Here is a 72,089-nt window from a genome sequence, read left to right as displayed (position 1 = left end):
TTTAAAAATTTGTTCTTAACTGTATTATTTCTTTCCTTTTTTATTTGTGTTTACTATATTTTTATTTTATTAAGTTGTAAGTGAAGCACTTAGCTTATTAATTTTCAGATTTTTTTATTTAAAGTGTAATGGATAAATTTTTTTCCCTGCAGCTGTGCTGTCACTGCATCTTAAAGATTTGATATATTAGTATTTCACTGTCATTTACTTTTATGGACTTTTAAATTTACATTATGATAGTCTGCTTACTGAGTTCTTTAAAAGTGCTTTTAATCTTTTCAATGTATAAAAGTTTTTTTAAACATCTTTTTGTTGTAACTTCCATTTCCTTATTGTCATTAGGAAATGTGATCTGCACCTATGTGTGCATAAAATTATGCTTGTTAGCAGTTTACAAATGTATTTTTAATTTTGTTTTATATTTTCCATAACACAGCAGTGATTTAGCCTATGTTGAAATCACCTGCTATGGTGGTAGATGTGATCATTTCTTCATATAATTCAATTTTGCTTTCTGTGTCTTCGGATGTTTTATTTTATGCCTGTATGTTTAGAATAGTTTCATCTCTTCTTGGTGAATTAAATCTTTTACTGTTATTAGGATGCTGTCATGAAGTTTTTTGACTTAAAGTTGTCTTGTCTGATGTAAGTAGAGCAACCTCATTTGGTTTGTTCCTGATACACACTTTTCTGTTCTTTAACTTCAAAGCTTTGTATATTTTATCTCTTAGATGTATTTTTTGTAAAGAGCACGTAGCCAGGTTTTTAAACAGTTTGAACAGCTGAAGCTTTTAAACTTTAAACCAATGTAAATTTATAATAAGAATATTTGCACATTTTTAATCTCATATTTTTATTTTGTCTCACTCTTCCTAGTTTTCCACATTCTTGCCTATTTAAAACGTTAATACTTATATTTCTTTTAACAAAATAATAACTTTAACACTTCCTAAATGTGTTTAATTCTTCCTTATCTTCTACCAAATGCTAGTGGATTTATAGTAAGTAAGATTTTCCTAGGGGCTCTATCTCAGCCTGGGTAGTAGGGGTTCTTCCTTATTTTTGGCATTCCTATAGTATTTAGAATTTTCTTTGTTTCCTACTACTCACTGCTTTTCTACCCTATCCCCTATTATAATAAACAATTCTTTACCTTGCTGTACTCAGCCCACCTCAGGCCATACTCCTGGGCACTGGAAACGTGGGAGGTCCAGTCCCAGAAGTGTGGGCACAACTGCACCAGATTCCTTGTAGGCGTCCTGTGTGCTCACCCAGAAGTGACGTGGCCCTGAGGGAAAGGCTGTAGGAAAACGATAGGTAGAGGTCGTACCCCAACTCACTAACACATCACAAGGTCATGGAGAAGAAGAATTGGACTGTCACCTGGGCAACCATTGCTGCTGCTGGTATAACTCACACACCTTCAAAACTCGGTTGAAAGGAGGAGCAGTAGACTGTCAATAGATGCCTGGATTTCTTGTAACCTCAGGACTCCAAATATACCAGCATCTACCCAAAGGCTATTCAGTGGACTATATTATTTTTCTTTTTCTTTTTAAGTTCTATTAGAACAAGTTGGAAGTGTAATTAGCTGCTTTTTTACCAAATGTATGCATTTGAGGCAAACATAGTTGTGTTACATTGGCTTCAAAGTAGCTATTGATTCTGAAGTGATATGTTTTAACTGAATTTTTTAAACTGTATTTTGGTTATGATGAGGAAGTTGTACTTATAAACATCTGGTTTTGTACAAACTTTCTACTTAACATCATATTCTGACACCCACCCCTCCCTCCACAACCCAACAAAAGAACCATAATTCTCACCAACATGTGGAACACCAAGGAGAATCAATGACTCTTGTAAGCAAAACAACAGCTTTCTGGAATTGTCTTCAGTTGTGGAAATAATTTCCAGCACAGGTCTGACTGGCATTATGTGTACTCATATAAAGCACCGTGAACCAGCTATATGAAAGTCAAGACCTACTCTCCTGACGGCCTTCCAATGAGTGCTCACTTCCTCTGGCTGGCAGGTGGACCCTGCTCTGCTCCTGGTACAACCTCTAGAAAAGAGCAACTGTTGAGGAACGTGAGATTGGCAATAGTTTACAGAGATAGCTGGCAGGTGTGCAATGAACAGAAGGTCCAAATGGCCAGGAGCAATTCCTTCTTAAGAAGAAATCATTTTTATTTTTCTCTTCCATTCAGTCGAAAAAAGTTCCTACCTAGCTGGTAGGAATCATTGATTTTCTTTTTCCTTTTTAAGGTAATGTTTGTGCAACTCTAAATAACCCTCAAATTATTGAACAGTCATACATGGGAGTCAGTAGTTCTAAGACCCATAGGAGTAAAATAAATAAATAAATAAAAGGTGGCAGCAATCTCAAATCAGCTGTCAGCTCTGTGCTATTTCAGGAGCACTGAGCCAGCACCCCTCAGTGGCCCAAGTCCTTATAGGAAATAGATGCCAAAAAAAATACAGTAAATTTTTATTGTACTTGTTTGCTCTATTTATGCCATAAATATTTAAACAAACTCAAATTTTAATTGGAGCAACAAGAAAAATTGTATGCGATTTTGCACTGAGAACAGTGTGTGCTTCATCTGATTTTCTATTCAGAATTAACACGGGCTCTTTTTCTCTGGTGTTCCACCCATATGTAATAATAGTAACAATAAAAGGTTAATCAATTCCTACTGAGAATGGAAATTATATGTGAGAAAAAGACTGTATAGTTAACAGCAATTCTTTTAAAGAACAAAGACCAAGATGAGTTTTTTTAATTTGCTGGGGGGGTTTTGCTCAATAAATATACTTACAATTTTCATAATTTTCTTTTTTTAGTTGAGCTTCTCCTCTCTGGGGTATTTTTAGTTTTTAAGATGAAGTCTTGGGGTCTTGGTGTAGTATCCATGTCTTGTACTTGCATTGTGCCCAGTGTCTAGACACGTTGTAGAGTTTTAATAAGTGTTAAATAAGGGAATGTCTAGCTATGCCATGCTCTATGATATTTAGACTTCAAACAAGCAAGTATTCCTGGTTCTTTTGTTTGATGATGGCATGTGATTGGCACCGGTTTCGGAAGTGCATGATGAAATAGTTAAAGATGAAGTGTCATGATGTATACAATTTACTTTTAAATTTTTATCAAAAACATAAATATGGCAAAGTGTAAAATGTTAAATCTAAGTTATGGATATACAGTTATTTCTTATACTCCTCTCCACTTTTCTGCATGTTTATAATGAAAATTACAAAGATAAGAAAAGGCAGAAGGAAAGTGGAGAAGAAAGGACAAATACTAGCATGATGTAATATAAAAAGTAAAACAATGAATATAGAACCAGGAAACCAAGATAGGGGTCATAGCTTCTACTATATATATGCAGTTATGGGAAAATCATGTAATTGCTCTAAATTTACTTTTCTCACTTTTAAAATTAGGATAATCTATAATCAAATATTACTAGATATTCACCTGATGGTTGAAATTTAAAATGACTGACAATATGATGTGTTGGCAAGAATCTGGAGGAAATGAAATATAAATTGTTGCTGGTGGGTATATATAATTGTATAATCACTTTGAAAAATTGTTCAGCATCTTCTATGTGTATGGGTAATCTATACACATGTATAATCTATGTTAAATTCACCTATGTTAATAAGTGATTTCACTCCCAGTTACAATAAAAGATGAATGCATATGTCAACAAAAACATATACACAAAATGTTCACAGTTTTATGAATAACAACACAAAACTGCAAACATCAACAAGAGAATGGATAAACATTGGCATATTCTTACTGTGCTGCACTGCAAAATTGCCAACTCTGGTACCTGCTACAACACAGATAAAACTTACAGATGTTATACTGGCAGTAGTCACACATAAATATCTATTTATTCTATGATTCTATGAGTGAAGTAGAATAGGCAGAACTAATCTATTATAATGAATGAAGAATAGTGGAAAGCTTATGGGATTCTGGAAATGTTTTATATCTTGATGGTGTGGTTTACTCCGGCCCATATATCTGTAAAAAATTGTGCTGTACACCTAAGCTGAGAGTTCTTACATGCTTTCCACTATCTCTAATATCCTTCAATTAAATAGAGTAAATAAAATTAAATATTTAATATCCAAATTCCAGGAGGGAGAAGCAAATAAGATAATGTAAAACTGTTTACTAAATTATAGAACACTACAAATTTCCTATGTTACCATTTTCTAAGCTAAACCCTAAAATTTGTACTAAAAGCAAAGATCTAATTTTAAATTTTGACCATTATTATTTGTACTAATCTTGACCCACATTTTCCTTCAATCCAATCCATTTTGGACTAAGCCTTACCACAACTTTATTCTTAAGTTATCCTTTTCACTATTCTACTAATAGACTTAGTAGAATAGTGAATTATGTATTTCTATTTATTTGCCAATGGCAAACCTTCGTGCAACAATTAGCTACAGCCTAATATATGCCAAACACTAGGCACTGGTGATACAAACTTAAATAAGACATCCCTTCTCTTTATAGCTTCCATTTTAGTCAAAAACTCAATTGCAATACAATTACTTGAATACCACTAGATCCTATATATTTTTTAAGATTTTATTTATGTATTTATTTTAGAGATGGGGAGGGAGGGAGAGAAACATCAATGTGTGGTTGCCTCTGGCGCGCCTCCTACTGGGGAGCTGGCCTGCAACCCAGGCATGTGTCCTGACTGGGAATCAAACAGGCAACCCTTTAGCTCACAGGCTGGCACTTAATCCACTGAGCCACACCAGCCAGGTCTAGATCCTATATTTTTTAAATGAAAAAAACCAAAATGATTATTATACATCAAGAGCAAAACACATTTACTAAATGTAATTCTCATTTACATATGAACTGAAGAACTAAATGCATTTATCTTCATTTTGTTGCTACTAAGCTTCTAAAAGTTAAATATATTGTACTTTAGGTTAAATATGTTTTTTAAGTTAAAGCAATGAATTTCCAATTACTTAAAAAATATTAAGCAATTATTTAAAAGTATTTTTGAAAAATAAAATTCTTTTTTTCAAAAAAATGAATGTATTTTGAAATTGCAAGTACTATGCAGATAATATTTTACAATATTAAAAATTCCCTTCACAACAGCATGAATGGAACTGGAGAATATTATGCTAAGTGAAATAAGCCAGGCGGTGAAAGACAAATACCATATGATCTTACCTATAAGTGGAATATAATGAATAAAACAAACAAATGAGCAAGACAGAAACAGAGACATGGAAATAAGGAAAAAACTGACAGTGACCAGAGGGGGTGGGGGAGGGGGATAACAGGAGAAAGAAGGGGAAGGGTCTATCGAGGAACGTGTAAAAGGACCCATAGTAATGGTGGGGACTGACTGAAGGGGCTGGGTGGGGCGGGGCAGGAGAGAGCTGGGGCAGGAGGGGGAACATTCGGATGACTGTCATTAAACAACAAAAAAACTTCCTTAAAATGTATAAATTGTATCTTACAAAATATTTATTTAAAATTTCCATTTGTGTATTCTCCTATTTAATCTTCCATTTTCTCAGTAGTAATCACTCAGCGAATAAAATATTCTCTTGTACCTTTAATATTCTCAGACATAGTAGCTTGTTTCTTAAGGTTTGAAGTTTGGCTTTTAAATAGGAGATTTTAGTGCTCGGACATGCCTATGTTACTCACTGAAAATACTTGAATATTTTCAACAAGTAACATCTTGAATATAAGTACTCAGCTCCCATGATTCCTATCTTTCAAAGCAGTAAGTACAAATTGATTTTTCAGTAAGTGTGCAAATGATGCACGATATGCTGAACAGCATGTAATCATTTAAACAAAACATTTGAAAACAGTGAAATCACTCAGGCACAGAGATCCCCCATTCATAAAGGTAGTATATCTTTTTAAACATCCAGTTTTCCTGTTCTCATCTCCCAAGGTTTCATTTCATTAAAAAATGTTAGTTGACATTATAAACAGATGCTGGAAAGCACTCATCCAACTCATGAAAAATTCAGCATGAGTTTTAAGCAAACATAGCAAAATTACTTATTAGGGAAAAAAGTACTCTGATAGATGACCATGATTATCAGATAAATTATTCATTTCTCTTCACAAAGCAATCACCCAGGGAAGACTCGCTCATTATTCACAGGTTGTCAGGGAATAGGAGTGAGGAGTGAGGATGTAGTATGAGTGAGCATTGCCATGTCAGTTGCAGAGAAGTGCTCGAGTGCCTAAAAGCTGAAAGCAGTGTAAGAAGTCCAGCTGAAGCCATGGGGAGCAAAGGCTGGGGCCGCAGACTCACAAAGGAACCACTGTCAAATTAGCCTGTCAGTGCTGTAGAGACCAACTAAACCCATGCGGAGTCATCAGAGCCCCGAAACTATTTCCTTTCAGAAGCTAAAATCTAGATGCATTAGAGAGGGAAACAAAAATTCAAGACAGTTTTATTTTCAGAATTCCAAAGAACATGAGTAGATTGCATATTAAATATTTGTCAGGAACTAAACTCTGAAATAACCACTATTCCATCTATCAGATTGTATTATATTTCAGACTCTGTAAGTACGAGAAAGTCCTAAATGCTACATATGAAACAGATGAGGCAACATACAACTTGCTAATCAATACATTGATTTCAGGGGGTGATTTGCAGAAATCTTAAAATTATTTTACTGTTATATCTAAATACACTTGTGTAAGAAGAAACTTCATTTTGATCCAATTACATGCCTTTTTCATTCAGATCAGTCAGTGTTTATGGCCTGTGTTGTTCTGTTATGTTAGAAGTTGGGTTTGAGTGTGAGGTGGTGTGAGATGGTCCTGTCCTTCCATATCACAAGTAGTTGTGGAGGGTCTAGGAAAAACATCACCTATCTTAATGCAGGCATTCTGCCTTCTACCTAGAAAATAATTCACAGCTTACTATCCATGATTCAATCCTATTTCCTCTTAGGGTATGTCTCTACTGCAGAATTATTGTGTGGCTTGTCTTAAGAAACTGCAATATGCTAGTTTACTCTACAAGCAGGGCTCAACTCTTATCATACATTTAGAACTGGGTCATATTCGGAAGTCTGTGATTATCATATATAATCCATGTTCCAATAGGTTCCACACTGCAGAGATCTAATAAGAAATCCAGTAGGAATTGTGTGTCTTTATAAAAAGTAAATTTGGAATATTTGGAATGGAATATTTGGAATATTTGGAATGGGAAATATAGTCCCATCTCAATAAAAGTAACTCCCTTCGGGGGAAACTGTAGAACATGACTGCTCAAGTTACACATAGAAGATTAGAAGAGCAAACCACTACAAAATAATAATCAGTCTAAAGGAAATTGAAGTTCCAGTTCATTTTTTTTCCCCAGCTAGAACCCTAAAGATCACCAAACTGGCAAATCCAGACCTACCCTAAGATTATGGAGTTAGAGGAGCAGAAACCAGCAGCACAGAGTCGGCTTGATCTATCTCCCCACCTTGGTGTTTGATTAGAGTAAAGAGGCCAGGTGAAAATTGGGTGTAGAGTAAGTCCACTAAAGAATGCATTTATTAAAGATGAGTTCTTAGCCCTGGCTGGTGTGGCTCAGTGGACTGAGTGCCAGCCTGTGAACCAAAGGGTTGCTGGTTTGATTCCCAGTCAGGGCACATGCCTGGGTTGTAGGCCGAGCTCCTGGACAGCGGGTGCAGGAGAAGCAACCACACATTGATGTGTCTCTCCCTCTTTTCCTCCCTTCCCCTCTCTCTAAAAGTAAATAAATAAAATCCTTAAAAAATAAAAATATTTAAAAAATAAAATAAAAATGAGTGCTTACGATCACAAAGCCAAAGGAAAATGTACCGAAGATGTTGGATTTGAACTTTTTTCTTGCTTATCTTTCACTTCCTGCTTTGCATTGCCTTTTGAATTCTTCATACACAATTAATGGCCTTTTCTTATTGATGATTATTTTGCATGTGGTCGACCTTTAAAAAGTTTTAAACTTTTTATAAATGACTTATGTGAGGTGCATTTATTTACATTCTTTGCATTTAAAAGTGCCCCCAGATAGATGTGCATTAACATTTAAGAATTGAACAGTGACTGCAGGGAAACCTATGGACTAACACTGTTGGTGTCAGCGGAGAAAAACTGTTGGAAACTGGAAGGCAAGACCAGCACTGAATCATTATTAGGGAATAATGAGTAGGAACAAAGTTTTGAGAATAAGTGGCCTAAAACACCTGCCAAAATCAAATCAGCCTTCTACATACCGTGACACTTCATTAACCCAATGATGCACAGATGCTTTCTCCATTTGGCAGGCCTCGTATTATTAGTTGATCTGTTCTACTTTTTCTTTCTGGAAGATACCTATTCGGGGGCTCTCTTAGAGAGTCTACCAGATGGTTTTAATTTTCATATCATTGAAAGATTTTAGATTTTTAGCCCCTCTTTTTTTCTTCTCACCCTTCCTCTAGCAACTATTGTGGCTCGGAAAAAGGCCATGGTCTAGACGCTGGGGATACTTCAGTGAAAATAACTCCTGCCTTGAGGTTGCTCATACACTAACGCGTGGATCAGACAAATGATACACTCATTTGTATTTTTTCCCACATCTGTCAAGTGTTTGATGCCCAATCTAATAAAGTCCTGGAAAAGTGGGAGGTCACCTGTATTAGTAAGCTCAGTTAGCCATAACAAAATGCTATAGAATGAGTGTCTTCAACAAAAGAAATTTTTCTCACAGTTCTGGAAGTTTATAAGTCTGAAATCAGGGTGCCAGCACGATCAGATTCCAGTGAGGGTCCTCTTGCAGACAACTGTCTTCTCACTGTCTCCTCGCTTGGCAGAGAGAGTGCTCTGGTTTCTGTTCCTTGTCTTACAATGGCATCAGTTTTATTGGATCAGGACTCTACCTTATAATCTCATTTAAGCCTAATTACAGGTTTAATGGCCCTGTTTCTAACAAGTCACGTGAGAGGTTAGGGCTTCAACTTGTGAAATCTGGAGGACACAGTTCAGTCCATAGCATTCCTTAGTAACATCTCCTTCAGCAATACCTCCCTTCTCCCAGGTTGAACCTCTCTCTCCAGGCTCAAACAGGTACTGTCTGTATTCCACAATTTCCTTGTCAGTGCATTTACTCTGCATGTCTGTGCAAAATTCTCGAGGAAATACGGTGTGAAAAGATTAGGCTAACTACAATATATACAAACCCAGCATTTTAGTGGCTTACCACAGTAAGTATTTAGTATTTATACAAAAGCCTAACATCTGTGAAGCAAGTTAGGCACTCATACTCGTTCTATCTGTTCCACACTGCCCTCTTCTATATCCTTAGCATCCACTCTGTTGGTATATGGGGAAAGAAGAGAATGAAGAGGGAGCTAAGGTGGAAGGGAGGTGGAAGGGAACCAAGAAATGTAGTTTAAGAATCTTGATGAGCAATCTTAGGCTCAGACACACCTCATCACCTAGGGTCATGAGAACTTTTAGGTCTACCCTCCTCCATCCATTAGTGAAAAATGAACCTGGGACTAGCAACAGAACAGTAACCCCAACTGGACGCATCCACATTCTCTTTAGAGCGCCTTGCCTCTTGGTGAGGATGTGCCACAATATTTTCTACTTTCCATTCTGTAAAATACCAAATGTATAGTGCCTCTATTTTAACTATATATTTTAGTTTAAGTCTTTAAGAAGAGACAAGATTTTGCAAAGTTTGCATTTGCGGGGAAACAAGAGATTAAAAGCTAGACTCCAGGCTTTAGATCAATCACTGGTTCCATCTGGTGTGTGTTCTCTTTGATGGCCTCATTTCGTACTTCAAGTGATTTTGCTCGGATTTAAAATTCTCATTATAATCCTTGCCAAAGCATCTTAAATGCAAAGCAATCTTAACTTTAAAAATTTAGAAATTGCTGAAGGAGACATACCAGATAAAGCCAATAACTGAAAACTGTGAGATTAAACAAGTCAGATGGAAAAAAAAATATAGCACATTTGTATAAGACTGCTACTGTCTGGAAATAAGAGTAACGAGATCTTTATTATAATTTTAAAGGTTTTTTTCTGTATAGAGTTACATTATTTTTTTTGTAGATTAGGCCCCATCGAAATTTACAGGGGAATGTGAAATACAGCCCAAAGAGATTTTCCCTAACATTTACCACTTTCTTCACCTTTGGAATGAATCCCAAGTGAACTAGATTTTATGTTACATGTTTCTTCTGCTCTTGAAGCAATATTGATCTCCTAGAAATCCATTTATTTCTCTTCTCCTAGGAAAATGGACATCTTTATTTTTGCAGTGAATCTTATATAGTCATTTTTAGTGGACAAAAAAGTACATTAATTTCCTTCCCCAAGAAGCACTACATTTTATCATTAAATTAGCCTTGGCCTACCTTAGACCTCCTCAATGGCTGCTGATTTTAAGCTTCTCCACTAATAACATCTTATTCTTAGTAAGTTCTAGAGATATCTTGGTAGCTTAACTATTGGGTTGGCCCAAAACTCTGTTTAGTTTTTTCCATAAACTAAAAGACACATTTCTCATTTTCACCAATACCTATGGATTTTGATATTTTGAGTTGGCTATCTCCCACATGGTATAATGTTGATTATTCTCAACTAATGTCTCAATTTCATCACTATCAATTTCAATTGGTCTAGCTGACCCTGGAGCATCATCCAGTGAGAAATCTCCAGCATGAAACTTCACGGACCACTTTTGACACATTCAACCAGTCACAGCTCCTTTTCCATACACTGCACAAATCTTTTTATTTTGTGCTCAGTTGCATTTTTTCCTTTCTTGAATAATAAAGCACAATATGCCAAAAACGTTGCTTATTTTCTTCTATATTGAAATGGCTACACAAAAATTCACCAATTTTGATTTTTTTTAAATGCATGCTGATATGACAGCTGTTACAATACAATTTAACAAAATTCTTTTGAATGAAGTTAAAGACAACTAAGCACTACTGGAGCCATCTTATGGACTAAACTAAATAAACTTTTTGGCCAACCTAATATTTTATCTATAAACCCCTTTTCCATTTTTTATATGGACTCCCACAACACATTATTTTTTCAAATCTTAATATCCATCTAATTTCTATTTGTATAATTTTCCTTGCACATTTCCTACTTGGATTTGTATTTTTTTTCCTATCTTCTCTATAGTAAGAAAACCCCACATAATATTTTAAAAAATAAAATGAGAGAATAAGCAAGCAGAAAAATGTGCAAAACCATCTTAGTGATGGATTGGCAATATCTTTATAATTATTTCTGTCATAAATCTAGCAGTGATAGCATACAGTGTCTTCAACACAAGATACATGTATTTAAGTTTTCCTGGGAAGGTCAAATAACATGCTGAAGTGAGGTACAAGGCATAGCTACACATTCACAATGCTAACAAATTGGAAAAAAAAAACCCTGACTTTAAAGTTCTTTTTTCAAAGTCATACTTTATTTGCTATATAAAGAAGGGCAAACAAGACAAAAAAACAAAAAACAGTTCCAATTTGTTATGGAAATGAAAGAAATTAAATTAGTAAAAATCCTCTTTAGTCCAGGCTCCTTCATACAAATCATCTCATTGATTCTCACAACGCTATTCTAATTGGCATATGTTTGTATAATTGTTTCTACCATATATATGAGGAAATGAAGACCTATTTCACGTAATAAATGGAAGGTTGCACTGCTAGTAAAGGCCAGGTAGAAATTTGAACCAACTTTTTGTGACACCAACTCTGGTAGTTATGACTCTATGGCTGCGGGGCCTGGAGAAGACAAAGAAGCAAAAACCATTCACAGAATGGTTTTTCACACATTAAAATGTTATTTATAAAAATAATATTCAACCATCTTCAAATATATCCATTCCAGCATTTGATAAAGGATGAGCAAATTTTATTTAATTGATCACGATGTGGATCATGTAGAAAGTGATGGTAAAGCCTATGGCTTTGAACTTAGACATATTTTTCATGATTTCATGGGAGACTCAATTAAAATAGCTGAGGGATAATTAAAACCACAGGACTGACTACTAAAGTAGCTTGCTGAATTGTCTTTGGCACCCTTTAAAAAATGGTAAAATGACCATCTTTTCCAAGTTAGATGAGAGATTTCATTTTCCTCAGCTTCTTCAACACATAGCTCCCGTGAGAAATCTACCTTAATTAATTATCTTAACCAATGAATCTTCTCTCATGTGCTTCCTCAAACACTTAATGTACCATAGTGCTTTGTATAGTAATTTGTATCAGATCACTGTGAGTTCTATAAATGCGTTTGGAGTATTATGTATAGTATTCCTCAGTGAACTGGTTAATAAGCTTCTTCAGGACAGTGATCAGCTCTTTAAAGTGTTTGTATTGAAGTGTATATAGGGGATGGATAATGGGAGAGAAGGACAATTAAGTCAATATTTGAGCAAAAAGATAAAGCAACAAATATGACTGAAAAGACAATAAGTAAGAGGAAAGCAAAAGAAAATTGTATTATGAGTCAAGAGGAGGAGATTCTAGAATGAGAAGACTCAAATACCACAGGGAAGTGGAGCAGGATGGGGTTGACATAAGCTATTGGTTTTCAAGAAAGTTAATGATGGCAATTTTATTAGAGTGATGAGGGAATAGGTAGATTGATTATAGAGGATTGATGAATGAATTGGGGATGAGAAAGTAGAGGCAGAAAGGGTATACTATCTTATTTTTCTAAGGAGCTTGATTATAAAGGAGTGAAAGAATCTAAAGTGGTGGTTTAAATAAAAACAAAAATTGAAAAAAAGGTAGTTTTAAGATAAAAGTATTGAGCAGGTTTAAAGATCGAGAGGAATAGTGGATAGGAATAAATTGAGCTTAATCAAGAGTGGAGGTGATAATGGTCAATGCTAATCCTGTGTGATCTTGTAGTAGACCAATAGGGTTTGAAAACTGGATTTATTAGCTGTGTACACTTGTGCAAGTCTCAGTTTTGTCACTTATTAATATGGAGATAATTTGGGATTATGGTGAAGAGGTAACATATAATTGGAACTTTATACCCATCAGATTGGCTATGGATAATGCAAATTTGCTGGGAATGGGAGGATGCCTGCATGCGTCTGTATTACTATCAGCCCTCTAATTTGGGGCAGGCAGCTCTTCTGAGATCAACCTCAAAGTATTTGTTCAGACTAAATGTACATGTGAGCTATAACCTAGCAATGCTGCTCCTGGGTCTACACCCCAGAGATATTTTTACAAAGGTCTGAAGGTATATACAAGGACATTTGTGAACATGGGGAGTTGGAGGCAGTTCAGCTGGGGGAAAGGAGAAAAACATGGTGGACTCACACTGTATGGGATAGAATGCAGCAGTTAGAAACGAGTCCATCTGTGTACAGCAACATGGATAGATCTCATGAAACCATAGCCTATAGAATATAGCAATAATCTTAACAGTAGATAGCACCTATGTAGTATTTATTATGTGTCAATAATTTTTCTGAGCTCATAACAATTGTATTATTACTAATATTCACATTTTACAGATGAAAAATTTGAGGTATATAATCTTATGCAGTAAGTATATGTGCTGGAATTTGAACTTGTGCAAGCTGACTACAGAATTCTTGCTCTGGAGTAGTCATTAGATGCCTAAGAACTATGGTGAGAGCTATAGCAATACCACTAATGGAAATTAAAAATTCATATCCACCAACCTACAATACATGTTTTGTAGAATGCATGCTATTAAAGGATATCAAAACATACCAGAATGTAAATAAAAGGAAATAATGGCATAAAATATCAAGAGAAAGTTCTTATACTGTACAATCCAGTGATGAACATGTGCTCTTACTTGTACATTAAGTAAATTTAATTTATAAAGACTTTGTACTTAAATGTGGTTTTTCAAGAGTTGTTATAAAGAAAGAGCAAGGAGTTGCTCCAGCAAGAGCCCTGAAGCAATAGCAGGCATGATGGATCACTTTCAGTGAATAAGGACAACTTGAGAAGCAAAGAGAAAAATCAGAAAGTCAAAGAAGCTTCAAGATGATAAAGAATATTTGTTTTAGCCACTTTGCCTTCCTCATAGTGAATGTTTACACATGGTATGTTCTCCATAAGTGACTATTGACTTTTTGTTGGTCTTGTCGTGTTTAATATACAATAGCAAGGAGTTCACAGTTGAGGACTTAAACATTTTTTTTTACCTTCGTCAGAAGTAGCCTTCTATCATCACAAAGAGCAGGATTTCTCATCTCTCGTGTTCCAAATTGCAACCTTTTTACGTCAGTCCTGTCCTCATCCAAGAGCCATCCATTTAATTCAAATAAAAATATGTTCTGTGTTTTAATTCTTGTCATATGCATGCTAAAAGCATGGATTTTGATACGAGCAAACATAAAAGTCACAATGACCAGAGAGTGAGAAACATAAAACAAGACTCACAGGACAAAATGAAATAGACTGTGTGTTTTTTACCCCACACTTTTGATACACAGTTGCACAGCTGCTGGGGATGAGGCAGGGGAAACAATCTGCTTCGGACTTGGGACAGTAAAACCCGAAGGCAAAGGGCAGTGCTGAAAAAAGAACATGGCCTGTTTCTTGCTTGAAGGCAACACGGTTGCCAGAGGCTCATAGAAACAGAGATAGGTTATTAGATTAAATTTACAGAGCAGCAAGAAAACCAACTTATAAGGAAGACAACTGCCTCCAGTTTTTCTCTTATTAGTTACCTGATATAAAAGAGTAAAGGAACCCTATATTTTCCTCCATTTTTTCAACTCTCCCCCTACTGTTTATAACCTGTTTGCTGAATGGTGGATGGCCTGAGGATGCTATGGAACCTATGGATCTCCAGTGGAAACAGATATAGGAAACACTGCTTCTCACACTCTACATTTTTGACATAATCGTTCCATTGCTGTCTGCAATATCCAAACTGTACTCTTCTGTTTGAGGGTCTCTGCTACAGTTTCTTCCTCCTGAGGCTCTCCCTACCTGTCTCCACCTTTAAAAATTCATCTTTTTCTTTGAAGCTGCCTCCAGATCCTGCCCCCTCAATTAAATCTTTGCAAACCTACTCAACCCAAGTAAGCCTTACCATCTCCGAGTTCCCACAGCACTGTTTTAATTCTGCTGTCACTTATTAGTTCTGCTTAGGACTATAATAATTTGTATATACATTTTTGCTCTTCTGTCTTGTTTGTTTTTGCTTTTCTCATGGTGAGTGTTTACACATGGTATGTTCTCAGTGAGTTACTATTGAATTAAATTAGAGGGTTTCAAAAATGCAAGTTTCTTTTTTTTTTTTTTAACATGATAAGTCTGGTAGTGCTATGTAGAGTGGGTAGGGGCTGGGAAAACACGGATTTAAAAAATGTTTACAAAATGCATTTTTATATTCCGGCATGAGGTAATAGTGTATACAGGACAGGAAATAGTGATTCACAGGGAAATTCTGGAGAGAAAATGACAGATTGTTATGAATGATGATGATAACGAAGAAGATGATGATAATGAAGGTGATGATGGCAATGAGCGTGATAGCTTGCATTTGTATAGCAGTTCACAGTTTATGTAGATTATTCCAGAGTTCCTTTTGGTGAATTTACTTCTGAGAATCAACAGAAGTAATGTGGGAAATGATCGTGTGCTACGGTGGTGCAATGCACAGCATTCTTGTGCTTTCCTGGGAAGAGCTTTTCAGCTTCAATGTTGGAAGATACAGAGCACAGAGCATGTGGACAGCTTAGAGAACAGGTTAATCATGCAATGAGTTTCTACATTTCTCCTGCTAATCGGGGGGCGGTCCAAAGATTTATCTGAAGAACAGTCTGAGAAATCCATTACAACAAGTCCCTCATAATGAATTCCAAATACCAGTGTTATTTTTAGCAAACATTTATTCAACTCCCATGGATTTTGTGGGAGCTGTATTATTCCTCCAGAGAGATGGAGATGGAGCAGTAGTTTCTTCCACCTGGGGAGACATTGTTTTCCAGCTTGTTACATTTTGATGCAAAGGCTAGAGTGAATGTTTTTGCTTTCTGAGGGCAAAGACCATGGGACATTTTTAACAGGATGCCACTGGGTCATTTGCATTTGCACCATAGAAACCTGGAGCTGTAAAGGAAGCGGACTGCAGAAACCTTAGGGGATCAGAATACTTTCTTCATTACTGTTTGTATATCTGTATCTTGGGACGTGTTGATGAATGTGTCACTGTTCTTTTAAGCAACTGATTGGAATACAAAGTACTATTTGCTTAACTTGTGTCTGCTTAAGTATTTCTTATTTCCAGCTTAATGACAGAGACTTAATGTGTGCACACATTGGACTAAACTACCTCATTTTTTGTTCTCTTTTCCCTCAATTTGTACTTGTAAAAACAGCTTGAGCTATGTTCTGTTTTGGGACAGGAAGAATTATGTTATTTTAAAATATAAATTGGTGTCACCTCTGGGTTCTACTTTTCCTCTTTACGAACAAGAGGGGTGAGGGAGTAAAAGAAATGGTTCAAACATCAGGGCTGTTCGAACATCTCTAGAGCTGCCTCCTCAGAGAGGAATAAAGACTCCAAATTCTATTTCACAGTGAGAACAGAAGATGACCATTTGTTCTGGGTATGGAAGAGGACAGAAAAGTTCCAGTCAGGTGTGTAGAGGCAGGAAGAGTGGCAGAACTCTCAAGGCAGAGATGGTTCTTTTAGAAGGTCATGGGCCAGAGTCTTAGTTCAAGTGAGGTTGCCTGGGTGGAAGCAAGACCACAGCAAGTGTAAACTTGATGTGGATGAGCTGAAGGTGGTCTCATTGATTGGGTCAAATCAGGAGGGGAAGGAAGCTAAGCCCCTATTTATGCAGCATCAACTCCAGTTACTATCACCTGATGTGAATGAGGTACCAATATGTACATGTAGGAATGGCATTGGATAGAGGGCACATTCATTTGCACAAAAATGGGAAACAATGAATAATTCAACAAGGAGATACATTGATTGTAGCCACTTGAAAGGAAAAAAACAGGACCTATGTTCAGGTTATTTCATACTGGGATTGATACAGAACTGCCATCTGATTGTAAGGGAGCTGTCTTTTCAGGTAACATTTCAGAATGCCTATACGGGAAGCAGCCCCTTGTCTGTATCTTTTTCCAAGTTGTGTTCTTTTTTAAAACTTACTGAGGTGACATTGGTTAATAAAATTATATAGGTTTCAGTGTACAATTCTATAGTACATAATCTATATTTTGCATTGTGTGTTTACCGCCCAAAGTCAAATTCCTCTTCACGACACATTTGACACACTACCCTTTAATATTTCCCCTCCATCCCACTTCCCCTCTGGTACCCACCACACTGCTGTCTGTGTCCATGAGTTTTCATTTGCCTTGTTTGTTCATGTGTTGTTTTCAGTTTTATATTTTATATATGAGTGAAATAATGGTTCTTGACCTCTGTTTTCTGACATATTTTACTTAGCATGATATTCTCTGTGTCCATCCATTTTGTTGCAAACAGCAGTATTTTATCCTTTCTTACGGCTGAGTAGTATTCCATTGTATTTACATAGCACGTCTTCTTTTTCCAATAATCCACTGAAGGACATTTGGGTTGTTTCCCTGTCATGGCAACCATCAATAATGCTGCAATAAACATGGGGGTTCGTATATCTTTACAAATAAATGTTTTCAAATTTTCAGGTAGGGACTCAGAAGAGGGTTAACTGGGCCATATGGTAACTCTCTTCTTAATCTTTGAGGAACCTGCATACTGTTATTCACTGTTGCTGCACTAGTTTGCTTTCCCACCCTCTCTGAATGTGTGCTCCTTTTTCTCCACAGTCTCTGCAACACGTACTGTCACTTGTCATGTTGATGACGGCCATTCTGCTGGGTGTGAGGTGGTATCCCAATGTAGTTTTAATTTGCATTTGCCTAAACTAGTGAAGTTGAACATCTTTTCCATATGCCTGTTGACCATTTGTGTGTTTTCTTGGGAGAAGTGTTTGCTCTGTTCCTGTGCCTACTTTTTAATTGGATTATTTGTTTCTTTGTTGAGTTGTATGAGTTCTTTATATATTTAGGGTATTAACCTCTTATCAGATGTATTGTTCGTCAATTTTACTAATCTTTTCAAAGAACCAACAACTCTTTATTGCGTTAATTTTTTTGTATTGACTTTTTGTTCTCTATATCATTTAATTTTGTTCCTATTTTTATTATTTCCTTTCTTTTGCTGGTTTTGGACAGTATTTATTCTTTTTCTTATTTTTTAAGATGTAATGCTAGGTTGTTTATTTGGGATTTTTCTTGTTTCTTGAGATAGGCCTATAATGATATAATCTTTTCTTTTATTACCACTTTCCTGCTTTGCAAGAGTTTTCATACATCTTATTATCATTCTCTTTTGTCTCTATGTACCTCTTGATCACTTCCTTTATTTGTACTTCTACCCAGTCATTTTTTGTACCATGTTGCTTAATCTCTACGTATTTGTGTTTTTTCCCACTTTCTTTGGTCTATCCTTAAGAATGAACCATGTGCCCTAGAGAAGAATGTATAATCTGGTGTTGTGAGACAAAAGACTCTGTAAATGTTGATTATGTCCATTAGGCCTAACGTGTCATTAGAGGCCAACATTTCCTGGTTGATTTTGTGTTTGGATGATCTATCCAGAGCTGTCAGTGGTGTATTTAGGTCCCCTACTATAATTGTGTTTTTGCCCTTTCCCCCTGTAGTTCTGTTAGTAGTTGCTTTATATATTTTAGTGCTCCCTGTTTAAGTGCATATATTGTACATATACAATAAAATGGCAAAAAACACATAGTATCAACAATTGAATCTAAAAAACAAACTAAGCAAACAAGAGCAACAGAGAGAATCATGGATATAGAGAGTGTTTTTATGGTTGCAGGTGGGAGGGGGGTGTATGGGAATGAGTGAACACTGAAAGGATTAAAAAATGCAGATAGATATTTATAGAGTAGTGATGATGTAAAGTACAGTATAGGAAATGGAGTATCCAGAGAACTTACATGCATGACTCATGGACATGAACAATGGTGTGGGGATTGCCTGAGGGAGTGGTGGGTGCTGGGTGAAGGGGGGGGCAAAGGGGGAAAATTAGGACAACTGTAATAACATAATCAATAAAGTATAATAAAAATGTGTAATATCTCCAAAATAAAATAAAAGGGAACTCCCCCCAAAATAGCTTTCACCCCTCCCTAATTCTCCAGTGACTTGACATATCAAAATGAAGATTGCTTTTACAATTGTCTGTTCACTAGGACCAAATAGAATAACTGATACCATGATGGAATAATTTTTTATTAAGATAGCGCGGATGCAGGTAAGTGCCTACTTGGTGTGTTTAGGCTGGACATTAGTACTATGATTATAATTGTAGTTCGGCCTAATTAGTTTAAATGGATATTTTTAATTAAGTGATTAAATCCATGCTGTGAAAATAACTATGTTGAGCAGCTACATACAATTCATATTTAATGTAGTTCTGGTATTTTCTTTCAAGTCCTTCCCATTAGAACAATGGACCTACGGTATAGGCAGGTATTTCATTCTTCAAATATCAGGACGAGTCCCTCTTTCTTTCATAACTTTGTTTTGACATTCTCCAGTGATGCCCTTCTCAGTTCTGCCTCTGAGCATTGCCAAACTGCACCAGGGCTTTTGTAGGAATTACTCCTAATTCTCCTATTTATACACAAGTCTTTGGTACACAATTGTTATTAACTATATTTCTATAACTCTAGGAGTCACTAATCTCAAATGCATAAACCTATATGGAAGTTCCCCATATTCTTTCAGAGATCTTTAACACTGGTTACTCTGGCTCTTCCGAACTTCGTTGTGACCTCTTGGCCTGTTTTCAGTCGTTCCCTGTTGCCAGTTGCTGTAGTGGTAGAAAGGGAAGGCTTTACTTCCTCTCTATTTTTGACCTTTTGCCTAGAAGAGAGAATTCAGGAATAATTGTGATCTGAATATTACTCTGTTTTAAAATGTACTCTGAGTTTTGTTTTTATTCAGGTTTGGTACAACCAACAGATCAGGAGATGCTTGCCGTTTAAAGATCGTTTGTTATGCATAGTTCCTAAGCAGAGGCAGAATGCCAGAGCCATGAAGGGCCACTTAAGGAATCACCAGGTTGATTAGGAGGCAGAGGAGTGAGGGGAAAGCGTGGGTCCCGACCTTTATTGTGTTTTCTGTGGGAAGGAATGGGTAAGGTAGGGCAAGCAGGCTTGAATAGGATTGGATAGTTTAAGTAATTTTGGCAGGCTCTGGACAATCCCAGGTGATCCCTAATTTTCCAGTTTCTGTCTTTGGGATGATTTAGGACAGGGGAATACTGCCTTTGTGTGAAACTTAGATAAAGGAGGTATGGGCTTTGGATTGGTTGAATTCAAATGAAAAGCATGCTTCTGGCAAGTTGTTTCTTATCTGTAAGAATTGGAGAGCCTTGGGAAAGGCAGTTTCTCCTTAGTCAGCAAGGCCTAAGATACCAGAGAGTCAAAAATAGAGAAAATAAGAAAATACAGTTAGTACATGCACCTTCACTACACCAAAGTAATCGGAAGGTATCCTGCAGCCACCCAATCCTCCTCCCTGTCACACATGTCCTACCTACTGCAACAGCTTTACTGATTATTTCTTAATTCTCTCACGTTCACTGTGCATTGGTTTCAAATACAACAGATAAAATGTTAATGATGCAATTAACCTGTCTATATACTTTATGTACACAGATAAAAGTTATTTTTAAAATTGAACCTTTAAAACATAAGCCCCAAAGCATTTAGATGATTGCTACTGTAAGTTTGTATTATCAATCATTGCCATTTTCATTTCTTGTGACTGTAAGATCTCTGGCCTATTGATCTAGAGACAATCCTACCTCACAGTCCTTTGATGAACTTACTAAATGACTGTATTTAGAGAACTTAACACAGGACTAGGATCACACTAGATACCCAGTAAAAAGGTTGGTTTCTTTCCCTTTCATCCAAATTTATTTTTTAATATCAACATTCAAGCCACTACCAATGAACCAGATTTCTTCAAGAAGGTGATGAATCTTGGGTCTACAGCTATGATTCAGGCCTATCTATCCTATGGAAATCACCTGGTTCTCCACACCTGAAGAAGATGTGGCAAAGTTGCAGCAAGATCAAGACAATGTTAACTATGTTTTTTTATTGGGAAAGTGTCATCCACCATGAGTACGCTGCTCTAGGCCAAACAGTTAATAAGGAGTACTACCTCAATGTTCTTCATTGGCTGAGAGATGCAACACCATGAAAATGGCCACAGCTATGGGTAACTGGTGATGGGCAGCTTCGTTATAACAACATGCCCACACATGCACCACGTTTTATGCAGAGTTTTCAACTAAGCATCAATGTACGCAGATTACTCAGCTCACTACAGCCAGATTGGGTGCCCTGCAACTTCTGGCTTTTTCCCAAAACTAAAATCATCTTTGAAAGGGAAGAGATTTCAGACTTTTGATGAGATTCAGGAAAATATGATGGGGTAACTGTGGAGATTCCAATGAAAGATTTTGCAGTGTGTTTTGAATAGTGGAAGAGATGTGGGGAGAACTGTGTGAGGTCCCAAGGTGCCTACTTTCAATAGGACTGAGGCATCATTGTCCTATATACAATGTTTCTTGTATCTTATATCTTCTTCAGTAAAAGCCTCTATTTTTCATGGCACATGCCTGGATAATTTCTGGGCACACCTCATATATCTGACAAAAAAGACTAAAACCAAGAGACAAAGAAGATATCGAGGATATAACCCTAGTAAACATTAGCACACCCTACATAGGAACACCTAAATATGTGAAGCAAATCTTGTTGGACATAAAGGGAGAGATTGATAGGAGGAGTATAGTCATAGTTGGGGATTTTAATGCCCCATTGATTTCAATGGGTAGATCTTCCAGACAGAAAATCAGTAAGGAGACAGTGGCTTTAAATGACACATTAGATCAAATGGATTTAATTTTGATACCTTCAGAGCATTTCACCAGAAAACAGCAGAATGTACATAATTTTCAAGTACACATGGAATGTTTTCTAAGCTAGAACACATATTAGGACACAAAGAAAGTCTCAGTGAATTTAAGAAGATTGAATCATATCAAGCAACTTCTCTGACCACAATGATTTGAAACAAGAAATCAATCAGAAGAAGCACACTAAAAAACAGAAAAGCATGGAAGCTAAATAACACATTATTAAACAACGAGTGTGTCAACAATGAGATCAAGGGGGAAATCAAAAGATACCTTGAAACAAATGAAAATGAGAACACAGCAATCCAAAATCTGTGGGACACGGGGAAAGCAAACTTAAGAGGGAAACTCACAGCATTACAGGCTTATCTCAAAAAAAAAACCCCCAAACCCCTCAAACAAACAATCCAACTTTACATTTAAAGGAACTAGAAAAAGAACAATGAATAAAGCCCAAAGTGAGTACAAGGAAGGAAATAATAATCACACCAGAAATAAATGAAATAAAGTAAAAAAAAAAAGCAATACAAAAGATCAATGAGTCCAATGATCCAGTTCAATGGTTCTTTGAAATGATAAACAAGACTGACAAACCTTTAACCAGACTCATCAAGAAAAAAGAGAGGACTCAAATAAAAAAAAATCAGAAATGAAAGAAGAGATGTAACAACTGAGAACAAAAAATACAAAGAATTGTAAGAAAATATGCCAACAAACTGGATAACCTGGACAAAATGGATAAGTTCCTAAAAGGATACAATCTTCCAAAAGTAAATCAGGCAAAAATCGAAGAATTGAATGGACCAATTACACCTAGTGAAATTGAAGCAGAATAAAAAAAAACCCAAACAAAGGCCTGGACCATATGGCTTCACAGGTGAATTTTACTAAGCATACTGAGAACATCTAAAACCTCCCCTTATCAAACTATTTCAAGAGGAGGGAAAGCTCCCAAACTCATTTTTGAGAACAGAATTATCTTGGCTTCCAAAACCAGATAAAGACACCACAAAGAAAGAAAATTATAGGCCGATACGCCTGATGAACATAGATGCTAAAACCCTCAACAAAATATTATCAAATCAAGTACTCAGTGCATCAAAAAGATCATACACCATGATCAAGTGGGATTTATTTTGGGAATGCAAGTTTGGTACAACATTCACAAATCAATAAATATGATTCACCACATAAACAAAATGAAGGATAAAAACCATATGACCATATCAATAGAGGCAGAAAAGCACTTTAATAAAATCCAGCACCATTTATGATAAAAACTCTCAGCAAAGTGGGAATAGAGGGAACACACCTAAACACAATAAGGGCCATTATGACAAACCCACTGCCAGTGTCATACCCAACAGGGAAAAATTACAAGTGTTCCCTTTAAGGTCAGGAACAAGACAGGGATGTCTGCTTTCACCTCTCTTATTCAACATAGTACTGTAAGTCCTAGCCATAGCAATCAGACAGAAGACATAAAAACCATCTAAATTGGAAAGGAAGAAGTAAAACTATCTTTATTTGCCAATGAGATGATATTGTGAATAGAGAACCCCAATACTCCCACCAATAAACTACTGGAACTGACAAATAAATTCAGCAAAGTAGCAGGATGCAAAATTAATATCCAGAAACCAGTTGCATTTTTGTATGCCAATAACAAACTAACACACAGGAAAATTGAGAAAACACTTCCATTCACAATTTCTTCAAGAAGAATAAAATACTTAGAAATAAACCTAACCAAGGATGTAAAAGCCCTGTCATTGGAAATTTATAAGACACTGAAGAAAGAAATTGAAGAAGATACAAATAAGTGGAAGCATATAAAGTGTTCATGGATAGGAAGAATTAACATCATTAAAATGTCCATACTACCCAAAGCAATGGATAGATTCAACACAATTCCTGTGAAGATTTCAATGACATATTTCCCAGAACTAGAAAAAATATTTCAAAACTTTATGTGGAACCACAAAAGACCCGACATAGCATCAGAAATCTTGAGAAAGAAGAACAAAGTCAGAGGAATCATGTAATATCAAACTATACATTAAGGCTGTAGTAATCAAAACAGCACAGTATTGGCATAAAAACAAACACATGGATCGATGGAACGGGATAGAGAGTGCAGAAATCGACTCACAACTTTATAGTTAATATTCAACAGAAGAAGCAAGCACATACAATGCACTAAAGATAGGTTGCTCAGTAAGTTTTATTGGAAAATTGGACAGATACATGTAGAAATGTGAAACTAGACCACCTTCTTGTACCACACACAAGAATAAATTAAGAATCATTAAAGACTTTAAATATTAGACCTAAAACCATAATGATCCTAGAAGAAAACATAGGCAACAAAATCTCGGACATTGCCATGGCAATATTTTTTCAGATATATTTCCCCAGGCAAGGGAAACAAAATAAAAAAAAAATAAACAAATAGGACTATATCAAACTAAAATGAAATTGCACAGAAGAGGAAATCATCAACAAAATAAAAAGACAACCCACAGAATTGGAGAATATATTCACCAATACATCTGATAAGGGGTTAATATCCAAAATTTATAAAGAGCTTACAAAACTCACCACCAAAAAACAAACAAACAACCCAATTAAAAAATGGGGAAAAGACCTGAATAGACACTTCTCCAAAGAGGATATACCAATGGCCAAAAGACATATGAAAAGATGCTCAACATCACTAATCATCAGAGAAATGCAAATAAAACTACAGTGAGATATCATTTTACACTGTCAGAATGGCTATCATCAATAAATCAACAAATAATTGCTAGTGAGTATGTGGAGAAATGGGAATCCTTTTGCACTGTTGGTGGTAATGCAGATTGGTGTGGCCAGTGCAGAAAGGAGTATGGAAATACCATAAAAAAATTTGGAATGGCCCCATTTTCCTTGTTGGTTCAGTTTGTTCATTCGATTCCATGTATGAGTGAAATCATGTGGTGTTTCTCTGTCTCTGACTGGCTTATTTCCCTTAGCATATAGATAGAGAGCAGGATGACAGCTAGTTGGGTGAGGGCAGGTCAAGGGGTGGAGGGATTGAGCAAAAAGGAAAAAGGACTCGTGGACATGGACAACAGTGTGGTTATTGCTGTGGGAAGGGGTAAAAGGGGACTAAAAGGTAATGTAAAAAGTACAATAAAGATTAAAAATAAAAATAAAAAATATTAAAAATTGGTCTGCCTTTTGACCCAGTGATCCCACTTTATGGGAATATACCTGAAGGAACCCAAAACCTAATTTGAAAGAACATAAGCACCCCTATGTTCATTGCAGCATTATTTACAATCACTGAGATATGGAAGCAGCCCAAGTGTCCATCAGTAGATGAGTAGATAAAACAACTATGGGACATTTACACAATGGAATACTACCTTGTCATAAAAATAAAGAAAATTTTACCCTTTGCGGCATGGATGGACCTGGAGAACATCATACTAACTGACATAAGCCAGTCAGAGAAAGACAAATATCACATGATTTCACTCATATGTGGAGTGTAATGAACAAAAGGAACTAACAAGGAAAACAGCATCACTCATAGGGAGCAGGATGACAGCTACGGTGGGAGGCAACAGGGCAGGAGGTGGAAGGATTGAACAAAACGGGAAAAGGTCTCACATACATGGGCAACAGTGTGGTGATTGCAGGAGGGAGAGGGGGAGTAAATGGTAATGAAGAAAATAAAATGTAAATAAAATAAAACTTCCTTTATAAATACAACATAAAAATTAGAAAATAATACATTTATGGCTATATCAGTCCTTAGTTGTTTGAGACTCTGTGCTGTTCACTGTCTTTTACAATAAGTTCTATTATTTGATCAATAATTTAGTCCAGCAACATTAAAGTAGACCAAATCTTTAATTTTATTTAAAAATTTAACTGCCTTTTCTTTTACTTAAATTGATTAAAAATTGTTATAAGCTTAGAGACAGCCTGTAAAATCTATAACATTGTTACTGGGGTTTTCTAACTCAAAATTATATTCTTAATTCAATTTTTAACATATAAAATATAAGGTAGAGTAACAAGTTATAATGATGATATTAATAATTTGACCTTAATATAGAGCATTTTTATTTCTGTTGGGAAAAATTATACTTTTTCTAGCTTCAAAATTCTAGTTAGTACCTAATTTCTTTTTTTATTATTACTTTATTGTTGTTCAATTACAGTTGTCTGCATTTTCTCCTCACCACTTCCCCCAGCCAAACCCACCTCCCTCCCTCCTCCATGATTTTGTCCATGTGTCCTTTATAGTAGTTCCTGAAAACCCTTCCCCCACCCTATTCTCTCCCACCTCCCCTCTGGCTATTGTTAGATTGTCCTTAACTTCAATGTCTCTGGTTACATTTTGTTTGCTTTTTTCTTTTGTTGATTATGTTCCAGTTAAAGGTGAGATCATTTGGTATTTGTCCCTCACTGCCTAGCTTATTTCACTTAGCATAATGCTCTCCAGTTTCATCCCTGTTGTTGCAAAGGGTATAAGCTCCTTCTTTCTCTCTGCTGCGTAGAATTCTATTGTGTAAATGTACCATAGTTTTTGGATCCACCCATTTGCTGATGGGCACTTAGGTTGCTTCCAGTACTTGGCTATTGTAAATTGTGCTGCTATGAACGTTGGGGTGCATAGGTTCTTTTGGATTGGTGTTTCAGGGCTCTTAGGGTATAATCCCAGCAGTGGAATTGCTGGGTCAAAAGCATTCCATTTTTAGTTTTCTGAGGAAATTCCATACTGTTTTCCACAGTGGCCTCACCAGTCTGCATTCCCACCAACAGTGCATTAGGGTTCCCTTTTCTCCGCATCCTCTCCAACACTTGTTTGTTGATTTGTTCATGATGGCCATTCTGACCAGTGTGAAGTGGTATCTCATTGTGGTTTTAATTTGCATCTCTCTGATGGCTAGTGATGCTGAGCATCTGTTCATGTGTCTCAGGGCCCTCTGTATGTCCCCCTTGGAGAAGTGTCGGTTCAAGTCTTTTGCCTATTTTTTGATTGGGTTTTTATGTCTTCTTAGAGTGGAGTCATGTGAGTTCTTTATATATTTTGGAGACCAAACCCTTGTCTGAGGTATCATTGGCAAATATGTTTTCCCATATAGTTGGTTCTCTTTTCACTTTAATGCTCTTTTCTTTTGCCATGAAGAAGTTTTTTAATTTAATGAGGTCCAATTTGTTTATTCTTTTCTTTATGTCCCTTGCTTTAGGGGACAGTACCTAATTTCTTAATGGCAAGGTTAATCTATAACAAAACAAAACACTGGAATTCCAAGTGTTTGGCCACTCTTTTGTTTCATGTTAGAAATAACAATAGAAAATTTTTAACTATTTAAATAGAGATCGGTTAGAATTAATGGAATCCTGATCTATAATTCAAATTTTCATTTAATTTATTGCTGGAGAGTGATATCTAGTTCTTTAGCATATGCTAACTTAATATTGTCATAAATCACAATATCATTTGAGCACCTGTAAAGATTAATTTATTTTACAGAATTTCATTTCCAACATGATTTATATCACAACTCTAGTTTTCTTGGGTTCAACTAAAAAGCATCCATAAAGGGAAAAATTATTTCCTACTTTTCAAAGCTTCTTAATACATTAAGCATAGTATTTCTCTGAATGGTTCAGCACTACTACCTCATACTTTTTCCAGTTGCACAATCGAACAGAGAGACAGTTGTGATAAATGTGGTCAAATAACTTCTTCTCTGAGTTACTCTGTCTACCCAATCTTATACTTTTTGAATGAAATAACTAGTCCTTAGGGAATCCTGGTTTATTTTCAAAATAACAGTCTACACATATATATACATACACACATGTATATGTATATATAGCAAAATAATTGCAATAATGCTTGAGCATACACAAGTTCAAATGGTAAATCTTTCTCCTGAAGTCAAGGGTTAGTAACACCGAACAGCTTGAGAATAAACACAGGAAAAACAACTAGAGTAAGATTATTGACATTAGGCAAGTGAAATGTGATTATTCACAGAGAGAGAACCCTAAAAAAGCAATCAACTTTTATTTACAGTTTTTAAGGTAAATTTTGATCTATAGTAAATAATTTTATCCTATAAGCATAAATTAACAAGATATATGATCCACCTTCTTAGAAAAGAAAAAGAAAATCAGAATGTGTATGTAATGTTCTTTTTAAAAAGTGTTTAATATTTATCTTTTGCTACAATCCTTCTTGCACCAAAAGGGAAGAATTCCCTCATTATAAATGTTAATACTAAGACCCCCTTAAAGGAGATTTAATTTTCAGGAAATTATTTCTTTAAGTGGGTTCTTCGCATGGTAGTAGTGTTAGAAGCATGGAAAAGAGCAGGAAAAGTTAAGGAGAAGATTAGGATCTAGATAATTTTAGAGAAAAAATCCAAATATTTCTTGAAAGCAAACTTTGTAGCTGCTATGCAAACAGGCCAAGACATTCAGTATAAAACTTCAAACTCAATAAACCTCACAAGGTTTATACTAAATTCTCCTAATTGCCTATGAATAGTACACTCCCACATAGAAAATCAAAAGGTCATGTTAAATTACACAGGATCATGCTGTTCTGCAAATCCATTGTACCTTGCATCTCTGTCTGGTGTGTCTGCCCTGCAATTTTATTAACTTCACTCAACTTTACCACCCACTGGTTATTTGATTCTAATCAATAGAAGCACCATATTCACATAGCTTGACCTTCAGCAAACCTCAAGAAAGTTAGAAGGGCAAGATAATTCAGAGAGTAAATAACATAGTGACCATGTCTTGTAAATCACAGAAACAGATTTCACGTTTTTGTCTTACTTTAATAGGGGAAGGGAATGAAAGAAAATTATATGAAGCAGTACTTTTTGAAATCAACAACTACTTTGTTTTTCATGAAAGCAATTGACTTTTAAGTTTGAAAAATGTATATAAGATCTCTGGAAAATATCCATATATTCAGTTTTTCATGACTTGTGTACATTAAAACTAGATGTGAACATGTTACCATAGTAGCAAGGCTTCTTTTAAAAATGGGGGGAAGGAATCGCGTTTTATAGTTTTAGGCCTAGGAAAATACCACAATAGAAATTACAATGGTTCTTTTTCTTTTAATCTTTTAAAGGCCACCCTAGATCAACTCTTTAATCTAGAAAGCCTAAAAAGAATGATGGAGAAATGTTAAGCTTGATTCCTCTTGACCTTCACAATCCTGAAAATGTGCAGACAGCTGTCATCCTCACAAAGAAAAGATTGTTTGAGATCACACAGAGGGAAAGAAAGAAACAAGACTATGGAAAAGCAGGAGTCTTTGTTGCCCAAAGGCAAAGTTTGCCTTTAGTAACTCATTTCCTCTTCAGCTCCTCCTTTCCAGTGTCTCTCCTCACCCCATAGCACTCTTTAATCTCTTCTTCCATCAAAAAGCGACTTGCAAAGAGACTCTCAAATCAGTCTCTTCAACTCTGAGGAGAGTTAAAGTTAAATTGCTACCCTTTTCATATTACATTTGCATAGTTATGCCTAATCAATAATTGTGGAATAAAAGATTTTTTTGTTCAAGTATTTTTAAGCATCAACAAGCAACTGAAGGGAGATTTATTATTTGTGATACTGTGCAGCAGTTTAAAATTAAATAGGTAAAAAAGAAAAGTAATTTGAATGCTCCGTTGGTTTACCTTAAACCTTCATGAAAGCATCGAGGAAAAAATCAAACTTGTCTGTTAATTGATGCAATTGCTATTATAATATCAATTAATGATTCTAAAGAACAACAATAAGTAAAAATAAAATTAAATTAAATTCCGGGTACAAAAACTGCTGTTTGAAGAGGAGATTTTAGCATCTGTGGAAAATCTCTAAGCTTGCATATTGCAGTTTGATCCACATTCTTTTGGTAAGAGAGGGGTGAGGATGAGAATGCTGATTTTCCTGACTCTGCTCTGTGCTGGATGCGCTCCTAGACACACAAGCATGTTTTTTATTGTAATAACTACTTATTTTTTAAAAAATACACATCAATTATTTTTAAGGATTCTGGAAGCCTAGGTTTTTAAGAATACATTCTTTATGGTTATCTGAAATTCTGAAACAAAAGTCTTAGAAACCACCTAAAATTTGGACTCTTGTGAGAGCATCAGACACCTTTTTTTGCCCTTATTCGGTCTTCCAATAGAGAAAAGTATTTGTTATGAAATGCTCTAAGAACCTATATGATTTTTTGAAATGCTTTCAGTTATTTAATTACTTTCAGCTTGTAAAAAATTGAATTTTTAAAAACATGTAATATGTTGGGGGGAACTATATTCTCTTTTTTCAAAATATTTGGATTTCACAGAACTTTTGATGTCTGGTTCCTGGACTAATTTATAGACCTGTGATTTTTGACTGGTGTGCTGTGGCACACCAGGGAGCTGCAAGATTTTTGAAACATGCAATAGTTGACTATTTGATCAGGGGCACTGACCTCTTTTCTCTTAGGTTGTCAAATTTAAAAAAAATGACAACAGTCAACACAACAATAGCCATCTGATGTGAATGAATCAAAATTTTATCTACTTTTTGTCAGATTGTAACAAGGTACAGAGCATGAGTCCCCTGAAAACAGGGGAACCCCACCATCTCCCCCAAATCCTGCAAAAATGCAGAGGGGAGCCAGGCATGCCCACAGAGTGTAGAATACAGCATTTAAGGCACATTGAATAATCAAGGCAAATTAAAAGCCCATACCTTCCCGAAGGGAGGAGCTATGGAAGCTGCCCAGGGCAAATTGTGTATGTGACTGTGAGAATGTGCCCTGGCAGAGTGACTTGTGACATAGCCAGGGTGGTGCAGAGGTGAGGAATATACAATGCCTTCATTGTATGCAGTTCCCAGCATACAATGTGTGCTGGGAACTCTTGCCCTCACTAAAGATGGCAACCAAAATAGGGTCAAAGACACGGGGAGCTGACAAAAATGGTGGACACTAACACACCATAGGAACAGTCAGATGTTTGGCTGTAACTGAAGTTCAGAGCAGAGCATTTAAAATTGGAGAGAGCCAAGAAGCAGGGAGAGGTCTGCCACGAGGTCTGGAGGTTTGCCTGTAGGAGACAGCCACAGAGATGGAGAAGCTATGGGGGAACTGCCTGGCCAAGCACACAGACACCCTGGTGAGCTGATGGCTGGAATAAAGGCAGCTCCAGAGGAGAGGAGGTGACACTGGGGGAAGGACTCAGGCCAGTGGACACAGACTTGTGAGAGATGCTTGGAGGTGAACTGGGACTAGGAATTCTGAGCTGCAGACTTTTGCATTTCTGAAGGACATCACTCTTTTGGTATAGGGGCTCTTGGCACGGGACTTTGGAGCTTGGTGCAAACTTTCTGTCTGGGCTTTTGGCATTTGGACATTCTGGGCCTCTGGCCCTGCTCCAAGCATGGACAGGAGCACTTGTGGGACCAGGATATGCAGGGCCTGCCAGGGCCTCAGACCCCGCATGGATGGGAGCCTGTTGCTGGAGGCAGGGTCTCACGCAGGGATGCGTGCCTCCCTGTGCTCCAGCATCTGAGACACCATGATACAGTGTCTTACATCACATGGTTTTCACTACTTGGAGACTGAGAGCAGTCCACCCCAGATCCTGAAGGAGAGAGCTGCTGCGAGAAGATGGTGACTCAGAATCCACAAGTACACATTCCAGACAAGGTGGAGATCTGTTTGCATGACTGGCTTAAGGACAGATAAGGAAATGGGGAACTTCTGGGCATGGTTTTGGCTTGTGGCCTTTTGGGGAGCAAGGGACGTTCTGTGTCTCATGAGAAAGAAGGCTTCTAAGCAGTAGTGCTCTCAGCCCTCCCACACTAAGGTTGGAACCCTGTTAATAAAAATCATTTCCTTCAACACAAATTATTGGGTTTTATAGACTCAAGGTGCCAAGTGGCCAAAACCTAGTTTACATAGTTACAAGATTGGCAAAAATATATATTTTGTGGTGTGCTACAGAATTTTAGTAATTTGTTTATGTGTGCCATGAGATGAAAAATGGTTGAAAATTGCAGCCATAGACTAAATGCGAAGAAAGTGGGGCCTAAAAATTCCAGCTGTGTTATACAGAGGATGATGTAATGCTAAATATGCTCAGCATCTGTAGGGGAGGGTGCAAGATGCCAGGTAGTTGTCATAACCTGGGAAAGTGAATTATCATGTGTTATAATGGATTATGAAAGGAATTCTCTCTGCTAATTTACCAATGTTTATTATTCCATGGTCACACAGTGATGTGGTCCATAGCTCACTTATAACTGGCAAGAATATACATTTGGCTTATGTGTTTATTGATAAACAGGCAGACATTATGAACTCGATAGGGTCTTCAAATTCTCTTTCAGCCTTATTCCATAGAATGTATTTTTTATGTTTATTCTCTTTGACTGTGAATTGGACCTTAAACTGATTAATTTCCAAACTTTTTCAAAAACTTTGGCAAGATATTCCCTTGAAAATAAACTCCTTATTAACACTGCAGAGATGGCAGCTACGTCCATGATTCTTTAAGCAGATTAGAAATGTTTTGGCAATGCAGCAAAGGTCAAAGACAGAAAGCTCACTTTTAATGGACTGTTCCTTTAGCCATGTTTCTCTCAAAAGGCTTGTATTAAAATGCAGTATACCTCTTTCTCACTCCATATATTAATTATTTTGACAAGCAATGGGGAAATGCCAGGAATATGTGAACTGATGAAAACAAAAGCAATGATGTTTCCAAGGATGCACCTGACAGCTCCTAGGGGATTCAGAGAAGTGAGAGAGGAATTACAAAGAAGATTTCAAGTGTTTTATTAATAAACTCAAGAAATTTAAAGTTGTGAAAATTTATTAGATCTATACTAAACTTGGATCCTTCCTGAATGCATAGTCACCTTATAACATTTTTAATGCTGTGAATTTATATTAGAATAATTTGACCTTATACAGGGTGGGGCAAAAGTAGGTTTAGAGTGGTGAGTATGCATAACAGTTTATTGTTGTATTATAATTATTTATTACTGCATTATTTGCCATATGAACAACTATAAACCTATTTTTGCCCCACCCTTATTAGGATAAAAGTATACTTAGTATGGATTTATATAATGAAACTTCACTTTTTTAACTGAGATATAATCTATATAAATATTATATTAGATCCAGCTTAAAACACAGAGATTTGACATTTATATACACTTCAAAGTGATCACCACAATAAATTTAATTACCACCTTTTGACATACAAAGTTGACACAATACTATCGTCTATATTACCTTTCTATATATTACAACTTCATGACTTGTTTATCTTATAACTGGAATTTTGTGCTTCTTTTTTTAAAAAATACACTTTATTTATTTATTTATTTTGATTTTTATTATTTTAACAAAATTTTATTTATTTATTTTTAGAGAGAGAGGAAGGGAAGGAGAAAGAGAGGGAGAAAAACATCAGTGTGTGGTTGCCTCTCACACACCCCTCACTGGGGACCTGGCCCACAACCCAGGCATGTGCCCTGACTGGGAATCCAATTGGCAACCTTTTTGTTCACAGCCCATAGTCAATCCACTGAGCCACACCAGCCAGGGTGAATTTTGTACCTCTTGATCCCCTTCGTCTATTTCACACACGCCCCAGTCCCCCTCTCTCCTGGCAACCATCAGTCTTTCCTCTTTGTCTATTGGTCCAGTTTTGTTTTATTTGTTGTTTTTGTTGTTTTTAGAACAGGAAGTGATTAGTATTTCAGAAACAAAGCATCAAAGTTTAATACCTGGTTATAAACAAGGATGGTCTCTTCCCTTCCTGGCCAAAAGTGAAAACACTTTTCCTAACTACTTTTTTTTTCTGATTTATAATAGTTAATAAAACATTATTTTGAATTACCATAAATATGGTTTGCTGACATGGTTTAGTGAAAGCTAAGAAAGCTTTCTTGCTTTCTTAGTTGGCTTTTTATTTGCACTGACATTCGTTAGAGGAGAACTCTGTCACAAATTCAGTTGTGGGCATTCATTCACTAATTCTGCAAACCTTTAAGGACACATTGTATGCTGTGGTTCATGGTGCTAAATCCTGAGATTCCAAAGATGTTTACTGTTAGAAGAGGAAAGGTGAAAATTTGTAATTGCAGTAGAAAATAGAATGTTATAAATTTGTTTAAAAATTGTGGTGGTTGAGCATTTTCTGAAGAGGTCAAGGAAAAGTTCATAGAAAAGGTATCTAATATGAATTATGGTGGTTAAGTTTGAGTGGTGGACAAGGTGAGGGAGGTATTTCTCATAGTAGGAAAGCATTATACAAGTACCTAAATCTAAAATATCATGCTAAAGCAGGGTGCAGCCAAGAGGAGGGCCCCAAATAGGGATTTGTAATGGGGTCCAGAACTCAAGGTGTCCAGGAAATATTCAAAAGATATATATAGGATGTTCTCACCCCCATAAGCCTGAGCTGGGGGAAGGGACACATGGAGGAGGGCCATTTAGAGCTGTTTTGTGTAGCAACAGCTGTGCAGCTCATCTCTGGCATGGTCATTTAACATATCTATAACCTTTAACTGGTTTCATAGATATGTTAAATAGCTATGGCCTTGCTTTGAGCCAGGGAGATGGGAGTGACTTCCACCCAAGATGTAACTGGGAAGCAACTCCCCCTGGTTACAGAGCCTGCGAGAGAGCTTGGAGAAGATTGGCTCCGTGCCATGGGGCTACACCTGCCCGGACTTACTTTGGCAGCCCAGTAAAGCTGGAAGAATAGGGAATGCTGGCAGGTGTAACTGATTATAGGAGGAGTTGGAAATGGGGCTGCAGAGGAAGACTGGTGCTGGAATTTAAACCCAGGTGCAGAAGCCATGAGGAGAGAGGCCCATGAGGTTTTGGGGGAGAAGGGAAGGGAGAGAGGACCATGCAGTTTTGAAAGAGAAGTGAGAGGACCACACAGTTTTGGGGGAGAAGAGAGAGAACCACGTAGCTTTGATGGAGGAGGGAGAGAGGACCATGTGGCTTTGGGGTGTTCCTTGTTGCCATGTGGCTTAGGCAGCAGGAGAGACTTTGCCGGGAAGGAAAGGGGAGAAAGGACTCTTGCTGGTGGGCCATGAGAAGGTGCCACATAGCTTTGGATTAACTGGGGATTGCAGCAGCCACACAGCTGATGGTGCTGGGAGCCTGAATCATGGACTTCTACTTCCTTTCCTGAGATACAGTACCCCCGACTGGGCATCTGTGGGTATTCTAGAGGACTTTAGTATTTTAATGAAGACATTATGTCATTACTCTAAGTCTGTGTAACTTTTAAATAAATAATTTCTTTCCTTTTCACCAGTCTCTGGCATTGAGAGACGTCTTTCCTCTGGCGGTAGGCATTTCAAACCTAGTAGGTGTGTGTGTGTGGAGGGGGGGACCCCAGAAAGAGAAAAGGGGTGCCCTTTCCATAATAGTACATTGTGAACCGCCCCCCATCTGTTCTGTAACAATGCCTTATTAGAGAATTTTATGGTCTGTCACACAGATGCAAGAAGAGTGCGAAACTGAAGAGAACGTTTATTTTGTTTTATGTTTTGAAGTTCAGCATCAGTATATGTCAGAGTTGAGATCTCAGTATAGATGAGGCATCACATGTCAGTCCAGGACTAAACAATAATCCTGTTCAAGTTCTGCTTATTAAGAGTAAAAAACTAATAGTTTAATTTTAACAAAATTTATCTTTCTAAACATAAGCCACAGGAAAATCAAAACATGTTTATACATTTAAGTGGATAGTTTTAGTTGACTATAAAAACTTATGGGGCATGAGATAAAATAATATAGTAAGAAAGGAGATAGTGGCAAACAACGGCTCTGACAAGGGGTTAATACCGAAAATATGTAAAGAAGTCATACAACTCAACACTGAACAAAAAACCACCAATCCAATTAAAAAATGGGCTTAACAGACATTTCTCCCAAGAAGACATACAAGTGATTAACATGTATATGAAAGGATGCTCACCTTCATTGGCTATTAGGGAAATGCAAATCGAAACAACAATAAGCCACCACCTCGCATCCGTTAGAATGCCTATCATAAACAAGAGTAGTAACAGTAAGTGTTGGAGAGGTTGTGGAGACAAAGGAACCCTCATTCCCTGCTGGTAGGAATGTAAACTGGTACAGCCACTGTGAAAACAGTGTGGCGGTTCCTCAGAAAATTAAGAATAGAGTTACCATGTGACCCAGAAACTCCTATACTTGGTATCCAGAAAGTTTGAAGACATTTATTTGCAAAGATATATACACCCCTATGTTCATGGAAAGTTTTGATCAGATCAGGATACATGTGATGCTACAAAACTTAGCAAATGAAAAGCCATTGATGAGTTTTAAGCCTGGACTATATTTGAATTTCAGAAATATCACTCTGAGGGCACTATGAAAAATGGGCAAAGATTAAAACAAATGAAAGAGAGAAGACCAGGTAGGAGGTAAATGCTGTAATACAGGAGAGAGGTCTGAGGGTTTAAATCAAGCAGTGACAATGAGAAAGAATCTAAAGAGACTGTTAACCAGACAGGACTTGAGGACTCATTGAATTTGAATAATAAAAGAGAGAAAATGAATTCCATGTTCCTTATTTAAGAAATTGTGAGATATGTACCATTATAGAGTTAGAAAACACTATGTGAATGTGCTTTAGGAGGAGAATGGCAAGTTAGGTTGGACATGTTGAGCCTGAGAGCCTGAGAGCCTGTGAGACGTCCCAGTTGGTATACTCATTACCCAGGTGGTTTCGTGAGCCTTGAGTTCAGGAAAGCTCTCTAGGCTATATACAGATTTTGCAGTTATCAGCCTATAGGTGTTGGCAACAATTGCATTGACACCCTTCAGGGGGATTTACTAAAATGAAAGCATAATATTTATGAGGATAAGGACTGTGTTTGTCCTCCCTATTATTGTACTTGCAGCATCTCTGCAGCTCGGCACCAGAAACATAGTGATCTTTCAATACATACTGATTTAAGGAACGCATAGTTCAAGAGAAAACAGAACAGGGAGTGGTAGAGAACAAAAGGAGACAAAGGAGGACAATTAGAAGGAGAATCTTGGTGTCACAGGAACCTAGAGCAATTCAAGAAAGGACCTGTCAACAGCGTTTAATGTTGCAAAGGGGTCACCCAAGATAGAAATTGTGAAACGAAGCATGTGCCACTTTTCTTTTATACAGACGCCCAAATACATGTACTTAATTTTTATTTACATTTAATAAAATGTTAGTAGTAGAATGAATGTCAGGCTATGTTTTTGGAGGATGGATTTCTTTTTACTCAATCTCAAATTTCCTTTAAAGCTCTTCAAAGTAAATATTTCTCAGAACCAACAAAATGTACTTTAAATGACAGTGTCAAGAAACAAAATGATGTTTTCTTGGGTATAGGTTGAATCACATAATAATAAAATGTATAGATGCAAATGCAATCTGGGGCTTCAAGAGTGAAAAAAAGTCATTTATTTTATTTTAATTTTTAACATGTTACAACCTTGTGAATTCACATATTCCACAGAAAGGTAGCTAGATGCTTTTAAGATCTGGAACAAAACTGAAATAAATAATCCTTGGAAATGTTAACTCAGAGTAAACTTACCTAGGATTTTTGAAGTGAAATAAGGAAGCTAACTGTGCAGAATATCGGTTCATTCATTCACTCAACAAATATTTACTGAACACCTACTATGTGCTAAATGAACACTGTTCTTGGTCAAGGGGGTACAGCAGTAAATGAAGCAGACATGCTCATGTACTCTTAGATCTTGCCATTATAGGCAATATTAAAAATATATGATTAAGAAAAGTTAATTGAAATGGCAATACATACTCTGGGGACTAAACAGAGGATGCTTTGAGGTAATATAATAGGGTATCTTGTATAATATATAAGATTTAATATGTGCCCTCATAGTACCAAAATGTATTTCAATAGTCTCACAGAAATACTTTTAAATACCCCATAGAAGTATTACTTATTCTAGGGATTAACAGAAGTTAGCCTGATACATTTGGAATGGAGAGGGTTGGAGACATCTTCTTGAATAGAAAGCATATGCTTCTTAGGAGAGGAAGGAGTCATCACATTGGAAGAACTGAAAATAGAAGGAACATTAGAGAGCAGATGTTTATCTAGAATGTTAGAGAGAAGAAAGAAGCGTGGACCATTGGGAGACTGGAGAAATGGTCTGGGGAGCCTCAGGGTCATATTAACAGTTTGGTCTTCATCCTCTTATGAAAAGCAGTAAATGATTGTAAATAGATGAGTGACATGAACAAACATGAATTGTTTGAAGGATCTCTTTTTGTTTAGAGTATTTTTTAAAATGAACACAAAATTAGAAAATAAAAAAAATACAAAGAAGGCAGCTATTACATTTAGGATTTTGTCTTCTATGATTAGGAATCCTCACCTGAAAAATAGAAGTAATGGTAACTTTTTTTAAGGATTTTTGGAAACATTGAATAAAGTGCTTTACCTAATTGCCAGTATTTTATGCATTCTTAAATATTATTTTGCTTCTTGATCCTAGGTAAGTAAAATCATCTGTCAATTTATCTCGTGTAACAGTAAGTTAATGTTCACTGAGCAGCATTGCTGGGGGGAAAAGCAGAAGCTTTTGATTTTCCATTCTGGGAGCATCCTTGAGTCACACATTAAAGAGGGAAGCCTGATATTATCAGGATGACATCCTTGATGAGCATTGGCCTTCAAGCGTCCACACTGGAGCCCTGATTGGATAGGCCTAAATCTGGGAGATCCACCAGAAAATCTTAGAACTGCCTTGGGGAATTTTCATTTGGTTTGGGATTAATTATAATTATCTGGAAATCCCTCAAGAAATCACATTGTATTAAAATCCTCTAAGTGCCCTGTGTATCCTACTTCACCAGGGCAACTAACTGAACCTCACCAAAGCTCATAATGGAAATTTGCAGAATTTGTATGCCCTGAAATCCTTGGTTCCTTCAAAACAGGATCGATAAGGCAATTTGTAGCAATTTATAATTTTGAAGTTTTGAGTGTTTTTTTAAATAAAATTTTCTGTTATTAAGGGCACACCACACATCAAAATCCAGGGTTTCTTTTTCAGATTGACAATGAACTTAAAAGGGGGCTGTAGTTTAATGTGCCCAGCAGTAAAGGTGCTTGAGAGCGAGGGGAAGCCTGCGCTGACTCCCTGTTAGCTCTCAGAGGAGCGGGTGCGAGCAGAGCACACAGTGTCCACTGACTGATTTCTTGCAGAAACCCTTTTGACAGAATGTCTAAACACCAAAGAACACCAAACACCTAAAGTAGTTTTTTTCTAAAAAAAAAACCCCAAACAATAAACAGCACTATGAGTGTTAATGGTTATATTTTTCAAAACACAGAAATCTTTTTTGAGCAGATAGTAAGAAGATACTCCAGCTTGGGTAGCCATCTCTATTGGAAATAAATCAAACATAGTCATTAAGGATCATATTCAGATTATAAGTATTTCAGGAAAGTGACCCTTCCTAATTCTCCGGGCTTGTGAGGTGTGAGCTGTTGATATTTTGTTAGATTTATTATAATGTTTGTTTTAAAGGACATATCCTGCAAGCCTTAGTACTCACTCTAAATTTGAGTTAATTGAAATGGAACCCAGTGGAAGTTGCAAAGTTTTCTCATGCTATGGGGTTTTTATACTTCATTGGAAAATTTGGAAAGTAGTTGAAAGAAACTGCCTAGTAAAGAAAAAGAAGGACACGTTGCACAGAGATAACTAAGAAAGGTAATCAACTAAAGAGACACACATCTTTTAACCACACAATTAAAATTGTTTAGATAAAAAAGATTTGCAGTTTAGCTCTTAAAACCATGGTCTATTAAAAAGAGGAGAGCAAGTTTACTTTATAGGTACCACCAATCAATTACATTAATACTTTACCTTGGAATAATGAAACAAAAAGCAACCAAGCTAGAAGATAGAAAGTGACAAATTCATTGATTCTTTACTCACTGACTGATGAGGATCATAAAAATTCAGACATCATTTGCCAACAAGAATGATAACTAATTGTCTTTTCAGATGTTTTGAATGCTCAGAGAACCATCAAAGGATTACTATCACTACTTCTAATTAATTATTATTTATTATTATTATTATTATTTTCCATCCTGACTAATACAAATATATCTATAAATATATTTATACTAACAGTATTCTTACATGCACACACACACACACACACAAATTTACAGTACTTACAGGCAATGATGAATAGCCATGCCTATATTTGATTCTTAAGATATATGCAGGTTTTTCTATTGACACTAAACTTAATTTGTAGCTAATCAATCTTGGTACCATTAATTTGATTTAAAAAGACAGAACAGACATTAAAAACAGAAAATAGTAATAGTCATGTGCTTGTTCTGTGATAGGGCCCAGTTTAAAGGAATGGGCATTGCCTCTGCCCTAGAGGACCTTACAGTTTAGAAGAGGAAGAAAAACTAAAAAGTAATGACGATGGTATGTGAGGAAAGTACATAATAAAGAAAGATAAATAAGCAGTAAAGGTGCTTATTCCCCTGTGAAATATTGGGAGTATAATGTTTGCTGTGTCTGAAGGTCCTGTGGAAGCCTGTGCAGAAGAAAGCGACAGTGCGTCCCAAGTAGAGGGAAGAGCACAGACAAGGACTCAAAGGCATTTTAAGTTATAGTTTGTTCAAATAACTGGGAGGAACTTGGTGGGTTGAAATGATGGTCTCTGCCTGCCTCTCAGCACACCTGCTTTCTCCCCTGTAATTCTTAACCAAGGTAATCTCCTCACCCAAGCTGTTCAACCCTAAGGCCTCCTACTCCCGCAAATCCTCCTTTGTTTACTTTTCACTTGTATCAACTCAATACACCTACTGAATCCGTCCTGTTTTTCTTTTTAAATAAAATTGTCTGCCACTGCCTTAATTGAGAACATCAAAATCTCAAGTCAGACCTATAGCTATAGCTTTTAAGACGGTATTTTTCCAGAGACTATTTGGTTGTACTCCAGCACATCCTTTGCCTCCTAGTCATTCCATACACTCTCTTCTCTGTTTCGGAACAATCATCCTGCATGCATTGCTTGCGTGCCTGCTCCTTCCTCTAAGCAAAATATCCTCTCCATCCTCCTGAAAACGATGACCTGACTTCCTTAGGACTCAGGCCCACGGCCTCGCATTCAGAGGAATCTTATTGACTCTTCTCTCCAGCTCATCAATTCTTTCTCTGTTTCCATCACACTTAATCTAGCATTTGTCACGTTTTACTTTAATTGCTTTGTTACCAGATTTACTTTCTATGCATATTAAACACTCTTCCAAGAAAGAATCATGATTGTATTTTGTATTTGTCATAGGTTTTAGCATAGTACCATATCTGCTGCATTGTATCAATAAAATAAATGCTTTATGAATAATTATCTAAATTTTTATGTATCAATATACTGGTAACATTCAAGATGACTAATATTGGTTTACTAAGCTTGCAATATTATATACAATTATCAGTTAGAATGCTATTCACTGAGAGAAGTCTGATATTGAATACATTTAGAAATAGCATGGGCAGAAAGCTTTCCTTTCATTGGAAGGTGCTGTCAAAGTCAGACAGGCTTTGAAAGCCTATTATCTGCTTTGTTATAATTAGAATATCTGTTTAAAACAAACATACTTTAATACCTTGGCTTAACCAGAATCCTCAACAAAGGTAGGACTGGCAGAAAAGTACAAGGATATATGGTTTTCAGGCTTTTTATGTAAAGATTCAGAAATTAGGAATTTTGAGTTTTGAAATTAGGTGCCAAAATGTCTGCTAAAGTCAAGATGTCTCAGAGTTTATGGGTGGTCATGAGATGTCAGCCACTCACATGGACAAGAGAGGGTAGAAATCTCTTAGAGCAAAGGGGGAAGCCATGAATTGTTTCTCTGGATGAGATAACACAACGGATCTGACTATTAAATTGAACTACGAGAGTCAGAGATGTTACCCAGTATCAGCTTTACTAATAATGGCAAGGAAACAAGTAATCTCCAGGAACAGTGGGGCCCGGGGAGGTCTTACACAGTGATGTCACCCCCAGGTCCCATTCTGTAGCATGTTGTGGTTAGGATTTAACATTTCATCTCTCAAAGTGACGTGTGTGGCTAAATCACATACACAAAGGGCACTGTCTCAATCATGGTACATCTCTATTTTATACATAATTATAATCGCGTAGCTCACATGTTATTTCTCTTAATGCATAGAGTTTAGGTTTTTTAAATCATTATTTGTTTAATTATATGTTTCCATAGGTAATCCTGGACAGAGAAGGTACATCTTGCTATCACATTCTATTCATAAAGCCTTTCTAGGAAATGCACCCAGTGTATTTGCCTGGAAGCCTATCATTACCATACTAAACAAAAGAATTTGACAAGTTCACTTCCTTTTTTTGTGTGGGGGGGATGTTTCCCCACTCTCATGTGGGGAAAGAACAGAATGCAAGCCTGATGAACTATTCCTTTCCAACTCATATTCTTTTCTTCAACTTCCCCTACTTGTCCATGAACATGGGTGTTTATGGTACGAAGTTCAGACAGGGAAGACGCAGCTGGTAGGAGAAAACTTTGTTCCTTTACTGTCCTTTGGAAACATGTTAAAATCTTTTGGATATTCTCACTTTTTGGGACACAAGTGTAAAATTTCTCATGTTTCTGCTGAATTTCTTACGTTTTAGTCTTAGTTTGTGTTACCCAGGAACTGCAGTGCAGTGGGGAGACATACACAGACAATACCTGCTCTGTAACATTAATGTGATTTGGAGGTAAGGAAAGTAAAGTGAGATAGATTCCATGTAGATCCAGGCACTATTTACACGATACCTAAATAACAAAACCAGAAGGAAAGTGTGGAGGTCTAAGGAACTCAAAGTAGTTGTTGGGCCTATCAGAAAATAAATGGCTTTGGCTGGTGTGGCTCAGTGGATTGAATGCCAGCCTGGGAACTGAACGGTCACCAGTTTGATTCCCAGTCAGGGCACATGCCTGGGTTACGTGTACCCAGTTGGGGACCTGTGAGAGGCAACCATACATTGATGTTTCTTTTCCTCTCTTTCTTCCTCCCTTACCCTCCCTCTAAAAGTAAATAAATAAAATCTTAAAAACAAACAAACAACAACAAAAAAACAAATGAGCAACTGATGATTTGCTGTATCTTTTGCTTTTCAGCTATCTCTGCCGAACTGGGTAGCTTAAAGCAGGAAAACTTTATTTAACAAAAGGAAAAATAATGTAAAACTTTTTCCTATATCCCCTTCAAAATGGAAAAAGAAAACAAATATCATACTTGCCTGTTCCTGAGAACAAATGCCATCTGTTAGCCTTCATGTATCAATAGGGAATAATACAGAATCTACATTTAAAACAGGAGCCTCTCTCAAAGTACAACACAATCATTTTGGTCTTTAAATTACAACTTGTACTCAGCATATTTGTTAATGTTAAATTATACCTTCAAAAATATTTTTAAACTTAAAAATTTATCTATGAATAGACACTATGTTATAAAATGCAAATGAATGTACTTTTAGTTCTGAAAGTCAGCAAATAGTTCCAGCCATCAGTGAAAATAAATATGATGCTTAATGTTTCCTGAGATAGGTTAATGGACAGAGAAAGACATAAGAATAAAGTAAAATGGGAATTTATTCTGTTTCCTCTTCACTTTCTTATTCACTTGCGAATTCATCACTCAGCTTTGAAAGGCAATACGTGATGTGATACCAGTGGATCCTCTTTGCCCAAAGGACTTAAAGCAGCTCTCAGCTCCCCTGAACCAGCCTCCTCGATAAAGCCGAGTGCCGATGACTCAGCCCCGCTAACCTCACAGTCTTCCCACATCTCAGAGGACGAATACAAATCGTTGGAGAAATTGAGATGCTGAACCCAAATCCAAATGACAATGTCTGCTTTCAAATTCACAGTCTTTCTTAATATAATTCACCCTTGCTCCCCTAAGTTTAATGAAATCTTTAAAAAAATGTATATTGTTCTTGAAAATAAGATTTCTGGCAGCACTTGGCACTTTACACTGCCAAGGTTTCTGAAAATTGATAAATATATCAGCTGCTTTATGAGCTCTCAGGAGAGACATGGAGAATCTTAAACCATGCCTAGTATTTTTTGAAATTATATACAATCATGGATTTTTCTTTCCTGTCTGTTAATGCTAACTCTTGAATTAAATACCTGATTTAATGTGGATTTGCTGCCTAACAGTGACCTCTCAAGAAGGCACGGTATCTGGAAATTTTACCAATATTCTATACTCAACAGATTTCTTTGATTTGTACTTGAATGCTTTTAGGAAATTCACATTATGTATCATATGACCTCACTTTTAAAAATTATTCATTTATTTATTATGTCAAAGTAGAGTTGACATACAATCTTACATTATATTCAGGGTACAACATAATCATTTGACATTTGTATACATTGCAGAACAATCAGTGCAACAGGTTCTCTTACCACCTGTCACCATACAATACAAAGTTAGTACAGTATTTTGCTTTCATTCCCCATGCTATACATTACATCCCCATGACACTCATTTTATAACCGGAAGTTTGCACCTCTGGGACCCTTTCACCCTTTTCGCCTGTCCCTTGTAAACCACAGGTTTGTTCACTGTGTCTATGTGTCTGGTTTTGTTTTGTTTGTTAGTTTTGTTTTTAAGATTCCACATGTAAGTGAAATCATACAATATTTGTCTGGCATATTTTACTTAGTATGATACTCTCAAGTTTCATCTATGTTATCACAAATGTCAAGATTTCATTCATATATATTTACACACATATACATATATATGTATGTATATGTTACACACACATGTGCATATGTGTGTGTGTATATATTCATCAGTAGACACTTGGGTTGTTTCCGTATCTTAGCTATTGTAGATAATGCATCAGTGAACATGGGGTGCACATATACTTTTGAATTAGTGTTTTTGTTTTCCTAGGATAAATACCCAGAAGTTAAATTGCTGGGTATTTATGAAGTTCTATTTTTAATTTTTAAGTGACCTCCATACCTTTCTTCACAGTGGCTGAACCAATTTACATTCCTACCAACAGTGCACAGGGGTTTCCTTTTATCTACACCCTGGCCAACACTTGTTATTTCTTGTCTTTTTGCTAGTAGCCATTCTGACAGGTGTGAAATGATGTCTTATTATGGTTTTGATTTGCATTTTCCTGATGATTAGTGATGCTAAGTGTCTTTTCATGTGCCTGTTGGCCATTTTTTAATTATCTTTTAGTTCTATCTTAAGGAAGGGGGATCTTGTCATTGTATGTTAATGGAGAGGTGATGGGTGAAGAGATCCTGTTTGGAAGAACTAAATTGCTTTTCCTGAGAAGGGATGCAGAAGCAAGTGGAGTGAGAGGGAGAGTGAGAGGCTGGGTGAGAGAAGGGCTGAGTAGAGAGACAAAATGTGTGTGTGTGTGTGTGTGTGTATGTGTGTGAGAGAGAGAGAGAGAGAGACAGAGAGACAGAGGTGGACACAGAGACTTAGAGGCTTGTGGGTGAAAGAGGAAGGTTTGGCAGAAAGAGTGAGGGTTTGGGGAGAAAATGCAATGTGCTGAGCCAGGCAAACTCTGCAGTCTTCCCTGTGAGAGAGATGCATACAGAGTTTGCTACCTGTTGTTGTACTATGTGAAAAGAGCTGGGCAGAGTTTTGTCATATGTAGAGAGGATATTTGAGGGGTCTGACTTTAAATATAGTTTATATGGTATATGCAAAATTCTCTTTGGAGGTCCTTGGAGGGACTTCAAATGATAATGAAACTGGGGCTGGTGTAACTCTCCTGTGTGGCTGTGGGTGGGGAGAGATGCACCAGAAATATTAACATGCCTGGAGCAGAGGAAACAAATGCAGGCTTCCAACACAAACCCTAATTCCAAAGCCGCAATTATCCAAACCGTTGCCTTCCTTCACAGCAGGATTTCTATGGAGTAGCTCCACGAGGCTCTTCCAGGGATGGAGGGGTGGATGGTGAGTGTGGAGAATGCAGGAGGTTTGTTGGCCTTCCACAACATTCACAGGGCTTGTTAACAGCTGGTGACGCGGGTTCTCCTGGGGGTAAGGAGATGCTGGGGTGGAAGAGGCTGGCATGGAGGCAAAAGCTGGCGACTTACGAAGATCCCATGTTGGTGTCCTGATCTCTTTGCCTCTGGTTGCCAGTGTAGTTACCAGGACATCATTCTCTTGTAGGACAGAGCCGGCGCTGCCTTCCTTGGCTGAATGCTGTGAGGAGCAATGAAGTTACAAGTGAATTATTATTATTTTAACTAGTGTTTCTAAAAAAAAAGTCTACTCAGGTCCTTTGCCCATGTTTTAACTGGATTTTTTATTATTGAAGTATATATGTTCCATATATATTTTGGATATTAACCTCATCAGATATATTATTTTCAAATATCTTCTTCCATGCAGTAGGTTGCCTTTTCATTCACTGTGCAGCAGCTATTATTTTGATGTAGTCCCATTTGTTTATTTTGTTTTTGTTGATCTTGCTTTTGGAGTCATATCCTATTGTAAACAAATTGCCAAGACTATGTAAGAAGCTTACTGCCAATGTTTCTTTCTAGCAGTTTTGTGGCTTCATGTTTTATAATTAGACCATTAACACATTCTGAGTTATTTTTGGGATATAGTGTAAGATAGTAGTCTGGTTTTAGTTTTTGCATGAATTTGCTCAATTTTCCCAACATCATTTATTGAAGAGACTGTCTTTACCTCATTGTACGAGTGTAGGTGTGGGTTTATTCCTGAACTCTCTATTCTGTTCCACTGATCTATGTGTCTGTTTTTATGCCAGTACTATGCTGTTTTGATTACTACAGACTTGTTTATAATTTGATATTAGCTAGCATGATACTTCTGACTTTGCTCTTCTCAATATTGCTCTGGCTATTTGGGATCTTTGATGGTGCCTTATAAATTCTTGGATTATATGTTCCAGTTCTCGGGAAAACACCCTTGCTATTTTGATAGGAATTGCATTGAATCAATAGATTGTTTTGGGTAGCATGGATATTTTAATGATGCTAATTCTTCCTATCTATGAGTACAGTGTATGCTTCCACTTATTTTGATCTTCTATTCCTTTCTTTAGTGTCTTACAATTTTCTGAGTATAAGTCTTTTTACCTCCTTTGTTAAAGTTATTCCTAGGTATTTTTTGATGAAATTTAAATGAGATTTTTTTTTTATTTTCCACATTTTTTATTGTTGTTGAAGTACAGTTGTCTCCATTAGTTTGCCTTTCTGATAGTTAATTATTGGTGTATAAAAATGCAAGCAATTTCTGAATATTTATTAAATTTGTTTATCAGTTCTAGTAGTTTATTGGTAGAATCTTTAAGGGTCTCAATATACAGTATCTTGCCACCTGCAAATGATGAATTTTACTTCTTCCTTTCCAGTTTGGATATCTTTTATTTCTTCTTCTTGCCTGATTGATGTGGCTAAGACTTCCAGTACTATGGTAAGTAAGAATGGTGCAAGTAGACGTCCCTGTCTTGTTTCTGATTTTAAGGGAAATTTTTTAGTTTTTCCCCATTGAATATGATGTGAGCCGTGGGTTTGTCATATATTGTCTTTAACATGTGTTCCATCTTGGAAAAGGTTCCATGTGCACTTGAAAATAATGTATATTCTGTTGCTTTGAAGTGAAATGTTCTAAAATATCAATTAAATCCATCTGTTCTAGTGTGTTATTTAAGATCACTGTTCCCTTGCTGATTTTCTGTCCTCCTACAGAAGCTTTAAGATTAAACAATAAATCTTCTTTGCATATGGTCTATGTGCTTTTCAATTGCTTTTTCATGTTGGAGTCCAGGGTGATTGAATTTGCATATGGATCCTTTACGAATGGAATCTCCATTTCCTACAGCTCTATGTTTATCCTGGACATAGGTCTCCTTGGTTTTTAAAAGCCAGAAGTTTGACGGGCTCATCTCCCCAGTGTAGGTCCCAGAGGTTAGTGTGCTGATGTGGGGTACAGACTCCTCACTCTTTAGGGAGAAGTGCTGTATTTAAGGGATCACCCTCAGTTGCAGGTTGCCATGCCCAAGGTTGGGGTTTTGAGCAGGACCATGTATCTTTCTTTTCAACCTATCTCATGGTGTTCCTTTTATCTTTTGTTGTGGAGGAGTTTCTCGGCTAGTTTTCAGGATTTTTTTTTTTTTGAGAAAATTGTTTCATATGTAGTTGTAGATTTGTTTGCATTTGTGGAAAAGGTGAATTCAGGTTTTTATATGCCACCATCTTGAACTTCCACTCACTTTATATTTTTAATTTGTTATTATTATTTAACCAATTCATAGGCAGCATGTATATTATATATTATGTATTATGTATCAATGATAGTGCTATTTGTTTGCCCTGTGATGCTGCTAACAAGAGGCACTTATACCTATTTCCCTCAGAAAAGAATTAACAAGCTGAAGGAACAAAGTAGAAAAACAGGCTTATATGAGATTTCAATATCTCATAATCCTAGGAAAAAAGACTAATGCCATAATGTGTTATGGGTCAATTTCTAGATGGGGAACATAAAATCCCACTGAAGATGAATCTCTCAAAGAAGAGTGGATTGATACTTGTGGAAAGATATTTCAAACCTTTTCTGAGGAAAGGCAATGTCTTAAAAGAAAGACAGAGATACAGCAAAGTTGATTAGGGAGGAATGTGAAAGTGACATAGAAACTATAAGCAGTTACAGACAGGGGGAAAGTTATAGAGAAGTGTTTACACTCTTCTAAAGTTATTTAGAAGTGTAGAGTGTCTGAGCTGACCAGGTCAGAGGAACGTAGGAGACAAAATTGTGTGAGAACATTCTAGATGCCACCAACTGCCAGAGAGCTAGCCAGGCAATTTACAGGAGAAGAAACACGAGCATGCATTAGCAAGCATGAATCAGCTTTTAGGGCCAGTGTTTATCTTTTTGAACAAAGCATTTAGAAAATACAGAAACAGTAAATACAAGAATCCACACTCCTAGTGAAAGTGATTGTTACTATTTTGTTATATTTCTTTCCAGTATTTTTCTACCTTAAGTAATTGTGATATATACACATATATATACATGTAATTTTCTATTTATCATTTTCATTTAATAATTATACACAAACTTATTTTCATGTAAGTATTACAAGAATTGTTAATTCTACATTTCTGTTATTTGGAGAATAACAATCTGAAAAGTCTTAATGTGACATTATTATTTTCAACATGTGGTTAATCCTGAGAATATAAAAATACTTCAAAGAAAGAAACACAAATTAATGACATTCTAATTGTGTCACATCTGGGTGAAAAAAATTATTTTAAGTTATTGTGTTTTCTTGGTGTTGCTCCAAGTATTCAGTTTAGACATATTTTTCAGTCACTGTCACTAAGAGTCCTGACAACACATTATATGTATTTCTATTGCATCACAGTAATGACAGAAACAAAAATTTCTGTTTGACTGAAAATCGAGCAACATAAAGCAACAACTGAGTTGACTCTCACTATGTTGCTGGTAACCTTGGGCTCCTTGGATGCAAGGTTCTGGTGCTCCTTGAATGCAAGCTATGTATATTTTAGAGGCATTTACTGTATGGTAAGTTAGATGAAATGTACTTCTCTTCCGGGTAATGAGTCAGGGCTCGTGTCCTGATTTCCATCCAAAGATAAAATGGTCCTCTCCCTCTCTCATCTGGTAACTCTCCACCAAAGTTGTGAAGAAATAGAATTCTTAACTTGACTGCTGATTGCAGTGTGTTCTGAGGGGTTTCTAAACTCAGGTCAGTGCCTATACTTGTGAGTCAGATATTTATGAGCAGGGGCAAGTGTGGTAGTCCAGGTATGTCAGTGCAATTAGAAGGGCATTGAGTTTGTCAGCTAAGTGTAAAATACTCTTGTGCTATAGAGTGAAGTCTTTATTTTATAATAAAATTAACCATAATAACTATCAAACTACAGCTGGTAAGCAAGCCAGCCATCTGTGAAAAAGAAATCCATTAATGACCAAAAGCCTTGTTAGATATTCTTTCAAGATACAAAAAAAAAAAATTTGAAGAAACAGAGCTGTTTTTGACTGCACGAAAGGCAAAAGACGAAGTATATTGTCTTATTGCTCCATCTTTGCAAAGAAGTTCAAACAGCTGGGAGATGGAAGGACAAGTAGGATGGGTGAAATGTTCATCTTGGAACTGGGAGAAGTAGGTGGAACGAGGCGGAATGAGATAATCAATTTTACAAGCTAGTGATGCTTATGCAGCAGATGCCGTATGCAACTCTCTGCTATCCCACTGTATCTGAATTCTGTGAGGTCTTCTGGGCCTCTTAATTGTTTGTAAACTCTCACTACTGGACCATAGAACTGAATTTGCGAATTTTGTTCAACTTCACTATGGGCAAGAAAATATAATGCAATATTTACTCTGTTTTTTCACTTGTATCCTCCTTAACACAGTGTTTATATTTAAAACTCTTCAGCTCTACTACACAGGAAACCGGAGTTTTAATGTTTCTGCAGAATCTGTCTGTGCTGAGAGCCTAAGAGGAAATGCCAAACTTTGTTTTATTCTTAAAAGAATTCTGAATTCTCTTACTAAGCATAATGACTCTCACTCACATAAGCTCTTTCAGAAGAAAGAGAATAAATACAGAATTAGAAAAATCTGTGTTTGAATCTCAGCTGAACTACGTTCAGATATTGTACCAAATATAATACTTAACCTCTGATTACTGGCTCTGCTCTTTTTTACTTATAAAACAAAAATTAAATATCTTTTATAAACCCTTAAAAGACTAAAATGCACTATTTATGGGATATCTCAGTCTGGTGCCTGCACCATAGAGGATGCTCAATAATTGTTTGTTTCCCCTGTCTTCTTACGATAGGTCAAAGAAGCTAAAATGTCCTTATACCCAACTTGCATTCACTATAACTGCCCCAACATTTCCCCAAAAGAAATCCTGAAAGCATGAGGAGAAATTATGACCATTCAAAGAAAGAAAATGGCAGAAAGAACTTTGTTGTTGGTAAAGCATTCATAATGAAAAGATAAATGTAGGAAGTACATAAAACTCAGACTGGAGAGCTACCGCAAAACAAAGTTATCTATGCTTACTACCAAGGGGGGAGCAGCCTTACCTAGGAGGATTTTCAGGATTTTGTATTAAGGTAAGGCTAATATATTTTCAAATGTGGTAAATCCTATCATAACAAAAAACCTCTTCATATATATTACATGATGTGCTGTAAATCAATAATTGAAAAATGCCTTGAGGAATAGTAACACTAAATAAATACATAATTATTATTTAGAGCTATTTATTTCACTTGAGTAAAAAATTGTTGACAGCTTCATTATGTTAAGCCTAAAGCAAGCTGGTAACTTATTCTTTGAAATCGTTTTCTTTGAAATCGTTTGTTGGATCGTACTGTGCATGAGCAAATGAATGATGGCTGAAAACATTGTTAAAGGGAAATATTCAGTAAAATCACCATTTTCCTTTTTAAATAATACATGCAGAATTCATGCAAATGAAGTGGTATAAAGGGATACCTAGCTTGAGAACACTACATGTGAAAAACACTTAGGACTTTAGACACCACAGGGTTAATATGATATTACATTTGTCAAAGAAAGTTAATTCTTTCTTAGGCTGCATTACTAGAAATGGAACATTTTGATCCTCTGAAGTGCTTGCACTAATGATATATTGCCTGGAATGCTGTGTTCAATTTAGGTCATCACTTTTTAAGAGAGTCTGACAGTTTTTGGGCTTCAGATGGAAAGTAATTAAATTTTCTGAGAATATTAACTAGGAGAAAAAACTGTTTTATTCAATATTTTGAGGTTTTCAAAAACGAAGGATATTTAAGTGGTATTGTATAGACAGCATAACTTTGACAAAAGAGAAAACAGTATAGAAAATATTAGCTGGAAATAAGGTAGAACTTCCTAATAACTAGAATTTTCCAGTATATAGATGCCCTAAATCAGAAATAGTTCAAGATTAGGTGGAAACTACACTAACCTTATCCCAGAACCTAACTAGAATTACAACTAAATTATAGAATAATCAGCCTGCCTGATTACCAACGGAAGACTAGCTGGAGAGAAGCCTTATATCCAAGGACTTACAGAAGAAGCCTCATTGAGACTGGTAGGAAGTGTGGAGGTGTGAGGGCTAGCTGGGCTCTCAAGGGTGGAAACTGAAGTTCTAGAGGCATATCTCAACTGCAGGGAGAGTTCTCCCTGAGATCTGTGGGATTTAAACCCCAAGCTGGGCAACCACTCTAGAGCACCAGCCAAGATTTGGAAGCAGCTCAAGTGTCCTTCAGTAGATGGGTAGATAAAACAGCTATGGTACATTTACACAATGGAATACTACCCAGCTGTAAAAGTGAAGAAAATTTTACCTTTGGAACAGCATGGATGGACCTGGAAAACATTATACTAAGTGAAATAAGACAGTCAGAGAAAAACAAGTACCATATGATGTCACTCATATGTGGAATCTAAGGAACACATTGAAATAACAAGCAAAACAGAGACAGATTCATAGATAGAGCGCAGGATGACACCTCAGGGGCAGGGATTGGAGGTTTGATTGGAGGGATCAAACAAAAAAAGAAAGAAAAAGAAAAAATCTTGTGGACATGGACAACACTGTGGTGATTTGGGAGAGGTGGGGGTTGGGTGAGGGTGGAAGAGAGTATAGGGGGATAAATGATAAGGGAAAATACAATAAAAGGTAATATAAAAAATAAAGAAATATTTCAAAAACTTTTCTCTGTTGAGTAGGTAGATAAACTAGATAATTAATGGTTTTAGCCCTAACTGTAAGATATATTTTTATATATTTATTTTCTTTTTAAATTTTTTATTGTTCAAAAACATTTGCCCCTGTCTTTCTCCCATTACTCTCCCCTGCCCTACCCACTCCCCACCTCTTACATTCAGTCCTCCCCCTGCCCCTGTTGTCTTTGTCCTTGGGTCCTTTATGCATGTTCCTTGACTTGCCCCTTCCCCTCCTTTTCCCCATTATCCTGCCCTTCCATCTGGTCACTGTCCATTTGTTCTTTATTTCCATGACTCTGGTTATATTTTGCTCACTTGTTTCTTCTGTTGATTAGGTTCCACTTATGATTAGGTGAGATCTTATGGTATTTGTCTTTCACTGCCTGGCTTATTTCACTTAGCATAATGCTTTCCAGTTCCATCCATGCTGTCACAAATGGTGGGAGTTCTTTCTTTCTTTCTGCTGTATAGTATTCCATTGTGTAAATGAGTGGATCTAAGATGTAGTTTAAAAATTTTCCAATATTCTGAAAATAAATTTCTATATAATCTATATCAGGTAGTTGAAGTTAGCTGGGTTTATAATTTTTTAATTCTAAATTATTATTTAGATGCAGTCTTAATTTGCATACATTGCAACCAAATTTAATTTTTATAAGTTTTTTGGGGGAGGAAGATAATTTTTTTTTAATTGACCAGTCACTTATAATCAAAAACAACTTGATGCTTAGGCAAATGAAATATGAATAATTGTACCCTTTGATTTGTCCTTCACCTTGATTACTTACAAAGAATACACCAATACAGCTATTTCCACCCTTCAGTCTCTACCTCTAAGCTCAGTGGTTCTGTTCTATGTCAAAGCGACAAACTCCCAAACCAAATAAACACAAAAACTGAATAGACAAACAGACACACACATGCACACACAAGCACACATGCATGCACACATATGCACACATCAGACACAGGAATCTTATTTTCAATATATTTTGAAGTTTCCAGAGTCTTATAAACCTATACTAATTCTATTTTGTATGTTTTTTTGGTGATTTCCATTCCCAGAGTATTAATTATGATGGCTTATTTTGTACAGTTTATCTCTGGGGAACAAGGCTAAGCTGGGAATAGTTAAAGCAAGAAATGGTTGTTTTTCATTTTCTGTTTCAATTTTTACCATATGCTAGTATTACTTGGATATAAATATTTAAAAGCAAATTAAAGTAAATCAAGTGGCATCAAATCAGCCAGGGAGAACCACACGATGTATTGGAATGAAGAGGTTAAGGAAACACTGTCTGCAGATTTAGCTGAGAGACTGTGGCATCAAGCAATGCCCAAATACAGACTGCCTGTTTCCTGTTCGTATGACAACCATTCCTTAACAGTGTGTAGTTATCGGCAAGGTGGAAGTGATTGTACACAGTTGTCTAAGGCATGGAACCATATCACCTTATGTACTTCTGTTGTGTTGAACTGTAAATACTCCTCTATCCTCTTTCACTCTTTTGTTCTCATGAATTTATTATTTATTGTTATCAAGTTCTCAAGTCCCTATTGTCCTTTTATAACTCCACAAAATTAATCCTTTACTCTTTTTACTTGCTTTCGTGTCTAGCGTATACCACAGTCAGACATTTCAAATATTCTCAGGCCAGAGGCCTAAAATCCTAGTTACCTTGAATTTTGTCATACCCATGTGTCAATCGGTATTCTTAGCTATGAAAATTAATTAATTAATTCTAGCTGACTTACACAGGTAAACCATATATTTATTTATTTATTTAATTTTTTAATTTAAAAAAGTTCTAATTTTTGTTCCATTACAGTTGTCCCCTTCTGCCCCATTACTCACCCCTGACCTGCCCAACCCCCTCTGCTATATTCAATCCTCCCCTCATTGTCCTTGTCCATGGGTCCTTTATATACATGCTCCTTGACTTCACCTTTCATATGTTTAAAACCTATTGAGTAACTCTCCAAATTTTCTGGGAGGGTAGAAAACCAGCCTAAAAAAATGGAAGAGAACATAGGTGGCATATGAAGCCAGGACTACAACTAAAATCTTATTTCAGAAATGGCTCAGGAAGTGCCATTACCACCATCACTGTCCATAGCTGCTGTTGCTGGCACTTCGTTGGGCTGTTTCTAGAAATATGATCTTTCTAGGGCTGATCCTGAAAGACATTTTCCATTCTCCTTACTTGTCTGTGTGCCTTACTCCAAAGTCAAAGTTGTGGGCAAAGTGTGTGTATGGATAGGCCCTAGTCCTGTGTCCTTATCCCAGCTGCTAAATGTAGGCTTTCTAGCTTGTAGTGTCAACCACCAAAATTTATACAGTGGAAGATCCCACAAACATAGGACAGGGTTCCCATACTGGCTTACCAGAAGTAATTAAAACAAAGAAAATAAATATAATATAACCCATGTTTACAACAGTATATTTACCAGTTTCACGACTTGGTAAACGTACTCTTCACTTTTTCTTCTACTCGTCTATACTCAGCAGGCACCGGTCCTCACTGCCTATTCACTACTTGGCAGCAGAGGTTTTATATCTACCATTCTTCTAAAATTTCTATATGAATAAAGTCACCTAGTTATAAAATCAAATAGCTTCTTCTCATTTCTCATTTTTTCTACTTAATTATGTTTTTCATGAAAATTTATTTTTCGGTTTCTGTGTTGTTGTTCTGCGCTAACGTTTTGACATATCCTTCCTAATTCTCTTGGTGTTTCTAAACATATATATTATCTCCAAGAATATGCTCTCATGTTTCTTTGCCATATTATTTTTTCTTTTTCTATGCCATGTCATTTGTTGCCATAATTTCAACCCCATCTATATTCAGACAACTCCCAAATATACACCTATCTGCTCAGTATCTTTCCATTGAGTTTCATACTCAAAATTAATACACGTTTGATAGGTATTTTACATAAATTTTACCCTACAACCTTACACTGATCATACCCACAATCAAACTTTGTCTTAACAAATATTTTCTTTCAAGATCTTTTGCTGGGTTAATGGTTTTATATTTTTTTACAATCAAGTAGAGATGACATTTTTAGTATTAATTATCCCTTCTCTCAGAAACCAGGTTGAAGAAATTTCCAAGGAAAGTTGATTCTACTTTTTCAGTTTCCCTTATATGAATCTCCTCCTTTCTGTTAACATTGTCATTGACCTGACCCACACCCTCATTTCCAACAGTGTGGACAATTGTGATATCTTCCTGGCTGGTCTTCCCACTTCCTGGACCTGTAGCCTTCCCAGTCAGTTTTGCAACTTGCTGCAAGAGAAAGTTTCTTAAATCATGTCTTACTATATCACTCTCTGATTTCATAATCTTCTCTGATTTACACTTACATCCTTTCTTTAAATTCAAGGTTCTTTTCACCTGATGACAGGACTCTTGTCATCTGATGACAAGGATCTTGTCAACAGACAAGGCTCTTGTCATCTAAGAGGCCTTTTTACTTCTAATATTTTTTCTGCCATTGCACACTGAAGCCATGCTCAATAGCTGCCATTCTCAGAGCCTACACTGATCTTTATGGCCACTTTGTCCTTGCTCTTGATGTTTCTTTCATTAGTAACAAGCTTCTTCCCATTTCTACCTATAAAAGCTTTTTAAATATCAGGACCCAGTCCTAAATAATGTCTAATTTCATTTTTTGTGTGTGTGCAAATTTTAATAACATTTTATTTTTCTCTTTTCTTAGCAGCTCACATCATATTGCATTCTGTATATATTTGGTTCATTCTAGTAGATTTTAACTTTTATGAAAGCATATAGCTCCCTATTGCCCAGGATCTAAGTCAGTTTGAAGACAATGGATGTTCAATAAAGGTTTTATGTATTGGCCTGAACCCAGAAATGCAAACTCAGGATACTGACCTTAATTTAGAGGCAAAATCAAAAAAATAGAAACAACTTCATACTTTTTATTTATCCTAACCCACTGCTTCTTTGCAATTTGGAAGTATTCATTAAGCAATATGTCCATCGCTTGAGTCATAATCATAGAAGCAATAAATAATAAATAATATTCTCATCAAGTGCACTGAAATTTGTAATTTGACATTTAGGTATGTTAGAATATTTTGCCAATATTTCATTAGGCCTTAAGGTAAATTCAACAGTTTGATTTTCAAAATGTCTACAATTTTCATATAGTCACTAACATTTGGAAACCTAGAAAAAATTACACAAATAGGTAATTAGCAAACTAGCTGGGAAATTTAAGGATGTACCTAATTAGGGGTTAGCCATCTCTGAGAAATACTTCATCTGCTATTTCTCTCTTTTGGCTTTTCTTTACACATATGAGAAATAAAAATATATTTTTAATATGTGCTACCCATTGAAAAGATAAGTTAAACTAGATTATGCTTTGTTTGTAATGTTAAATTGCTAGGAAGGGATGTGAGCATTTGGATATGGGAGAACAAATAATCAGGATCATAGAAGATGCTGTGTATGGAAGAGAAGATCTGCCTGGGATCAGTTTCCTTTAGGAAATTTGTAATTTGTAAGTTTGACTGCTAAAGTTAGAATCGTATCTCCATTTCTCACTAGCTGTGTGACTTCTATTTAATCTGTGTCTCTTCAATTCCCTCGTCTGTAAAGTGGGTATAATAATGGCAATCACCAAGTGGGGGTATATAAGGATTAGCTGAGCATTTAGTGTTATGAGACGTTTGCTACTATTGAATGTATGTTTTCTTCCTTAAATACATATTGTTGGCTTAAATATTAAATGCATTCATTGCTTTTATTAGCTCAGTGACATATATTTCAGCTTTTGATCTGAGTTTGTTTTTCTGTTTTAAGCTATATGAGAAACACAAGAAATCAAGAGGGATCATTTCAACTGAACTTAGAGCTTATCTAAGAGAACTTCCAGGGTTAGGAGACTAAACAAAACAAGAGGATTTAAAAGAAGAAATTATATTTAAAAGTTTAAGAGATTGAGTGGTTGGTTAATGGCACCCAGTGTGTACTTGAGATAAAAGCTGGAGAACAGTGGCGCTACTCTGCTAGTCAATGGCTCCCAACCCCCTTAGCATTAAATGCTTAATCTTACACTTACAGTTCTTATTAATAATCCAAATGCATATTTTTGTGATTTCCTCACAGGAGTAATAATAACTTGAAATACATATGACTGAATAGTGATGATATGAAAGAAATACAAATTATATATATATGTATATATATATATATATTAGAGTCCTACATATATGAGGTCTGTCAAGAAAGTATCCAGCCATGTGGCATGAAATATAGAGGCATTTATTGAAGAAGATACAAGATATAAGAAACATTATACACAGGACAATGACACCTCAGCCCATTTCAAAGTAGACAGCTTGGGACCTCACACAGTTTTCCCAGCATCTCTTCCACTGTTCAAAACACTCCGCTATATCCTTTCTTGGAATTGCCATCAGCTGCCTCATCGTATTTCCCTGAATCTCATTGACAGTCTGAAATCTCTTCCCTTGAAAGGTGATTTTACTTTGGGGAAAAGCCTGAAGTCACAGGTTGCTAAATCTGGGCTGTAGGAGGGCTGAGGCACCTGGATAATTTGATGTTTTTCCAAAAACTCTGCAGGAGACATGAAACATGAGTGGGCACATTGTGGTGATGAAGCTGCCAATCACCAGTTGTCCATAGCTGTGGCCATTTTCGTTGTATTGCATCTCTCAACTGATGAAGAACACAGAGGTAGTATTCATTATTAATTGTTTGGCCTGGAGGGGCATACTCATGTTGGACAACATCTTCCCTATCAAAAAACACAATTAACATTGTCTTGATCTTGCCACAACTTTGCAGCACCTTCTTTGGTTGTGGAGAACAAGACGACTTCCATTGGGATGACTAGGCCTTCGTTTCCAGATCATAGCCATAGACCCACAATTCATCTCTGATTATGACCTTCTTGAGGAAATCTGGTTCATTGGTAGCAGTTTGAGTCAAGTCATTAGCAACTGCAGCACAATGATCCTTCTGCTCTGGTAGCAGAAGCCGTGGAATGAATATTGCCATGAAACATCATGCCAAGATCTTGAGTCAAAATCAGACACAGTAGTTTTTGGAATCTCCAGATCAGCTTCCAGTTCTTGCACTGACAGTCACTGACCTTTGTTCATTGAAGCCTGTACACATTCAACATTCTCAGGTGTTCTGTTTGTTGCAGGCCTTCCAGAATGTGGATCACATTCAACAGATTCTCGATCATCTTTGAAGCATTTGTGACACATTTTTATTTGTGCTGCACTCATTGCATCATCCCCCAAATCCTTCTGAATCATCCAAAGAGTTTCCACAGAGGAATGTTCAAGCTTAATGCAAAATTTGATGCAGATTCACTGCTCTACTTGCTCAGTCATTTTGCATGTGACGGCCACACAGTGCACATGCTCACTCAATGGCATCTAAGACTCCCACTGACTACTACTGTGAAGTCGTCATTGTTCACAACACACACATTCTAGTCCACTCTCCTAGCTGTCAGGTTACATTGATGCCATGCATACCATTCTTCTCATATTAACAATGGTTGGACTTTTTCCAGACAGACCTTGTATATCAAATATAAGCAATATATACCCTGAAAATCAATGTTGATAGCAAATAAGATGAGTTCAATTTCAATTTTTGTCTTCCAGTTGTAAAATATAAAGTCTAGGAACTTTTAGGAGAGGACTCTGGAGAAATATGAAGAATATTAGAAACAAATGAGACATTATTATGGTTCAAATGTGTTAATTTACATTTGATCATTATTGGTTTCATAGGATTGAAGATTTCAGAAAATGTGATTTTCCTTAGTCAAAAAAAATGTAAGCTTGGAGGCAAATTCCCCCACATCTATGGTAACTAGGAGTGTATGGTATCTGTAATCAATATCTATATCTCTGTCTATTACATCTATATATCTACCAACATCTATATCATCATATATACGTACGTATTTAATCCTACTTCATGTTATCTTCTGATCTTTATTTTTCATTGTTTCTATTTCCTCATCTGTCTGGTATTTTGCTACACTCTAATCATGAAAGGATCCTCAATTATTTAAAAAATAAAGTAGAATATAAAAATGACACAAGGGGAAAATGAAGCCCCAGTAATCATTGGCCATATTGCTTTCTACTACTTCAGACATTAGCAGCCATGCTAGTCTAACAAATACAATTAGACTGTGGCAACAATTTCAGTTTCTAGAATTAATGGGAAATTGCTAGTAGGTAAACTGTTTTCTCTTTTTCTGAAAAAAGTGGGTTATTATTTTCTGAAATTATATTCATTCCGTAAGACATAGTCAAGAGTGATTAAAATCTTAGTCTGCTTTTGTTTATTTTAAACCATCTCATATTTTATTATTGGTAGTTATCCAAAGGTTCATAGATTTATTTTTTACTTATTCCTGAGGAACTGAGAATCTACTAGATAGTAATTAATGATTTAGGACTTTTTTTTCATATAAATCAAATAAAATTTTATTCTCTATTTCAATATCTTAGTTTTCATTAACTTCCACATATTAACATGCTTCAATTAGGTCCTTGGGTTTTATTTTTAATGCCATGCCGCAGGGACAGATAAAGTGTGCCAAAGACATGATTATCTTTGGCAGGGTTGTTAAATCAAAACTTTCAGTTTTCTCATATACGGTACTCTTCCTTTTATGGCTAAAAGTCATTGTAGCTCTTGAGGTTTTAAAATCTGTAGATGTTTTTCTAGCACATCCTATGCTCAGTAATTGCTTATGTTCAGAATAACCTGGAGACTGCATTTAGTCCTTTATTTCTATACAAATTCTGGTTTTAACATCTTTTTTTCTAGTTCTACTTTTATTACTAATATCTACAACAACACTCCAAGACATTAATTAAAAAAAAGGTTCAGAATTCAATTCAGAAATTAAACAGTTATAGAAGACATACACCTGCCCAAATTTCGTTTTCCTGATGAGGGCTTCCCTCTTTGTGACTGTGTCCCTGTATCTCAGGGGAACGCGTTGCAGTCATTTTACCATTTCTACTCTGTGTCAACATCGTCAGTTAAAAAGGACTACATATTTTTGAAAACCTTAATATTTACATGCTTGTGCAAAGTACCTTAGTGTGTGAAATTTATAGATGAGAGTGATATCAGTATTTTAAATAAAAATGTCTTAGTTCATTCTCTTTACAATTCAAATGTAGCGGAATGAATACTAGCAGGTGTTGCATCTCCTACTAACAGACTGTAAGGAATGGAAGTGCTGCAAAGGAAGTGGCTTATAGGAAGATTTTTAAGAGCAGCAGTGGAAACAAATGTTACCTTTTGATTAGGCTCAGGCTTGATAACTATCTGTGATGCACTGTGCTCATTTTAGCCTGTGTCTTCTCAGTTACCTGCTTATCAATAAATGTAAATAAAAGGAAGAGATAAACCTTGAAGATATCAGAATCTCATTTTTCTCGATCACACTACATTTTAAGTGGACCAAACACATTAACTACTTTCCAGTCAGCAGTAAACACCATAGTCTAATTTTTTAATTTCTGTGCATACCTTTTAATCCTGAAAAATTTGGGGGTGAAAAGATGGTGGTTTTAAAATGATATAGATTAAGTCAGAAGACATTTTAATAGCAAAATGTCAATGAAAATGATAGGCTACAATGGAGAAGCTAAAGGTTTTTTCCTTACATTGGCATTTGGATTTTAAGATATTCAGCTGCATATGTAGTTAGTAAGTAAATCAAGAATATCACCACAGAAACAGACTCTCTGAAGCTCTGTTACTTTGATTTTGACATGATTCTTTGTAATACTCTAGAGTTTCTGTTCATTTTATCCTGTATTTTCATTTTCTGGAGTAACATAGTAGAGTCAGATCTATATAACTGAAGTTATAGCTATAACTTCATACATCTCAGTATTACTGGATACACATCCCAAAGCCTGCTGGCCCTGAAATTGCTTTGTTTTGGTAGTGTTGGAGCGAAGGGTGGTCCGAAGCCCACACTGGACAAAAGGAAAATCTAATATGAACCAATCAACAGAAAAATGAACACCATCTCTTTTCTTTAAGCATGAGGAAAGAGAATTTTTTCGGAAAAGAGTTTATCTTCCAGTAAATCCACATGACAGTTTAAGCCAGTGGTTTTCAAAGTGTGTTTTCTGAACTAACATCACTTGGAGAATAGATAAAAATGCAAATTATCAGGCCTTATCCCGGATTTGCTAAGTGACAAACTTGGAGATGAGATTCAGATCTACATTTTAGCCGGGCATTCAAGCGACCTAATGAATGATAGAACTGAAGAGTACCAGTTTAGACTACTGATTCGGCCAGCAAATGTGGCCTTCAAGGTGTCAATCAAGGGAATACTTGTATTTTTTCATACATTTAATGATTTTGTTTTATTGTTTTTAAAAAAATCATCAGTAATATTTTCAGAAACAGGGTTGCTGCTACTGAGGCCTTTTATTGGATACAGACTTCATGTTAATTTGCTTCAAATAATGCACTATTATAAGAAATTTTAGAAGCAAATCATTGTTTTTCTCTTACAGCTTATATTCATTTTTAAGATGAGCAATGTGAATTAGATTCTGTGCTTAGATAATTAGGGAAATTAACGAAATTTAGATTTTCTAATCATCTTAGGCCTATTACATCTTTTCTCTGAACCTAATGCAAAATGTTTATTAGTCATATATTAATATATTAATTATATTTACAAAGTAAAAAAATTGTCTATGTAGTTAAATTGTCAGATCAACAAGAAAATTAAAGGATGCCAAAGGAATGTAACTGATTATATTAATGCCTGATACTTTGAGTAATCAATGTATCCTGCTTTGAAAAATAATACTTACCTCAGATATACCATGTAGAATACAGTCATTCATATATCAAATATATATCATATAATGTATACTAAAGATATGTACTGAGATGGGATGGAATATAATATTAAATAAGGAAAGCATTGCCAAGAACAAGTATTTGAAGAAATATCTGAAGGAGTAAGTAGAAATGAGGCATGCAGGTATTTGGAGGAAGAGCCCCTTGGGCAAGGGGGCAAGGCAGCAAGGGAGATAGTAAAGAACACAGAAAAACAATACTGATAGCTTTTGCACTAGTTTAGGGCAGAAATGATTAGCCTTGACCATGGCAGGAGTGGAGGTCATGAGAAGTGTGAAGGTTATAAAGGATGTTTTAAATGTCTATCTAGTAAGATTAGTTGACAGATTGATTTGGGCTGTGAGAGAAAAAAAAATGATTCAAACATGATTCTGGATTTTTGGCTTGAACAACCAGATGATTGGAGTTGCTACTAATGAGAAGTAGAAGAATTTTTGGAGAAAGAGATTTTGGGGACAGCACTGAGAATTTGGTTTTGGATAATAAAATCTGGTATACCTATAGATATGCAAGCAGAAAATTGTAGCCACATGTCTAGAGTTACAGTTAGAGGTATCTAATGGACCTATAAATTTGTTAATAATTAATTTATAGATGGAATTTAAACATACAATGTTAGATTAGGTAGGGAGTTTATAATCTTGAGTTGATAGAGTCTCCAGTCCTTAGATGTTAGGGAGTTGAAGGAACAGCAGAGGAGACTGAAGTGTGGCCACTGACTTCAGTTATATCAAATTTTGCTGGTATACTGAGTGCTAAGAGGACTGCGAATTGGCTATTGAATTCAGCAGCATGAAAGTCTTTGGTGACATCGTTGAGAATGGTGTTGCTAGGGTGGTAGAGTGAAAGCATCATTGGGGCAAGTTGAAGAGAGAGTGGGAAGAGGCAGCAAATTCTGTTAAATATTTTAAGTTTTGCTATAAAAGTGAGCAGAGATGAACAGCTGTATTTAGATAGGGATGTGGGTGTCAAGCATTTTAGTTTGCTTTTTTTTTTTAAAGATGATAAAAGTAATGCTTGTAAATAAGCAAAATGTAACTGAAAAAGAAATAAGTCTGTGGGACAAATGGGGAAAGTTGCCAGAGTGATATGATATCATTCCCCTGGTAGAAAGAATCTAGTGCACAGTAGGTTGGCTTTAGGATAGGAGCAAAAATGGTATATGCACACAGGAGTGTAAGTAGAGACAGGCGCAGTGCTTGGATGCAGAAAGAATGGTTAATGCTTAAGAGGGCTCTCCTTGTTGCTTGTGTATGTCAGTAAAATTGGAAGCAATGCATGTTGTGAGATGAGGATTAAGGAAGAGGTGTTAGACGTTTGAGAACAGAAGGCAGGAAGTGGTAGTAGATTCATTACTGTAGGAACCACCTGAGGTTTGTGGTTTTAAATTTAAAGGTGGCATGCCTGCATGGTACAAGCATGCAGTGGAGTAGACAATGAGCTGGATTTATGAGAGTTGAAAGTCTTTAATGTTTATGCAAAAGATTTTATTGAAGAAACATGGAATCTAATCTGGCTACTGAATGCAGTGGGGAAATGAGAGTGATGGAATTCTGTGTAGTCAATTTATTGTAGGTCATAGAGACAATTTTAAAAAGTGGTTGAAATTGTAGAATTAAAGGGTCTTATAAACATAAAGTGGGATGCTTGAACCTAAGATTAAGGAAGGGGTATAGATATTATTATTGACAATGTCAGTACTATAACCTGGAGGTAAGGTGAACTATGTGTTTGTTTTTCTTGATGTTATTTGCATCACAAATCATAATACTGAGCTCCAAATAGATTTTACTTTAAAAGCTGTTATATTTTTTACCAAGAAGGAATATACTAATTTCAAGTAACACACAACAAATGGAAACATTTGCTGTGTCCTAGAGCCATTTCAAGAATTAACTCAAGAGCTAAATTTCATATAATATTGTACTCTATTGTTCTGCCAGCTGTTTGTGCTCAGAGAGTAAATGAAATGCCAAAGGTGTTTACATAATGAAACCTGAATTACTGCGTTCTAATTCCCAAGAGTCAAGTGTTATTAATTCTAAATAAGACTATTACATTTTTTCTTTTCTGGAATTATACCCAAGGCTGGATCTTTTTTTTTTTTCCTGACATCCATTACTGCTTTAAATCAAAGTAGTTGTTTTTAGAAATAATACATAAGTTACATAAGTTACCAACTAGATATTTTGCCATTCATCATTCTATCACACCAAGATTAAAGCCAACATTAGAAATAACTAAGAAGAAGAAGAAATTGAAAACTTATTTGAACAAATAATGAAGAAAAACTTCCGCAATCTGGTGAATGGAATACACATGCAAGTTCAGGAAGCTCAGAAAGTCCCAAAGAAATAGGATCTGAGAAGAAACACACAAAGACACACCATAATTACATTAGCCAAGATTAAAGATAAGGAGAGAACCTTAATAGCAGCAAAAGAAAAAGAGAGAGTTACTTGCAAAGGAGTTCCCATAACTATGAGCTATTTCTCTAAAGAAACCTTACAAGCAAGAAGGGGCTGGAAAGAAATATTCAGTCATGAAAAGCAAGGACCTACATCCAAGATTACTCTATCCAGCAAAGCTATCATTTAGATAGGATTTAAAACACAAAAACAAAAACTAAGCAAACAACTATAACAGGAACAGAATCACAGAAGTGGAGATCACATGGAGGTTTAACAGTGGGGAAAAATGGGAGAACAATGGAAGAAAAAGGTACAGGGAATAAGAAGCATAATTGGTAGGCACAAAATACACAGGGTGAGGTTAAGAATGGTATAGGAAATGGAGAAGCCAAAGAACTCATAAGTATGACCCGTAGTCATGAACTAAGGGGGGAAGAATTATGGAGAGAGGGGAGTGCAGGGCAGAAGGGGATAAAGGAGAAAAAAGTGGGACAACTGTAATAGCATAATCAATAAAATATACTTAAAGAAATATTCATTTTCACAAAAATGTGAAAAAATATAACTTTTAAAATATTGTATAGTTTCATTTAATAGTTACTTATGTAAGGTTGTATAATCTTATTTTTATAGATGTGTTCATCTATAAATTAAACTTGTGAGTTTAGGATATTTAAAAAGCCACTGTCAGAGGACCTTAAGTTCTCCTGAGCCTTGATTTAGTAATATGATATTCAAACTAGGGTCCATCTGCTGATTTCCTCAGAGAGACATTTTAAACATAAGCAAGTAAGGATGGCTTATAGAAATAACTCCTCTATAGAAAAGTTTGGACGAATTTGTTAGTTAAATTTTATGCCTCTATTTTTTTCAAACCAGTAAAACAATGAAATGGTCTTGAAACTCATTCTTAATAATAATTCAAATATGAAAATTACTTAGCTAGATATGTAGTTAGCACCCTGGATGACATAATTTTGGTTAGATATAGATGTCAAATATGAAAATCAAGAGTTATACTCCAACTTCTCTTTTTTCCCTAGCAGAGAGAATTCGTCTGTCTCTACTCTTTCCTGCTGAACCTGGCTTCAGCTCGTCTCAAGAGAGCATTATAAATAGCCAATATTAGTTGATGCTCATTGACATACAAGATGAAAGCTCTTTTCCATTCAGGCTTTGGGAATTCCACATTTGAAAGAATTAATGCCCCCAGATTACCCCCCTTATAACCAAAGAGTAGTGTGAGTACTAAAACAATCTTGGCTCAATAAACATAAATCTATGTTTTTTTTTTTCTTTGAAATTCTATTTGTTTTTATTTAATTTATTTTTTATTGTTGGTCAAATATAGTTGTCTCCATTTTCCAGCCACCACTCTTCCCCCACCTACCCGCCCCCATGTTCCACCCTCAATCCTTCCCCCCTTTGGCTTTGTCCATAAGAAGTGTTGCCATTCATCAGGCATGAACTATGAGGAAAGTGCAGGCTATATATGGCAGTGTTACATAAAATACACAAAGCATCTATCTTCAGGTGTCCACAGTTTTCTAAAGGATGTTGAGTGGGTAGGGATTTGGATAGACACTACATATTACATAACTACTACAAATTGTGATCATTTCTCTAAAGAAGTATTGTGCTATGAGATAAAACAAGGACATTTAAGTTATGTTGGTCGATTAAGAGAAGGTCTCAGTGTAGAAGACTTTAAAATTGAGAACTTTAGGGTGAATGGGTATTGACCATTGGGAGACAACAGTGCCTGTGTGCTTATGAGTGCAGTTCGGGTTCACAGGGTAAGTGGGGACCCTAGGAGCCTTGGATAGAAATATGCTTGGCTTCTCTTAGGAATAGAAAGTGCAGTGTGAGGAGAAACTCCATGTAAAACAAAAGCCTGTGCTAGAGTATTCTGGCCCATTTATGAAGAAAACAAAATGTAACATGATATTGAATTATTGATGGAGTATAATAAGAGATACTCCGTTTGATCTTTATATGGCGTAGGTGGAAGGTATAAGTAGTGAAGGTGGAAGTTTATAGGTCTTTAAGTGATGTGAGGGGAGCAAACAGAGGTGGTTTATAGAGACATGTCTTCTGAAAATCTTGTCTTTGCATATAATTTAGCTAGAAATTTTGCACTACAGGTAACTAAAAAACTTTTAGTTAAGCTTATCTAAAAATAAGGATTTATGTAAGAATTTTATGGGCTCTAAAGGCTTGAATTCATATCAGGAATAGAATGGAATCAGAGATTGGATTTCAGAGTATATTTACCCGTTTATTCTGTGTCTTTCTTGTACCTCTACATTGAATCTTAATCTGTCTAGGCTGTGTTCTCTTTTTAAAAAAATAAACACTCTTTGAGTGAGACCACATCTCAACCCAGAAAACATATTGCTGCTCTTTGAATATAAAGTCACACATTTAAAATGCATAATTGCACAAGAGTAAAATTTACATTTAAAATGTTCATATAGAACTAAAATAGTGAAGGCATATTAATTTAAGTCAGTCATAAAATTCAGAAACTCAAAAGCTTATCAATAATTGGTCAATTGTTTAATTAAGGTTACATTGGTTAATAAAACTATATAGGTTTCAAGTGTACAATTCTAACATACATTATTATCTGCATATTGTATTTTGTGTTTGCCACCCAAAGCCAAATCTCCTCTGACACCATATACTTGACCCCCTTTACCCTTCACTACCACGCCACCCCACCTTCTCCTCTGGCAACCACCATACTGTTGTCTGTGTGTATGAATTTTTGTTTGTTTGTTCCCTTGTTGTTTTCAGTTTTATACCCCACATCTGTGTGAAATCATATTGTTCTTGACGTTTGCCATCTGACTTCTCTTGCTTACCACGATATTTTCAAGATACATCCATGTTGTTGCAAATGGCAGTATTTCATCTTTTCTTACGGTTGAGTAGTACTTCATTGTGTATGTGTAACACAGCAACCCCTCTTTTGAGTATCTACCCCCCAAATTTGAAACATTTATTTGTAAAGATATACACACCTCTGTGTTCATTGCATCATTATTCATGGTGACCAAGATTACAAAACAGCCAAAGTGTCCTTTGATAAATGATCAGATATTTAAGATTGGTTTATATTTAAACATATTCAAGTGTGGAAGCATAAGTTAAAACAGATTCAAAGTATTAATACTTATTAAAATCACAAGGTGAAAAGTTAGTTTTCACAGTCAAAAATAACAATTTCATTAAGTGGAATATTTTACCTGGTCTTTTTTTTTTTAACCAAAGATATCTAGTTCTCAACTAGAGAACTGGATATAATAATTAGAATGAGATGGTTGCTAACAGTTATGGTTATAATATCTTGAGAACCTCAATGTGAGTAAACTCATATTCTGTCTTTCTGATGTTTATTCCAAGCTTATCAACTGTTTTCAAATTTTTGACTCATTCTTTCCTGAACTCATAAATACAAATAAAAGTCTTTAGATGGATGTGTTCTTTACTTATTTTTTTTGAACACCAAACTCAAACCTTCCTACAAATCAAAATGATGAGAGGATATTGTGACAGAAGGGAAATGTGACAAACAGAAAAAACTTAAAATGTTATTGGAAAATTAGAACATGTGGATTTTTGTAGTTCAAAAGGAGTAGAGACAGTAAAAAATAAAAGAAATGATACAGGAGTGAGAATAATTGACGAGTATAGTCGTAGAGAAAGTAGGAGAGAATAGTATCTATTGACACTTGGGAAAGGCTTGGTCTCTGTTAGGGTAATGGACATTATCTTCTTTGTGTCATGGTGAGAAAGATAATAAGATTTGAAATGTTACATAACCCATATTTTGGTTTCTCAGAGGTAGAGATGACATTTGATAACTTCTTTATTAAAATAATTATTCAAGATTATCTTGCTCATTTTAACAATATAAAACTTTGATATTTTAAGTGACAGTATGAACAATCTAATTACTTTTCAGGGAAAAATATAGGTCCTGTCCAAAGCAATTCCTGCAGCCTACTGCCATGTAGCCATAAAGCAAGTCAAGAACTCAAGTTGACACTTAACTTTGCACAATTAAAATTCATGCTTTACAATAAAACTTATGGAGAGTGCCCAAATAGTTGGTATCTGACAGTTTCTTTATCTTTTCAAAAAGATTTTATTTATTTATTTTTAGATAGAGGGGAAGGGAGGGAAACATCAATGTGTGAGAGAAACATCGATCAGTTGGCTCTCACACGCACACAACTGGGGACCTGGCCCACAATGCAGGCATGCGCTCTGACTGGGAATTTTACCAGGGACTTTTTGGTTCAAGGCCAGCGCTCAGTCCACTGAGTCACACCAGCCAGGACATCTTTTGAACAATACACAGTATTCTTGCACCTTAGGTTCTTAGTAAGTCCCCAGTGAGAATATTTTTACCACTTATCCCTTGTCAAACTTTAATGAGGTGTCAACTTTTAATTGTTCTTGAATTGAGATAAGACTTGAGATATTTCATATCTAGACTCTCTTTATTTCCTCTAATTTCAGTCCAACACAGCAGAGTTGCCTTATTAGAAAAACTTTCTATTATGTTTGTTAAAACATATAAAAAACATAACCTTTAGTTTTTATTTTTGCAAATTCGATGAACCTACGCAAACTATTTTTTAAATTTCTTTGGTAGGAATTAGGATTCACATCCTCCATTTGTTACTGATAAGTAACTCATTTGCTCTTTTCACTCTTGCTGGTAAGTTTCAGAATTTAGGTTTGAATTTAAATCTTACAGTTTTCCTAAGCCAGTTATTTCTTTTCTTTTGCCTTGTTATGTTTCCAGTTTTAAAATATATTTTATTTATTTATTTTTAGAGAGAGGGGAAGGGAGGGAGAGAAACATCAATGTGTGGTTGCCTTTTGCACTTCCCCTACCGGGGACCTAGCCCACAACACAAGCACGTGCCCTGGCTGGAAATCGAACCAATGACCCTTTGATTCACAGGCTGGCACTCAATCCATTAAGCCACACCAGCTAGGGCTATGTTTCCAGTTTTATTGTACCTAGGCCATTACAGGTGCTGTGGGGAAGGAGATAGGATATTAGTAAAGTAAATTAGTAAATTTTTAACAAGAGCCAATGAATAACTGATAAATTTATTTTATTTAAATGATATCTTATTACTGGCATAAAATATTAGATTAAAATTAAATATTATTAATAACAGGTTGAATAGTAGGACCATAATAATAAATTATAATTGCAGATATGTTTAAAATATAACTTCAGAGTCTAAGGTATGCTTTGAAAAACTGACAAATTGCTTATAATGGTTTCAAAATAATCTGTTGCAGTAATGTGATCAAAGAAGCTTTTGTACTTGTGCAATAATTTATCACCTTGAATTATTGGAGAGAGGACATTGAAACCTTGTTCATTTTAGCAATCTTTGTTTTTCAATCTAACTAGCAGAGATGTATTTAATATTCAATTGCATTATATACAACAAAAGCTTACTTAGTTGGTATATTTTCAGTTCAGAGCCTCCTTTTGACATGCATACAGATTAAGATATGTATACATGGTTTCAGTTCATCTCTGGACTTAATTCTTATAGTGGCTCCATATTCCAGTACTTAGGAAAGTGAAGGGCTCTCACCACTTCTCTATTTCCTCCTATTGATTCCTGATCGATTCATGTTGATGAACCTGAGCGTTCATGTAAGTGATCTGCATCTGGTTTTTCTTTCTTTATTTTTTTAAAAGATGGTAATGCCAGCTTATGAAGATAGAATAAAAAGCAAAGCAAGTTATGTACTAACACCTTGGAGGAAAAATTAATCAGTCCATCGAACCAGGAGGTTCTGTTTAACAAAGAGGTTTAAAAAAATCTTGAAAAGGTAAATAAAGCATGAAGTAATTGTTTATAATAAATTGTAGAGTAAAATCCTTATGGAAAAGTATTTCTTATACCTTATAGTTCAGTAAAAAACAGTGTATATTTTATGTAATGAGTGAAGGTCAAAAGCTAGCTAATATTAAATGTGATAGCAGATTAATAAAAATTGATGGATTAATTAATTGAATTTTTTCTCTCTGCTACTAATTTCTGAAGCTGCAGTTACTAAATAAATTACTATGATAAGTTGCTTAAACATCAGTGTGTTTATCAAATGTGCTGATAGATAAAATAATGCTTTAATTTTGTAAGTGCATTTATGTATTCAAGTTGCCCCATATTGTATACATGAAAGCAGACACCAAAATTCATGTTTATATATTTTGATCAATATTAAGTGGGTTTCCTGTATTTCAGTAAATAAATAATTAAGCTTTGGAATTTGAACTAAAAACACATGCTTATTTTATGAATTAAATTATTATTATTATTATATTATTTTTATTGTTATTCAATTACAGTTGTCTGCATTTTCTCCCCACCACTCCCCCCCCACCCCAGCCAAACACACCTCCCTCCCTTGCTTCCACCCTCCCCCTTGGGTTTTGTCCACGTGTCCTTTATAGTAGTTCCTGTAATCCCGTTTCCTCACTGTCCCTTCGTCTCTCCCCTCTGGCTATTGTTAGATTGATCTTAACTTCAATGTCACTGGCTATATTTTGTTTGCTTTTTTCTTCTGTTGATTATGTTCCAGTTAAAGGTGAGATCATATGGTATTTGTCCCTCACTGCCTGGATTATTTCACTGAGCATAATGCTCTCCAGTTCCATCCATGCTGTCACAAAGGGTACTGGCATAAAAATAGGCACATAGAC

The sequence above is a fragment of the Desmodus rotundus genome, chromosome 11 (assembly GCF_022682495.2).
Source record: "Desmodus rotundus isolate HL8 chromosome 11, HLdesRot8A.1, whole genome shotgun sequence".
NCBI lineage: Eukaryota > Metazoa > Chordata > Mammalia > Chiroptera > Phyllostomidae > Desmodus > Desmodus rotundus.
The sequence above is the reverse complement of the archived record's forward strand: the minus strand, read 5'-3'. Positions refer to the sequence as shown.